The sequence below is a fragment of the Amborella trichopoda genome, chromosome 3 (genome assembly GCF_054954075.1).
Source record: "Amborella trichopoda isolate Santa Cruz 75 chromosome 3, AtrichopodaSantaCruz75HAP2 v2.0, whole genome shotgun sequence".
In the NCBI taxonomy this organism is placed as follows: Eukaryota; Viridiplantae; Streptophyta; class Magnoliopsida; order Amborellales; family Amborellaceae; genus Amborella; species Amborella trichopoda.
The window spans coordinates 16,778,547-16,850,635 of record NC_142338.1 but is presented as its reverse complement, the minus strand read 5'-3'; the positions used below and the strand labels follow the sequence as shown (position 1 = coordinate 16,850,635).

At 36.4% G+C, this 72,089-nt stretch overlaps 2 protein-coding genes and 1 pseudogene across 6 annotated transcripts in view; 1 reads left to right on the top strand and 2 right to left on the bottom strand.

The window, feature by feature from the left end:
* LOC18430462 (uncharacterized) overlaps positions 1-309 on the bottom strand; it is a 1,167-nt gene extending 858 nt beyond the window's left edge. For both annotated transcript variants that reach the window (XM_006840615.4, XM_011623702.3), the window contains exon 1: positions 1-309. This exon is cut by the window's left edge and continues 36 nt beyond it. In XM_006840615.4, the coding sequence (XP_006840678.1) occupies positions 1-27 (27 nt within the window). In that variant the 5' untranslated portion in view covers positions 28-309.
* Positions 310-18,818: 18,509 nt separating this feature from the next.
* On the top strand, positions 18,819-66,175 carry LOC18430461 (uncharacterized). Of its 3 annotated transcripts, none has more exons than XM_011623699.3 (6): positions 18,819-19,112; positions 24,898-25,011; positions 36,273-36,353; positions 63,276-63,448; positions 64,254-64,350; positions 65,920-66,175. In XM_011623699.3, the coding sequence occupies exons 1-6, from the start codon at positions 18,870-18,872 to the stop codon at positions 65,977-65,979; spliced, it is 768 nt and encodes a 255-aa protein (XP_011622001.1). In that variant the 5' UTR covers positions 18,819-18,869; the 3' UTR covers positions 65,980-66,175. The 3 variants fall into 3 exon arrangements, with proteins under 3 accessions (XP_011622001.1, XP_011622000.1, XP_011622002.1); XM_011623698.3 differs by having other exon boundaries at positions 65,739-66,175; XM_011623700.3 differs by having other exon boundaries at positions 65,735-66,175.
* Positions 42,010-46,416, bottom strand: LOC148782779 (alpha-aminoadipic semialdehyde synthase pseudogene; annotated as a pseudogene). The gene is made up of 2 exons (XR_016052294.1): positions 43,422-46,416; positions 42,010-42,311 (listed from the first exon to the last, which is right to left on the bottom strand). The product of XR_016052294.1 is annotated as an alpha-aminoadipic semialdehyde synthase pseudogene (transcript).
* Positions 66,176-72,089: the final 5,914 nt, after the last annotated feature.

Below are 72,089 nucleotides of genomic sequence, written 5' to 3'. Positions count from 1 at the left end.
AGGGAGGTTGTTATGGTGGTGGCACATTTCCTTTATTCTAGAAGTCGACAAACTCTATAGGGAGAAAGAGAACAACAAAGGGACAAAGAAACAAAATTTTTTTAGAGAGAGAAAGAGAGGAAGAGAGAGATAAAAGGGCGGGGGGGGATTAAGGGGATAGATATTTGGGTGAAGTTGGGGTGTGGGGGGGTAGATATTTGAGGGGTTTTTGTTATCCAAAAATATCAAAGTGAAGGGCCAAAAGATGGTTGGATATCCAAGGCCAAGATTCACCTCATCCAATCCCTACATATTGAGATAAGAGAGAGAAGATTGGAGAAGAATAAGCCATCGTGGCCAATGTTGACGCCACTTAGCCCTGACCTTTATCAATCAACGGCTCACCAGGGTGCTTTAAATGTGGTGTGGCGTGGTCCCAAACGTGCACCCTCCTTTGGTTAACTTCTTCCCGAAAAAGTCCCTTTCATAAATCTATGGGATCAATGAGGATCCTTTGTGATTGGGCCACTGACTTGCACCTGAGAACCATGGCCTGATCCTATAACTTGGCACGTGCTAACTCGTGTACGTAGAGATGGGTCAAGTTGTTCGTCATAACAGGCAAAGATCTCTCTCTCATTGATCAATAAACAAAGGGCACGCATATTATGCTCTATTGGAGGCATAATTTACTTCTACTCCGTCGGTCAGAATACTTACTTCGAAAAAAAAGTTTAAAAGATTGTTTGGAAGGAGATCATTTATCTTTTGTACAAGGAGGTCTTATTCCCACTCATTAGATGTCAAATTGAAAGGCTCGGAGTGAGTCACGAAATCCGACATTTTTTTTTTTTTGAGAACTTTGTATCTAATCAATGACACTTTTACGATCACCTATTTGAAAATCTAAAAGATAAGAATGATTGTGACCTCTATGTATGAAAGATAAATGATCTCTTTGTAAAGAGTCCCTTTTTTAATTTAGAATTTTGTGAAACACTTTGGAATTACTAGATGATTTTTATCTTTAAAAAAAATGGTTGAATGAGTTTTCTAATCACCCTTTAAAATTTGGTTGGTCTCCATTGAATCTCGAGATATTATTTTTATTCAAGTGCATAGATGATATAATTATGATTGTTTTTATTGATATTAATCTATGGGTTGAAGAGGTTATATCTCCAAATGTTGGGGTCCTAAAATTAATTTTAGATTGAATTTTATCCGAGGGAGTAAATGAGGATTCCACACTCCGGTGGGAGTAGAGTATCTCATCCGAAAAAAAATTGATAACACTTTAAAAATACTAACTCCATAATCTATATGAAAAAACGTGCAAGGATCTGTCTTCCCCACTAAAAAAACAAAAAACAAAAGTGTCAAAGCGTTCGATTTTCCCTCCTTTTTTTTTTTTTTTTTTTTTTTTTTTTTGAAATTTTTAGTTTGGTCGGTGTTACATATCCGATCATCTAATTTCATATCTAATAATAAAAAAATTAATGTGACCTCATTGAACCAAATAGTAAATGGTTTTATTTTATAGTTTACTATATGAAATTCATGGAATCAAGAGGGTCGAAACCCAGCAACAATAATGGATAAAGCTTTATTGCACTATTTTCTTCTCAATCGAGTCAATGAATTGTACTTATAATTATGGAGTTTTGGTGCCTTAGGGACGCATCTGTTGCAGTGAGTCTACTCCCTTTCAAAATCTCTACTACGAGTTTTTCATTATGACTGCTATATCCATGAATTTTTGTTAGAAGGATGAATATCATTCAAGAGTACAGAACCCCTAACAAAATCTTGAAGAGGCTACAAAAAATCCATATTAACTTTTGATTTTCGTTACCTCCTAAAAAAATGCTTTTAAATATATCCAAATTGTCTTTATTGAAGGTTGAAAACCCTGCATAAATAGTGGCATCGCAATATTGATGCCACTATTTAGACCCTCAAACAAGTAAGGGTATTGTCATAATTTAGTTGAAGCCTTTATTTAGAGTTCCCATTAGGGGTGAGAATTGACTCGATCCGGATCCAAAAACCCGGATTTCGGATCTATTTGGATCCGTCTATGGACCCAAAATTCGGATCTGGATCCAAAAGTCAAGTTCAAATTGAAATCCAGATCGAAAATAGGTACAGGTGGATCCGACCCGAATCTAGATCCGGATCCAACCCGATTTGTAAAAATAGTCAATTTTTATTTTTTATATATATACTTTTTAAAAATAGTATATATAATCCATATATAATCCAGATCCGGATCCAGTGTATACTGTTTGGATCCGGATCCGAATATCTAAGCTCCGGTTTAAACCTGAATCCAATGCGGATCTGATGTATCCTATCCGGATCTGGATCTGGATAGATCCGGCCCTGATCCGACCCGTTCTCACCCCCATTTCTTATCCTTAAACAAGGGCAATTTGGGTATTTCAAGATATTTTTGAAGAGATACTTGAGTAAAATAAAAATTATAAAATAAGCATTCTATTTTTAATTAGAATGTTTTGACTCCCTCAATGATTTTGTAATTAAATGATATCAAACCTAAATTTTTTAAAAAATCAATGATTTTGTAATTAAATAATATCAAACCTAAATTTTAAAAAAAAATCGGTCATTTCCATCGTGTTCTCTTCAGTTTCAATGTGGAGTTGAGTTTTTTTTCGTCTTTTTTTTTTTAAAAAAGAAAAAAAAGAAAAAAACAACATTATGTGGAATTGAGTTATTTTTGTTTGTTTTTGTAGATAATTCAGTGATCTACAAGGTAAATAACCTTCTGTTTTTTCTGCATTTCATTGTTTTTGCCTACATTTTGGTACTTTCCAACATGTTCTCTTTAATTTCTATGATGAATTGATTTTTATTTTTTTAGAATGTTATGTAAAAATGAGTTATTTTTGTTTGTTTTTATAGATCTTTGAGTGATCTATAGAAGATTTAAAATGATTTGTTGATTGAGGCTTTGTAGATCAAGTTGTTTTGAGATGTTCTCAACGGATCTATTGTAAAATCAGATTTTTAGGTTTTCAAAGTAAGTAATCTTCGGTTTTCTCTGCATTTCTATATATTTCTTCTTTACTTTTGCCTATATTTTCGGCTATTCCCATTATGTTCTCCTTAGTTTCAAAGTGGAGTTGTTTTTTTCTTTTCTTTTCTTTTTTTTAAACAATATATGGAATTGAGTTATTTTTGTTTGTTTTTGTTGATCTTTCAGTGATCTATAAGGTAACCTTCTATTTTCTCTATATTTCTTCATTGTTTTTTCCTACATTTCGGTCATTTCCATCATATTCTCCTTAGTATCTATGTGGAATTGATTTTAATTTTTTAGAATATTATATAAAATTGAGTTATTTTTGTTTTCTTTTTTTTGTAGATATTTGAGAGATATACAGAAGCCCTAACATGATTTGTTGATTGAGGCTTTATAGATCAAGTCGAGTTGTTCTCAACGGATGTACTGTGAAAATAGATTTTAGGGTAATATTTACAATATTACTTATTTTTTTATCTATTCTCAGTCATTTCTTTCGATGTGTCTCATTTTGTAGGTTAATATCTTATTCAATGAAGCCGTAGCTATATTTCTAAATTGGAGCTCCACAAAATATAATTTTGATTCTTATTTCAATGGATGTGAAGTCATCTCTTTTTAGAAAATAATTGAATTGAACTCCAACAAATAAAACAAATTATAGTATTACTATTTAGGAAAATTTGCAACCCAATAAATATAAATAGAGCTGCAGCCTTTCTCACCATACATTATTTAGGACCATGAGAATTTGAGACGGGAGTCAACTAAAACCGGGGCACCTTTCTTTCTTATCAAAGAAGAGAGGGAAGCATACCTTTCCTTTCTTGTCTAGGAGAGAAGCAACCTTTCCTTTCTTTTACAAGAGAAAGAGTATACCTTCCCCTTCAAGTCTCTCTATGATAAATAGGAGTAAACGCAACTTTCTATCTTATCTGTGTTGAAAGAGATGATGTTGTCCTGTCCATTATTGTATTGTATGAATCAGAGAAACCTCAAGAGGAAGAAACTGTGAAGAGTAAAGAATATTGAATCTAAAAAGAATTTAGTATTGCTTTTCATACATGGTGAAGAGTTTTTTCATCTCTATTTTCTATTTTTTATTTTATAGATCTTATATATTTTTTCAAGCAGATCAGATAGAACTAGAGCTAAGTTTTGATGGATTTTTCTGCAAATTTTACGTTTCTTTCTCTATTTATTAGGTAATTAAACAATTATATTATTGAGTTAGTACTATATATTAAATATTTGCATTAGCTCGTAACATTTGTATTAATTCGGATGATAAATGTGCTTTTGCAAATTTTTTTGTATTTTGCCTTGATTAGGGATTTTTCAAACTATTAGAATAAGCTACGATTTTTCGATAATTATAAAAAAATATACATATATATTGCTGAATTAGTACTATATATTAAATATTTGCATTATTTCGTATAACATTTGCATGTGTGACTTTGAGATTAGGATTTTTATTTTTAAATACCGATTCCATTGACACGATTCATAGATCTAATGTGAAAACTGATTTTTGCGTAATATCTATAATATTACATAATTTTTTTAGCTATTGTTAATTATGTATTACATATTACATTTACATAATGGTAAATATCTTCGTTTTTGTAAGAAAAATATACTTTAAAAATAATATAATAATTTTCTTTTTCAATTTTATTTTTGTATTTTATATTTCTTTTGTAGCTTCTGACATCCACAACTAAATTGAAAAAAAAAGTTGCATACACCACAGTAGTATTTTAATTTTTCTTATTTCTTTCATTTTTAAAATTTTCAAATTGACCTTTTCTTAAGGACATAATTAATACTATTGAATAGGAATTATATTTTATAACATATCGAAAATTTATCAGTAAGAAATATACTATTTAATCATAATTATTTAATAGGCAATATAATACTATATAGAATAATTAACAAAAAATTATTCTATTCAATATTTAATTATAATTATATTTCACAACAGAATTGGTTAAAGATTATTAATACCATAAGTATAAAGAATAAAGAATTTTCTTTTTGAAATTCGGTATTGGCCAATGTTTTTGAAGTATGCCTTAATAGCCTAATACATTGGATATAGCTAGTAGCAAGACCTTATATCTTCAAGAACTATTATATTTGATATTAGTATGTGAAAGACCTGATATTAATTTCTCTCTCATTTTTATTTATATAATTTATATTCTCTTAGCACTTATTTATGTAAATTGAATTATTTTTAATCATTTTTGTTATAATTTGTGCCAAATGGATATGTCTTAATAAAATATTTTCAAAATAATGTATCAAATTTATAATTATTTAATACTTTATTCAATTTTAAAGATAAATTCCTTAATTTTCAAAAAAAATTAGTCTCATTATAATCATATTTTATAAATAGTATCTGACTTATTATTTATTTCATGATTTTAAAAAAAATCATAATAATTTAATAAAATTATTCAATTATGTGTATATATTCAATAATGTCTAAAACCATATTTTATTCAAACTATTTTTCAATGATAAATATGTTTCAGAGATTAACATTAAATATCACGTGCAACATACATGCATATTGCTAGTATATAGTAAGCGAGAGGGATACCCTCTATTTTTGTGTCATGTATCTCATCTTTCCTATTTCTTAATAAATCTCTCTCCTTCCCCTCCTACAATCTCTCTTCTCTCTCTCCCTTTTACACCTTTTATTAAATATCTTCTGTCTCCCACCTCCCCTCAGCGTTTTCTTTCTTAATAAATCTCTACCCTCACGCATCTCCTCTCTCTTTCTCTCTCTCCTAATAAATCTTTTTACATCTCTCTCCCTTTTAATGCCACATGTTCCATCTTTTATCTTTTCCTAAAATCTCTTTACTTCTCTCCCCTATGTTTTTCTCTCTCATCTCAAACCTTCACACACTTCCTCTCATGCTCTTTGTTAATTTCTAGTTGTTCTCTCTCCTCCCCATGCCTAATGTATCTCTTCTCTCTTTCAAAATTTTCCTCTAATAATAATTCTCTTCCTAATATATCTTTCTACCTCTTTCTATCCTTCTTATTTAAAATCTTTCCACCTCTCTCCCCTAGGTTTCTCTCTTCTCTCTAAAACCACATGCACCTCTTCTCTCGCTCTTTCCTAATTTATCTCTTCTCTCTCCTTCCCCATGCCTAACATATCACTTCTCTCTCTTTCATAATTTTTCTTTCCTAATAACTTCCCTCCTAATAAATCACTATGCCTCTCTCTCCCTCTTATTTAAAACCTTTTAAAACTTTCTTTAAATCTCTCTACCTCTCTCCCCCACATCTCTCTTTTTGTAAAAGCCGAGAGTGCTCTGTGTAATGTTTTTCATCTTTCATTGATGGAAAGAGTAAAAATATATACAGCTTACAAGAAGATTTGAAGATCATAATCAGCCACAATAAGGGCGAAGAGTTTAGCATATAGTTACAACAGCAGAGAGAAAGAAGGAATGGAGAGAGTGAAACCGTGTAGACTTTACGCAATACTCGGTAATACTCCCCCTCAAGTTGGTGTGTGGGGATAAAAAACTCCCAACTTGTGTTGAATGTAGTCAAAGCGGTCTTTGCCAAGTGGTTTGACTAAAATATCATCCCGCTGATTATCCGTTTGGAGATACTTAGTGGAGATGATTCTAGCCTGCAATTTTTCACGAACGACATGGCAATCTAACTCAATGTGTTTGGTGCGTTCGTGGAAGACTGGATTGGAAGCAATGTGTAACGCTGCTTGGTTGCCACAGTACAAGTGCATGGGTTGGGAATGTACAAAACCGAGATCATGAAGGAGATATTTGAGCCATACTAGTTCACATGTGGTGGTGGCCATGGCAAGGGTGTACTTTCGTTGAGAGAGGAATATCCCTTTGTTGGAACGAGCCACTTCAATGCCCAAAAAGTATTTTAGGAAACCAAGGTCCTTGATTATGAAGTGACTGTGCAAGACCCGTTTAATGACTTCAATGGTGGAGTGGTCATTGCCCGTCAATATAATGTCATCAACATAGACGAGAATGATGGTGATCCGATGCCGCTTTTTTAGTGTGCACATTGAGTAGTCTGTTGTAGATTGTTGGAAACCAGCTCGAAGAAGAGCAGAAGAGAATTTGGAGAACCACTTGCGTGAAGCCTGTTTGAGACCGTATGAGGATTTTTTGAGTCTACAAACAAGTGGCTCACCATTTTCCCCTTTTCAAGGAAAGCCCGGTGGGAGTTGCATGTATAATTTATCTGCTAAATCGCCATGGAGGAAGGCATTGTGAACATCTAATTGAAAAAGAGGCTAGTTTTGCATAGCTGCAATGGAGAGTAAGCAACAGACAGTGACCAACTTGGCCACAGGTGCAAAAGTCTCATAATAGTTGATTCCCTCAGTCTGTGTGTACCCTTTGGTTACAAGATGAGCCTTGTAGCATTCAACGCTACCATCGGTGTTGTACTGGACTTTGTAAATCCATCGACACCGGATGACATGCTTGCCCGGTGGTAATGGAGTAACAATTCAAGTGTTATTGGCTTCAAGTGACTTAATTTTTGTAGTCATTGCATCTTTCCAATAAGGACTTTTAGAGGCAGATGAACAAATTTTAGCCTCTTGGGTAGTAGTGTTAGCAGCAAGAAAAGCACGATGTCATGAAGAAAACTTGTCATAAGAAATGTAATGACTAAGGGGGTGATGGGTACCTGAAGAAAACTTGTCATAAGAAAAGCACGATGTGATGAAGAAATGTAATGCTGAAGTGGATTGATTGGCCGGGGAGGAAGACGTGACCTGGGCACATTTGTAGTCAACAAGCCAGCCGAGGGGCAGGTGAGTGTGAGTGCAGCATCGTAGTGGGGGGTTAGCAGCAACTGGTGGTGAACTAATAGTGGTGGAGGTGCCATCGTGAGAAGCTGAGTAAGGTGCTCGTGGTGGGAACAAACGGTTGGAGCATTGGCGCAGGTGGAGAAGGAGTTGCGATGAATTGCGGATCGATGGGAGTGGAGGGTTGGGCGGAAGAAGTATGGGTGAGTGGGATGGTGTCCACGGTGGGAGTGGTTAGGGAGGAATTGGTGGGAAATGAAAGTGGAGACTGTTCAATAGAAGCATCATGGATGATGGGAAGAGGAACATGAGGGGAAGATGAATAGGGGGGGCAGAGGGGTTAAGAGAATGTTCAGTGAGAAATGGGAACTCATTTTCGTGGAATGCCACATCACGGCTCATAAAGAATTTTTTGTCATTTAAGTCATAAATATTTCTCTAATTGGATATAATAATAATGATGATGATAATAATAATAATAATAATAATAATAATAATAATAATAATATCTCTCTAATTGGATATAATAATAATGATGATGATGATAATAATAATAATAATAATAATAATAATAATAATAATAATAATAATAATAATAATAATAACAACAACAACAACAATAATAACAACAACAACAACAATAACAACAACAACAACAACAACATCAATAACAACAACAACGACAACAATAATAATAATAAGTTATAGTTGTTGTTATGACCATTATTATTGTTGTTGTTGTTGTTGTTTATTGTTGTCTGTTGTCTGTTGTTGTTATTATTTTTTTGTTTTGTTGTTGTTGTTGTTATTATTATTATTATTATTTATTTTATTGATTCATTTTATTATTATTTATTTTAATTGCATATAACTTATTTATTTATGTTACTCTTTCTTCTAGCGTTCTCTTGCTATTTTCCAAATGGATTATGTCTCTTTTGGTATCTCTATTTTCCAAATGGATTAAGCATATACTAACTTATTACCTACATTAACATACAAAAACAAAATTGGAACAACTTTTTTTTATAAATTAATATATGAATACTAAGAAGATTTGCAAGACAATTTATAATTAACATTAATGCAATTGATGGAGTTACAAAATCCAACTAACAATGGCTAGTAGTAATGTGAGTGGCCAGGAGGGTCAGGGTACTGTTGTGTCTTGCTATCAGAGGTCACTAGGCGAAAGATCTGAGTAAGGCCTGGTGGACTCTACAGTACCACAATTATGCCCCCTCGCTAATCAAGAACATTTCTAGTGGTACCCCCTTGACCAATTTTACTGAGCCAGCCAAGACAAAGAAAGAAGCATCAGATATCCAATTTCATAGTAATCAAAGAAATTAAAAAAAATAAATAAATCTAGTTTGTATGAAAAAAGATGCAATAGTTTCCTCTACATAAAAAATATTGAAAAACAAATACAAGGAGCTCAAAACCAGAAAACATAACCAACCTAAACCCTATTCCCCAACAATTGTGAATTCCAAATCCACAAAGCCCAAAAGTAAAGAAGCTCACACCCTAATTTCAAACTAGATCCATCTCTAAATATAACCCATCTAAAACCAACAAAAATGACCCAAAAAAAAAAAGCACAGTTAATGCCACTTTTTCTCATTGCAACTACCAATTTAACCCTAAAATCATAGAAATGGGTTAGAACAGCATTAAAAAAAAAATGTTCCACAAGACTGACAATTTCAGTCTAAAATATCAAAAACACAATGCTCCAAAAAATCAAAAAAAATAACTCTTAATTTGGCTTGGAGCTTGCCCTATTTTTTTCCAACTCAGATGAAGCCCTAATCTATAAAAATTGAGCCCCAAATCACTAATTTTCTATGAAATTAGAATCTCAATTGTTTAAATATCTCTTTTACCTACAAAAGCCCACCATTGTGAATGAGAAAAAATAAAAAACGATACCACAATCTGTAGTGAAACTATGAAGAATAAAAAATAAAAAAAAAGGGCCAAGAAAATATGATTTTCGATGTGTTTTTGTTATCAAATTGGTTGTTTTATAGAAGTCAATCAATAATTTCAATCAATTATTCTCTAAAAAGGCCTGAAAACAGGTCAAAAAAGTAGGAAAAACCTAATAAAAAAAGAATCAAACAAAAACTCTCGAGTTTTGCATTATATAACGGCCACTGCTACAATTAACAATCGTTATCTTATAAAGGGTGTTATTTTAGCATTATTTCGTTATTTAAGTGATTTTAAAAAAAATTGGTCAAGTTACGTAAAAAATTGGGCGGTTGACTACAAAACCGTTCGATTTGTGTACATTCCAGTTGGTTTTGGTCCAGACTTTTTTAAGGTGTTAAGTACACCTATTAGAACCTCAAAATAGGGCTTAACCAAAGTCGAAACTCTTCCTGTTCTTATCTAACCGGCTGGTTCCGATTCTAACCAACCAGTTTTTCTTACACTACCTGAGTCAGAACGGCAAGGTTCGAGTCTCAGCTTAACTAGTCCCGAGTCTAAGTCTAGGTTTAAGTCTAGGTCTCTAGCCCCAGGTCTGAATCCAGGTCAAAGTCCAAGTCTCTAGTTCAAATCTAAGCTCACATCTAGATCCACCTTAAGGTTCAAGCCCAATCTAGAGTCCAGGTCCAGACCAACTCTAAGCCAAGGCCCAACTTTAGACTCAAGCTCTAGACCCAAGTCTATTTCCCAGCCCAAGTCTATGTCCATCTCTAGGTCCAGGGTTTAGTCTAAATGTCCAATACTTAACCCAAGTTAACTCCAACCTTCTAATCTAGCCCAGTGTAGGAGTCATGGGTCAAGACCACACCAAGATGTCGTCAGACCCATTAGCCTAGTCTAGGTCTAAGAAGCCAGGCCAATCCCAAGGGCATCATCATGTGCTCCCTCAACTCACAAGACCCATGTGGTTGAGTCTAGCCTCAACCCACATTGAACCACAACTAATTACCTAGATCTCCAGGTTGCCAATCATTTTGCCCATGGTTCAGGAACCAAGGGCCATCAAGTTAGTAAAATCTATAGCAACCCAAATGATGAAGACATCAAGTGGGAAATCCATTGAGATAAATTTTTTTGAAATTAAGTTGATATGGCCCATGTAAGTCAAACATGCAAAACCCTGAAACCTTAGGTTAGTCGATTCCAACTGGGTTAACCCCAATGCTCAGTCACTCTATCACTGTCTGGACCCTAATAATTAGTCAATCTGGGGCAAACCCAGTTAGGGCTGAAACAAGGCCAAAAGAAACTAGATATTCAGGCATATTCGCCTAAATCTAAGAGTTCGTCAAGTCAGGCCTCTACCTGCCAAAGCATTATCAATGGCTTTGAGCTGAATCCCACTATAATTTAAGGATTAAGCAGATTCCTATGGATGTGTTAGAAAATCCATCTCAGGTCTCGGCCCAAAATCATGAGCACAATCCTGTTCAGACCCAGTCAAGTGAGTCAGCCTAAGGGAGTCCTTAACCCACAAGCATGTTAGCTGTCACTAGCTAGGGCACCTGCTCAACTTCCAGCCCAATCGTTTGTGGCCCAAATCTACCCATGTCAGGTTCAGTTGGTCCAACTAGCCCAAGCCTGTTGTTCATTAGCTCAACCAGTTCAGGCTACACCATTAGTTCAAACCCACCATGTGTCGGCTCAACTAGCCCAAGTCGCATCACTCATGCAAACATATCACCCATCGGTCAAGTCCCTTCCAACTGTGCCACAAATCTAGGTTCAGCCAACCCAAGCTATTCCACAAACCCAAAGATATGTCCTATCCATGTCCAATGCTACTCAGTTCAATATGTCCTAGCTATGTCAACAATCCAAGCCAATCCATCAGTGTCAAGCAACCGCCCAATTGGGGCAAACTCAGCTGCCCAATCAATTGAGTTCGTTGATCTAAAAGGTGACCTAAAAACCTTCAAATATACCTTAGCGAAGATGGGGGTTCTAGATATCCTTCCTCTAAAATCATACGTCCGAGACATCTTCGGAGAAGTTAAGCCTCTCCCATTAGGGTTCGTATTCCCCCTATTTGAAAACAAGTTTAGTGGGAACAGTGAACCCAGAAAACCAAGTCACCACTTACCTTCTATCTATTCCACCTCTTGAAGATAGACCTCACAACTCAAGGCAATATTACAATACACCCTCTCTAGATAGCCCCTAACCTGGTTCTAAGGAATTGTCACCAAATATCCTAACTAAACTTCTGATGAATAGTTCTAATGATATGTCAAGCAATATCGTGGGAACAAGCAGTGACCAATGACTTTGGACGAGTTGGTCGGGCCTAGATCTACCTCGCTCGAGCTCCCTCGGGTTCGATTGACCCCCTCTCGAATAACTACCTGACCTCATGAGTGAGTGTGCGGCTCATGTGTCGTGAGCAGATAGGTATGTCCAACTATGGACTCAAGCACCTACCTCACCGCGGTTTGAGTTCATGGGATATGCTCGAGCTATTGCCCTCTTAGACCAATGAATGAAAGCCCTCCTACTGTCCATCAGCGTGGTTTAAATTCGACCCCCTCTCTAAACTCAATACCAGGACTCTCACTTAAAAATTGCTAATGAAATCCAAATAGAATGTACTACTCTTTGATGTGCTGCTTATGGGGTAAATGGTTCTAGTTTTGGGGGTAGGGTGGTTCAAGAAATAAGAAAAAGAGGGAAGAAGGAGGAGAATAAGAATGGGTGAATGTGAACTTGGTTTGGAAGAGAGAAGAAGTAGAAGAAGCGAAAGAATTACCCAAAAAAAATTGGGCAACCTCCTGACGTAACCTCTCCTAAGAGGTATTATTGGAGACAAAAAAAAGTATCAGGCTTGAAGCCTTGGTACCCGGAGGATTTGGAAAGTTGAGTTATAGGACTGAGCCTATAACTATGTCACTAAAGCAAAGATCCCCTTAAAAGTGATCAACGTTGAGAAGAAATGAAAAAGAGAGAGAGAGAGAGAGAGAGAGAGAGAGGGAAAGCCTCTCACAACATGAACACTGTGTGACTCAGTGGTTAGAGTAGTGAAAAGCGTCAGAACTCAAAAAAAAGCTAACTCAAGATGACCCCAACCCAAGTGATTGAGTGTAAGAGAATCAATATCTCTTATGACCCGAATGCACTGTATGAGCTGATGGTTAGAGTCGCAATCCAAGAGTTAGAATCCTACGGCACTACCTCAAGATGACCCCGAATCAAGTGCTCAAGAAGTGAAAGAAATAGCAAGTAAAGAAATAAATAAAGAATGATAAAATAAAGAGAAAAGTAAAGTGAATGGGGAGTTGAAATATGATTTAGAGAGAGAGGAGAGTATTTAAGGTGAGAGAGTGGATTGGCTGGAGTCAAAGGATGATGGACCCGCCTATGGTGTGGGTCTAGACTCTAAGGGGAGATGAGGGGGTAGAGGAAATAGGGTGGAGGGAGAGATGAGAGAAGAGCGTATAGGGGTTAGACGAGAGATGCATACATGGGTTAGATGAGAGAGGGGCGGATAGGGTGTTAAGAGAGAAGGACATATAGGGGTGTTAAGAGAGAGGGGCGGATAGGGTGTTAAGAGAGAGGAGCATATAGTGGTTTTTAAGAGAGAGGGGACGGATAGGGTGTTAAGAGAAAGGGACAGATTGGGTAAATCGACAGAGAGATGAGAGAGGTATGGATTGGGTAGAGGAAAGAGAGAGCTGATAGGGTAGAGGAATGGGGCAGATGGAGGGAGAACTAGAGAGAGGAGAAGAAGGGAGGGTGACAGGCCTGCCTCTAGTGCAGGTCCGTGACTAAGGGAGAGAAAGAGAGAGAGAGAGGCCTGCCCTAGGTGCAAGTCTGTGACTTCCTAAGCGAGAGAGAGGGAGAGAAAGAAAGAAAGGGGGGGGGGGGGGGGGGGAGTGTGCTTGGACTCGCCCTGGGTCTGAGTGAGAGAGGGAGAGAGAAAGAGAAAGAAAGAAAGAGAGAAGAGAGAGAATATAAAGAAAGAGAGGGAGAAAGAGAGAAAAAAGAGAAGTAAAAGAGATAAAGAAGAGAGAGAGAGTAAGAGGAGAGACAATGGAACTAGAATAGACTTGAGTCTAGGTGCACCTTTATCGGTCCCTTTGTATGCACATGAGAGAGAGGTCTTGGTCTTGGTGCGTTAAGACTAAGGTTCGAGGCTTAGGTATATGGTTTTAGGTAGGTTAGGTTGAGATATGGTATATAGGAACTAGTGTGTATGTTGCCATATGGTGTATGGTATAGGGTAGGGTTTAGGCTAGCTAAGGTAGGGTGTAGGGAGTATGGAGTAAAATTGGATGCTAGGGGTTCAAAGGTGTATAGAAGCTAGGAGTTCTAAGAAGTATGGGATTGGGAGTTAGGAATCCTAAGGTAGTTAGTGTAGGATTCCTAAGGTTATTTTCTCTCGCTAGGAAATGTTTATCTCTCCTCTTATCTTGAGTCTTGAACTTGAACTTGAAAGCAAAGTAAAAAAACAAACTCCAAATGCTCAAGTGTTCAAGAGTTTGATTACAAATGACTAAGAGTCTCTTATATAGAGCAAGCACAAAACAATGGTGGAATGCTAAAAAACTATCAAAATTGTCAAAATATACACATTTTATGAATTAAAATATTAATCCCTTTTTGGGACCAAATGACCAAAATACCCTTCAGTACTTTTTGACAAAACCATCCCTTCATGAGGGGCCTCTTATCATTGCTAGGCCTCGGGAGCTTTTTCGGATGCTTATGGTGGTAATTTGGGCAATCAATCGTTGTAGAATTGATGTTTGAATTATTACGCACGTTTTGATATCCTTTGATCATCATGAAACAGAGTTTTAAGGAAGAACCCAAAATCCGACCAAGTTTCATAAACTTGTGATTCTTCGACCACCAATCCGGCACGATCTATGACGTTCAAAGCCTCATTTTGATCACAAATTAAAGAGGTTACTATCATGATCATTTTGTGATAAATTTCGTCTATTTTGGTCTCCGTTTGAGCACGTTCCAATTTTGGGAAGTATCAGAAAATGGGATTCCGAAGGCCGAAACATGGGATTCTGGTGACTAGAAAAGTATGTCATTTTCGACCTCAAAATTCGTATCATCCGACCTCTGTGTATCAAATTGTAGTTCTTCGAAGCACAGTTGTAACGGACCTGTACTTGCAACGATCCGACATCGAGACCTTAATCTATGGCCTCTCAAAGAAGAGTCTCTATCTTCAGGGTCTGCTTATGCAGTATTGTTGTAACTTGCAAGTACATGTATGTACTTGAGGTTTTGGATCCAAGGCACCTTTTTGGAATTTTTTTTTTTTTTTTACCCGTGGCACCTTTTTCGGGTTTTCATCACATCCTTCATTTTTCATTCTTTTTTTTTTTCCCCGTGGTGCCTTTTTCAAGCTTTCACCACATCCCTTTTTTTTTTTGGAGCCCGTTACAGGTACTATTTCTTGAGATACATCACATTAATGGGGTCGTTGAATTTATACCCTTCTGATTTTTTATTTGTAAGAATTTCCTGCATGCGCTTGGTTTACCACGAATGACCCCTCCCAATTAGGTTTGAATTTTCCTAATGGGTGCGGATTTACATGAGCGTGAAAGATCTTCTTGAGGACCATGTCTCTTTCTCTGAATTGTTGGGGAATAACTTTTCTTTGGTATTCCCTTTTGATTCTACAACGGTAAGCTACGATATTCTGTGTTGCTTGTCGTCATCTTTCATCCAAAGTATCAAGGGCAGTGACTCATGCTTCGATGTTTTGTTGCTCATCTAAATCATTATGAATGAGCACTCGGAGGGGCGGTATCTCGACTTCGATGGGTAGCTTAGCTTCCATACCATACACTAGTGAGTATGGGGTCATGCCAGTATCAGTTTTCTCATTGTCTGGTAGGCCCATAGCACGTCATTTAGCTTTTCGTATCAATCTTTGCCACCTTCTATTATCCTGTCTATAATTCTGAGAAGTCTTTTGTTTGTGGCCTCAGCTTGCCCTATTTCCTTGAGGGTAGTAAGGTATGAAGAACTTATGTGTTATCCTAAATTTTTTGCACGCCTTAATGACCCTTTCATTTTTGAAGTTGGTTCCATTGTCAGTAATGATTGACTCAAGAATGCCAAAAAACATTAAAAACGCCCCAAGCAAAAACCCAATTTCAGACCATGAAACCCTACAAGCAAAAATCTATCCTTTATAATAGTCTCAAAGTTTTGAAGAACTAAAGGGTCCCATAACCCACCAGATGAACCACTCTCATCATTCCCACATAAACCAACAGCATCAGGTCCCCAAACCTCCCTAGCCCCAAAAGCATTGGGACTAGGGAGTTTATTTTTCTGTAAAACCAAAATCACCTGTTTATACTTAGAGACCAACAACAATACATCCCTTTTTCTTCTAGTGTCACCTAAACCCCTTACATTCTAAGATAAAAAGTTCACTTAAAAACCAAAGGGAGGAGGGTTAAAGGGGAACCTGGTCCATCAAGACTGACGCCAAAATACAGCTCTTCCAACATAAGAGCTTCATTTAGCTCATCATCTCTATGTGAAGATGTCGAAGAAGAATCCATATCTACCACTATTGAGTCGCAGAAAGAAACAACTGCAGTAGTCAAACCTCCTTTAGGGTTGTCACGGGCCTCAAGTCTAGCTAACGAACAGACACCCTTCAGAGCAGCCTTATTCTTCTTGACAAGAGCAAAACCTTTGGCAAGGGTCTTAGAAGCAGAGGCAATATGGGTGGCTTGGTTTTTACCAGTCTTTCGGGCTGGCGCCTCCCCTTTATCAACATAAATCCTAGCTCTTATGCACTCCTTAATATCCTCCATCACCATGCTTAGACGAACATCATCCATACCCATGTCATCCATCATATTTTCCACCAGAGAAAACTCATTCACATGCATCTCCTCAGAACGCGACCCCGAGATAAGTAATGGACGAACCTCCATTCGAGATAGGACATTCAGAGGCAGTGCCACAGAGGACTCAGTCAAAACTAATTCTAGTTCAGAAACAGCTTCCTCCATATGAGCCCCAAAATGGGTCTCATCAATTAAAAGCAAAGGACTCAAAGGAGCTTCCTCTAGTTGTATATCCATAATAGCCAGAGAATTGATTAGCAAAGGATCAAATCGAGTTCTAGTTTCCTTTGCCTAACCCTTGGCTGCTGTCAAATGAAAAGGAATGGGATACATATTCATCTTCCAGAAAACAACCAGTAACATCCACGACAACCTCCATTAGAAACACTGTACCGAAAGCTTTTTTTGAGCAAGAAGATACAAAAGAGAAACCCGAACTGAAAGAAAAACCAGTAGTTGCCTTTTCAACTCCACTTCTTTACAAAGGTGCGATAGAGGAAAGGAAATTTTAATTGAAGTAGATTAACCCAAGGGAAATCATTCGCCCCATACGCATTTGATTCTCTGTCAAAAATCCTCGCATCATGAAAATCTGTCTTGGGACTCAAACCTGCCACCATTCCCTGCCACCATTCCATCAGAAACTGAATTGACCCTCTGCAAAAAGGAAGGTAAATCCGATAGACCATCAGATTCCAAAAAACTTGTAATTTGTGGGTCATTCAATGGAAATGCACATGTGGTCCCCAAGATCGGCGCCTCACTAATCTCCTCACCGTTGTTGAAACGCACCTTATAAACCAACTTATTGCTGCTAATAAATTTCGACAACCCAGCCGATGATTCCGAGAACCTGCCAACTGGAATGCACCGTTTAATGATCTTAAGAGTTACAACATTTTCAAATTTGAATTTCCGATTGTTTCTCCTAGAATTACTTCTCGAATTGTTACGGCTAGACTTCCCAGAAAAACACTTCCGGTAGTCATCTCCTTCTTCTCCGGTCTCTCATTCTCCCCGAACTTTTTTATCTCCAATGTAGAATCCATGTTCAACTCTAAATGTGAGTTGTAATTTCTAAAATAATATAAATCACAGAGCTATAGGCAGTTGAGAATATTGAAAGTGGATGGCTTGTTACAAGATGAACTATTTTTAAAACTTGAAATTTTTTTTTTTTTCTTTTTTTATATTCATACATTTCAAGGTCAGGATGGTCAATTAAAAGGTTCTCCAACTTCGTAACTCTCTTTTTTCCTAAATTTTTTATATACACCTTATTTTTATAATATAAAATAACAACCTTAGATAAACTTTTAAATAAAAATATTTATTCTTTACATTTATTCTTGCCCCGAGTTCCCCTACCTCGGTCGTCGAGGCCCAAGAAGCATGTGGCTTGTATAAGCGCCACGTGGACCTCCCAAAAGATCTTCTCCCCCATTTTCGTTGTCCCAAGGAAACATCAAGCACTAAAAAAAACTCTTTAAGGCCACCACTACTTCTTTACACTATGCCAAAAGTTCTCTTACTCCTTTAGGAGTATAGTATCTATTTACTCCCTCGATGCTAGGGATAATGTTTGAATCTCAAATTTTGGGAACACAATCGCTGCAACCTAGAATAATCTCAGCAAAAAAAGGTTTCAAGCAAAGGCTATATTTAAAAAAAGTCAATGCGTCAATATTGAATAGAGACCGTCCAATTTTTTAGGGCTAAATCTAAATGTCAAAATTCAAAATTCAAAATTATTTTTAAAAAATAATTATCTAGTAGTTTTAAGATATTTTCCAAAATTTTAGTACAAAAAATAACCTACATGGTAGTTTGATCAAGGGAGTAGATACACAGTATGATCCTGCAGGAACATAGGATATGTGCCACTTGAGGCCATTCTCTGATAGAGACGTTGCGTACCACATTGTTTACTTGCCGCAATGGAATTTGAACAAAAAAAGGATTTGTGGCTTGAACTCCACTAGAAAGCAGAGGGCCCTGCTCTCTAACAGGAGAGACAGAGAGACCCACATCGTTTTATTGATTATATTTCAGAGAGAGAGAGAGAGAGCGAGATCCATGTCGTTGTATTGATTATATTTCTGGTTCAGCTTCTCAAACCAATGACCGTTGTTGATTCAGACATTATGTCGTAGCCACTGGTACGACAATCAACATGCAGCAGACTACAAGCTTTAAGCTTTTAACACCTTGCAATTTCAAGAGCACAAAAAGGCCATGGCTGTTATTACCAAAGCACCCTAGAGGCTTTTCATTTTCCACAATTAGGGCGAGTTCAGACGAATCAGGAGGAGATGGTGATGGTGGCGCCATTGATCCTTCTTCCTCCAAAATATTCTCTCGGAAACAAACTTATGCTTTTCTCAAACAGCAATTAGCCGTTGCTGCCAAGGCTGAGGTACCCAAATTATTTATAATTCATTCTTCAAATGTTTGGTAATCTATTTACTATTTGCCATTATTTTGCATTGAGTTTAATGAATCTGAATTGGCCTTTTCGTTTCTTTTTTTTTTAATAGAGTAAAACGCTGCAATTTAGTTGGTTTTTTTGTATCTCTATTTTTTTTGTTTTTCTCTGTTTTTGCTTTTAATTCATTGAATCTCAAACTTAAGGTGGGTTTTGTTCTACTTCCAATCCAATTTTCTCTATTTGTGTTAACTTGGTGAAAAGATGGATCTTTTTGGTACTAGAATTCGTTCTCCCTGAAGTTTGTTTTTGTTTTTTTTTTGTTTTTTTCTATTATCACGTTTGCTAACTTTGCATATCATTATATTGAAAATGACTTTCCTTCTGGTTTTCATACCTTTCATTTCAACAGCATACTTGAGCTCTTTTCTACTTGTAAAATAGAACATATGAGCTGCAAATTGGGTTGTTAGTTTCTTTCTAAATTGGCTGCTGATTCCTACTTATTGTCTTAATCTTAGCTTAGGGCTTTGTAAGCTCGAAACTCAAAACACATGCGTGCACACAAAGAGAGAGATACATGGTGCTACTCTTTCTTCACAAATGTAAAACACCTTTCTTATCCTGTGTTACTGTATATTTTTGGTAGGCATAGGCGATGTTAGTGCATGGGTTTTTTTTTTTTTCTTTTTGTTGTTGTTGTTGTGTTGACATTGTGCTAACAACACTGAAGTGATGTTTTTGGATTTTCCCTCAACAAATTATGAAAAGTTCCTTAATCCAATATTATTTTTGGACAAGCTGGAGCTACTTTACATCCAAAATGTTTGATGGATGTAAACCAAGCTAACTCTATAGGATGCATATAGGTTTGGTCAATTAGATCAGTGTATCTTGATGCTATGATTGGTCTTGTTGTGTCGAACCATATTGCTAAAATAATTAATCAGTATTATGAAGTTGATTCAATTCTGATTTTATGCTTTTGGTTGTTCTTTTTGCCCTTTTTGAATTATCCATGCTAAATATATGGAGACCCGAAATAGCGTATATGCACCCAGCCCCGGACCCGTACCCCGATGGGTCCAATTTAAACATACCTGTAACCGTACCCGTACCCGATGGGTAATGTGGACTTGGGACCCAGACCCGTACCCGGCACTATCACCTTATAATGTTATGCTCATAGTTAAAGGAACCTTGTGGGTAGGGTGACGATCCCGCTCTGGAATGTCAATCCCACGGTTCTTGCAAGGGATCTTGTAGGGAGCCCGATTTTTTGATTTTGGGATCTCGCTCCCAAAAAAAAGGAATCACGTTCCATCCAGCAGTGGAATCCAGTTCCATTTCGAAATAGATCTCCACTCCCATCAACCATGGTCCAAGGTTTTGGTTCTTTAAAATCTTGGGTTCCATATTTTTGGGATCTACTTTTATTAACGGATGATACCAAGTTAGAGATTGCCATTGTCCCAAGTTCCCACTATTTAGGAATCATAATTTCGTAAAATCCAATCCCTTTTTTGCATAGCATGAAGTTCCACTATTTTAGATTCTTAATTTGAACTTAGCATAGTCTAGAGTGACCCATTGTTTTATTAAGTTCTATTGTGTGAGCCATCCCTCTTAGTTGTGAGAATATATATTTCATTTAAAATCTTATATTTATGATGTCCTATTGTTTTAGATTCTTAAATCACAATGATGAATCTTCTTAGTTGTAAGATGAGAATGTATGCTTTCATTTCAAGCTTTAAAAAGCTTATTTTATATGTGAGAGAGAGAGAAAGGGAGAGAGAGAGAGATAGTAGTTGACTACATCCGAAGAAGATGACTCGTGAGTGGTAGGATTCTAGGTTTCTGGGGCCAACCAGCTGAGGACCTTGATTTCTGTACATTAAGAATCTTGATATTAGAGCAAGAGGAACCCCGTTATATGACATACTTAAACCTCGATTCCTTAACCAAGGGAACTCGTACTAGCTCTACTTGACAACCTCATTTTCATGTATAGTGGAGCTTACATTCCTGCTAGTCAAAACATCGAACTTATTGACATGGGATCTCACTCCCATAAACGTAGATACAATGAACGCTGATCCTAACCCCATGGAGCTTCCACTATAGGGCGGTTTGGCGAATCTCGAACTGATCCCGCTCTTGTCTCCAACAATTATGGTTATGTTATTACTTTTTCTTTTTATTTCCTACAATTTTGTATTTCCTCACATATTTCTATTCACCGAAGCCTACACTCAATGCTTATGGCCACACTCCAACACAAACGAGGAGCATTCAACAATGATGCGTAAATATATGCCCTTTGCTTCCCTTTTATATGCTTGATCCCTTAACACTTGAAGCAAACACCTAATGTGGGACTAAACGTCTCTCTAAACTCTAAAAGGTAGTAATAAGTAGGCCTAGTAAGCTTTAATAACCTAGGCTAGTAAGCTTTAATGACAAAGGTAGCAACGAATAGGTCTAGTACGCTTTAATGACCTAGGCTAGTAAGCTTTAATAAGTAGGTCTAGTAAACTCTAAATGTCTCTTACTAGGCTTTGAATGACCAAAATGACCTCTCTCTCAATAAGCTTTAATCTCGTTTTCTCTCCCACTTCTTTTTTTTTATATTTTGTTCTCCCTCTCTCTCATTTGTTGCTTTGTGGGTTGGGAAAATCTTTTAGGCGCACATCGAAAAGATTAGAGAGGTAATGTGCGGGGGTTTGCTATTAAATGAAGGGTAGGTAGAGTTAAGGCTAGCAATGGACCGGGACCCGATCTGGGACCCATCCGGTATACCCGAACGGGGTCCAGCTATGGGTCCAAATTTGGACCCGCAGGTAGGGTCCAGGTCAGGTCCGGGTCCCACAATGTATACCCGAACATTTTTGGGTACGGGTATGGGTATTGATGGGCCCGCCTTATACCTGACCCAGGACCCGAACATTGATTGACCCCACCCAAGTTAGTATGCTTTCTCACTCTATCTGCCCTTCATGCTATAGCAAACGCCGCACATTACCTCTTTAATCTTTCGATGTGGGACTAAAAGATTTTCCCAACCCGTGAAGCAACAAAAGAGAGAGAAAGGGAGAAAAAATAAAAAAAAAGAAGTGGGAGAGAAAAGGAGATTAATGCTTATAGAGAGAGGTCATTTTAGTCATTCAAAGCCTAGTGAGAGACGTTTAGAGCTTATTAGACCTACTCATTAAAGCTTACTACCCTAGGTCATTAAAGCTAACTAGACCTACTCGTTATTACCTTTATCATTAAAGCTTGCTAGACCTAGTCGTTATTACCTTTTAGAGTTTAGAGAGACGTTTAGTCCCACATTGGGCATCTGCCTCAAGTGCTAAGAAGTCAAAGCTTATAAAAGGGAGGCAAAGGGCATATATTTACACATCATCATTGTTGGCTGCTCCTCTTTTATGTTGGAGCATTGACCATTAGCATTAAGTGTGGGCCCCCGATGAATAGAAATATGTAAGGAAATACAAAATTGTAGGAAATAAAAAGAAAATGTAATAACATAACATTATAAGGTGTTAGTGTCAGGTCCTGGTCTAACATTACCCGTCAGGTACAGGTACGGGAATGTTTAAATTGGACCCGTAGGGTAAGTGTCTGGGTCCGGGTGCATATAGGCTATTTCGGGTCCGGGTTCAGCTGGACCCGACCCGTTGCCACCCCTAGGTAGAGTGAGAAAGCATACTAACCTGGGTGTCAATCAATGTTTGGGTCTCGGGTCAGGTACGGGGCGGGTCTACCAATACCCGTATCCGTACGTGAAAGTTTTCGAGTATACATTTTGGGACCCAGACCCTACCCGCGGGTCCAAATTTGGACCCATAGACCCTGTTCGGGTATACCTGCCGGGTCCCAGATCGCGTCCGGGTTCATTGCCAGCCCTAAGTCTAGCCTTTTGTTCGACACCTATGTGTAACTTGTTCTTTGCTTATGTTGGTGAACACTTATTTCTTTGTGGACTTCTAGCTTTGTTCTTTGCTCCAGCGGATTTATGGTGTCCCTCTGCTGGGCCTGTTTAGTGATAATTCTATTGTGATTTTGAATAGTAGTATTTTGAACTCTTATTTGAAATAATGCTACAACTAACAGAACTGTACCTTACCATACAAAAATGAAAGATTATGATTGGTTTTGTTTAGTTTCTATATTACTACTTTTGTTATTTTAAGAATCTTGCTCCCTTTTCATTTTGTTATCGATTTTATGGAATTTAATTGTGGATACTGGTAGTTTTCAGGTGTTGGTTTCTTATGTCACCAATTAGTGATATTGATTAATCAGTTTGAGATACATGTGTCTCTTTTTATGAGAATTGATCCTATGCAATTTTTAGGATTTTTCTCTTTTGCTCCCCATTGAGTTGTTGCTTTGAAATCTCTCTTTTTTTATCCTTTGTAAAGTTGTGTAGATGGATGCACTTGCTTCTTATTGCTTAATCATGTTACCCATTAACATAACTTCTTTTCAAGGTACATCCGTTGATTTTTGTTTTGGATTTGCTGATTTCAAGTTTAGGATGTTTTCGTCAAGCAGATTTACATCTTTTCGTAACTTGTATCAGTTCTTTTATTCCTAGTTGATTTTGAGTTAATATAGTTCCATAGAATATCAAAACCATCTACTAATTTTTAGTATGTCATTTTAAATTTTGAATTAGGATCTCGGATTCCTTTGGAGCAGAGAAGTCATGATATAGACTTAAATAATTTGATTCCATTCTTCATTTAGAAAATTTTGAGATTGTTGTTACGAGTGTTAAAAAAGTGGACACAGCTTGAGACTCTCAGCATTAGGTTGGGCCAAGCGGCTCACTGAATTCCAAGTCAGCTCACTGAGTCTGGCACTCCAGGCATTAAAAACTTTAAAAAATGAGTAATTGGGAAAATAAAAAAATCCATTTTTTCCTCAGTTCTACAAAGGATCTCTACATATTTCTCTAAAGTAAATTTCAAATTGAAGAAAAAATGCATGATCTAATTATTAGCTAGCAGATTACATCTAGATCTAGCTGTAATAAGGCCAAGATTGAGGCGGATTTGCATTATTTCAAGAAACCAAAAATATTTGTTCTTTTAGAGTGAATTTTTTTTTAAAATGAGCAAAAAAAAAAAAATCTAATCAATAATAATCAAATAGTGTAAGAACAAATACCTATTCCAGAGTGAATCTAAAACTGTCAAAAATAAAATTCCCATGGATTTCCTAGGTTAGGCTTCACATCAAAGAGATCCAAAGCTCGCCAGTAGGTTTTCAAAGAAAAGACCCCAAAGTCGAAGTCTTTTGATTTCAGAAAATTTACTGATGGACTCAAAATAGGGTTTTGGATCTAAAAGAGCAATAAATGTCAAAGTTGGGGCCCAAATACTCCCAAATGGACCCCAGAGCGAAATATATAGGCTGCATTTTTTCGACGGAAAAAGAACAGTAGAAGACAGTTTGATTAGGCAAGTCCAACAAGAATTGGCTCAAACTTAGACTCTCCTGAGTCCGACAGGAAAATCACCCCGTTCACCGCAGTGAATTGGCTGAGTTAGGTATTTATGATGAGTTGCACCATCTGGACACCAGGGAACTGGGAAACCAGAAAGTCCATGTGACCTGGGTGACTCCAAGCCCAAGCTCTCTGCTATTTAATCACTGAGTACTTATCATTTTGTTGAGATTCAAGAAACCAGAGATTCATGCTTCCTTTCTCTCTTCTCTTTTTACTTTTTAGGATTTCTTTTACAATTCCTGTCTTTATTAGGATTACAAGGAAGCTGCAAGGATCAGGGATTCGCTAAGGTCGTTTGAGGAAGAGGAGCCAGTGCTGCGTATACGGAGATTGATGAAGCAAGCCATTGAGGAGGAGAGATATGAGGTACCAAATTTCAAGAATGTCCATTTCTTTTGAATTTTTGTCTAATTTCTGCATGACTAATTTTCATGCATTTGAAATTTTTTTTTATCCGTCTTTCCTGCATATAGTGACCAAATGAACATAATGTATGAAAAAATATAAGAGCACATAAATGAAAGAGGTTTCCTCTGTAGCTAATTCATATCTCAAATTTTGTTATTGCTTAGAAACAGTATACCTTCTACTCCAAGCACCTTGTTTTCTTAATGGAGGCAATCTACCTCATGCACACCAAAGCAGATGTGTATGGGAGCTGGTTGCTAGGATTATTATAGGGGACTATTACTAGTATAGGTGCTGGTACATTAGGCGGATAGATTTCGGGCACGTTTTTAGGATATGACTAGAGTGTAACATAGATACAACATAGCTGCCGTATTTGTGCTCTCTCTCTCTCTCTCTCTATCTCTCTCTCCCTCTTTTGTGTGTGCCATTTGGATGCTCACTAATAGGTAAAACATGTTACAAAACTCATTGTTTCTACACAATATGTTTTTTTTTTTGGATAATACCTGTATTATGTTTACTTGTGTAGGTTACAAATTTTGGCCTGAGTGATTATTACTATTAAAAGTATCAATAATGTGTAGGGAGTCACATACGTAAAAATTCAACATAGAGAGAAACACATTTTTATTATATCACTTCGGAATCTAGTACATAACACATCACCCACTTACGTGCACATTGTGTACTTGCACACACTTGCACACCACAACACCAACATGCACTACCCCTATTTATAGATTCAAAGGACCGTCTTTGTAAAAGGTTAAAAAAAAGAGGTCGTGCATGTGTATGTTAGGGCAAGTGTGGCATAAGTATTCGCAAGAATACATTGTGTGCATGACTGGGTGATGTGTTATGTATTAGGGTCTGAAGTGATACAATAGAAAGAATTGTTTCTCTCTCTATGTTGATTTTTTATGTACGATAAGAATTCGATACCTGGTGCGAGTGTACAAGTGGTCTCTGAGCTGGTTCGGTGAGGGGCCATTTTACATTAACAATGAGACGCAGTGAAGCCTATCGGTCGGGGGCTGAACTTTTTGGTGAAAGGGATCGACGAGCAACCCACCAATCATGATGGCGAACCTAGTAAACGTAACTAGAGGGCTCGAGAAGTTGAACAACCACAACTATGATAACTGATATTCTGGCAAAAAATCATACCTGTAAGGACATAACCTTTGGGAGGTCGGCAATGGCAATGAAATTGTTGCACTTGTGAGAGAAAATGCTGAATGTAGCAACGTTAGCGCATGAAGGCCAGAAAGGCCATGTTTGTCCTAAAGACAACAGTTCAGAAGGAACTGTTATACCACTTCCAAGAAACAACCATTCCAAAAGAAGCCTAAGATGCATTGGCAAAATTGTTTGCCAAAACAAATGATGGTTGACTACAATTCCTAGAAAACGAGCTAAGATTGGTGTCTCAAAGAACGATATCGATCAGTCCGTATTTCACAAATGTGAAAGCTCTCTACCATGAGATCTCCAAATCAATCCAGAATCATGGATCAACGAGATAAGGATGAGATGGATCATCACTAGAGGATTGAGACCCGAGAATAGTTAGTTCATGACGGCAATCAGAGGTTGGCCGACCCAGCTGTCGCTTTTGAAATTAGAAAGTCTAAACGTCGGGCAGACAGATGGCCAGCCTATCAACAAAAGCTGAGGATGAAGCACTTTTTACTCGGATAAGCAAAGAAGTCACGAAGAAGGAGAGACTACTAGGACCAGCCAAAGGAGAGAGGGGTCCTAGCAAAGGGGAGCTAAACAAGGCAACACTTACACTGATTTGTGACTAAGGAGACCTTGACAAGACATCGTGTGTTAAAGGTCACTAAGCTCACGAATGTTGGTAGAAGAAAAAGAAGGCAGCGATAAGTCATTAGAGTGAGATTGAAGAAGAAGGATGCTCAGGTGTCCTTTGTAATAACTGAAGAATTCAAACAGACAACTTTGGAACTAGCCGATTGTCGATTCACTGACACAGGAAGCTATAGAAAGGGCTGATATGAGCAAATGAATTGAGTGAACTATGATGACTGCAAAAGCCAGAGGAGCTAGCTTTTATCACAATCTCCAGCTCCAAAGCCATTGATTACAGTTGAGACTAGATTCTCGATTCAGGATGCTCAAATCATATGACTAGAGACAAGGCTAAGTTCCTCAACTTGGCTGTGTACAAGGGAGGCAAAGTCGTGGTTACAACCAATAATGCAAAGCTACCAATCACCCACATTGGCAAGGCTATCTACATGCCTCGATTCATTACAGGAAAGACCCAACTGCAAGAAGTGTGCCATGTACCAAGAATGATGAAGAACTTGTTGTAAGTATCATAGTTGACAGCCACAGGCAACTTCGTTGTGTTTGACCCTAATAACGTCAAGGTATATCAAAGCTCAAAGCTGCTAGACCAGTCGATTATGGTGGGTCGATGACTAGACTCTATCTATGTAATGTCAGTCAAGTTAGCTAATGTACAAAAGAGTCGACAAAGTAGGACTGTTGATCTATGGCATGCTGGATTGGCGCACATGAGCATCAGTGCGCTGAAGGTATTGATGGATCAATTACTGGTGAGGAAACTTCCTTAGATGGAAATCCAGACAGATACTGTGTGTAGGCTATCAGTTCAGAATGCCCATCGACAGCCATACGCCAAAACGAAATACCGTGCCAAGAGGCTGCTAGAGATTATCCAATCAAGATGTATTTGGCTCAGTGAAGCAACAGTCGGTCAGAGGCATGAAATACATGCTCGCTTCCATCGATGACTATTCAGGTATGTGTGGGTGTACCTCAAGAAAAGTCAGAGGTCTTCAAAGCCAGCGGACCAATCCCTACACCCCACAACAGAATGGAGTGGCCAAGTGGAAGAATCAATATATAGCCGAAAGTTGCAGAAGTATGTTGCATGCTAAAAATTTGCCAGACAGATTTTGGGCCGAGTGTTTGAAGACAGTGGTGCCCATCATCAATCGGCTGCCTTAGCCAAAGTTAGAATTTATCTCACTGTATGAGAGGCTCTAAAAGATCAAACCGACTGCAAGTCACTTTAAGGTATTATGTTATATTCTTTTTCAAAGAAAGCTCGAGAAAAAGGTGTTACGGTTCATATTTGTGGGATATGACACAGAAACAAAGAGGTGGAGGTCTTGCAACCCTACCATTGACAGATGCTATACATCACGAGATGTAGTCTTTGATGAGGCATCATCTTGGTGGACTCCAAAAATCACAAAACTACCATAGTATCGGAGATGACTATAGATTGAAGACCGAGGAGACTCAAGATGAAAAGCCAGTTGAACCAAATTAAGAGGACTAGACGCAAAACAACACACTGACTACATTGAGAAGACACACGAGGTCGTGAGAGATGGTGTCCATAAGTCAAGGACACCTGAGTAAGCTCAACCAAGCTAGCTAGAAGAGATAATTGAAGAACCACAACTACGGTGGGCAACCAAGGTCAGAAAATTGAACCCCAAATTTGTGGATGCTACGTTGGCTGAAGTAGATGATATACAAAAACAAACCTCACATGAGGAGGCCAGCCAAGGTTCAAAATGGTAGAAGGCTATGGAGGAGATTTTGGCACTCGAAAAGAGCCCAACACGGGACTTGGTTCCTAACTAAAGGAGGCAAAGCCTATTTCTTGTCGATGGGCGTGCCAAGCGAAAACCCATGCCGATGGATTGATTGAAGGATATTTGGGTTTATGGGATCCACTATGAATTGACCTTTAGTCCTTTGGCCAATATTACAATAGTATGTGTACTTCTTGTGCTAGCTATCAAGACATGGAAATTAGGGTAGATACATGTGAAGAATGCTTTTCTTTATGGAGAGGTTGATCGGACATCTATATGGAGCAGCTCAAAGGGTTCAAAAGTAGAGATCAGCCAAGTGGTTGATTATTTGTAAAAGTCAGAAATGGTTGATTATCTATTATACTTGTTTACATCAATGACTTGATTAGGTCATCGAGCCTCTTTGATTCAAGCATGTTCATTTTCTTTGTATGACTCTAATAAAATCAAATGAAATTAATTAATATCAATATATAATACTACAAAACTACAAATTTACAACTGACATAGTAATAATTACTAAGTAACTGGTAACTACTAAAGTACTAATGCAAATTAGTAAATTGTAATTTGTAAATTAATAAAGTAAACTAAATTACCATCTCAAAAGTACTCCAATTCCGCTCAGAGCCGGATGAGATAGTGGTTAGGCTCAAGATCCGAATGGCCAACTTTTGTAAATTTGGAGCACTACACCCATCTGGCTCCATCAATTTGCTGCAAATTGATTATGAATTAGAAATGTTAATTTTATATGAAATATAGGTTATGGAAAACACACAACAAACATGAAATGAAACTTGAACTTGAGGAACTTAACGAATATTATTACCTAGATCAATTTTGGTCCTTTGCCTCACTGCCATTGGACTCCCAGAAGACATTAATTTGCACTTATAGCTTATTAGCTCGTCAGTGCATATAATATCTACGATATCCGGATTAGTGACTAGCACATCTATGCACTTATTAAATCCAGTCATTTGTGTACATATCCTTATCAGCGTAACAAAAAAGTTGGGTTAAAAAAAAAAAAGATAGCTGCATGCAATGGCCTATGTAGCTGCCTATCCCACTTCTCATCAATAATCTTCCAAACAGGTTCATAGCAACTCACATCATCATCTAAATTATTGGTTATCTCTCTCTTGCATATCTCCATTGCCTCATATATGTAGGCCGTGGAGGGTTTGTCACTATCTACGATGCGAAGGACTTTGAAAAGAGGAAAAATACCTTAAGAACTCCTTTCACACCTCGCCAAAAAGCCTTAGAAAGGATAATATCTCTCACTTTCCCTTTCTAATCCCTGGACCACTTGCATATTGTCCACTCATTAAAGGTAAACATCTGCCTCAACTGGACTCTCCTCAAATGTATGCTATCTAAGCATAGGAATCTGGTAGCAAATCTCATGACCCCGGGCCTCACAATCTTTTTGTTCTTTGTAAATCCACGCATCATGTTGAGGGTGAGGGTGTGGCTATAAATGAAAGTCGTAACTGACTTTGCCTTTTTAAATGCTTAGGAAATATCATTCAAACCGCCAAGAGCCTCATGAATGAGGTCTATACAGTCTCTAAAGGACAATTCACTAGTAAATTCATCTAATTGCTTCTCTTCTTATCACTCCAAGTATCAGCCATAACAGAAACCCCAATACTGAGCCCATGTATCCTTCTGTGACTCCACAATTTCCCACCTCTTTTCTCAAAAGAGGCTCTGAAAGCTCATATGGGGTTGGGGGCTTCATCCTAGGCATTGAAAGGAATGCCCGCCTCATAAAACCATATAACAATGTATTATGCAACTCTATCTTTCTCTTCCTTCTTGATTCTATTCTCAATAGTTGTTTGCTTCTTTGTTTTCTCTCCTACAACTTCAAGGTTTGACCGGGGCAAAAGACAATCCATAGGCCCTCTAACCCGAGGCCTCTTAGGTCCCCCACTCTCAGAACCAAGTACAATTCCCTTTCCCTTTCCCCTCCCCTAAGTCTGGGATACAAAAAGCTATTCCTCCTCTTCATGCCCCTCTTGATTACTATCTTCATCATCAAAATTGACACGAACCCTAGACCTCAGCTCTGCTATGGATGCGTCTCTCTCCTCATTTTTCTTTTTTACAATACTCATAATTTTTTATCTCCTCTCCAATAATATCAGGTTTTTTTTGACATGGGGCAATATCCCCCATGATACGGGCGAGATTTTTCTTAAACCAGTTTGTACCCCCATGTGTATCCTTTTCACAATACTTTCATCTTATGTAATTTTTATCCAAAGGATTTAGGTTATAGCCATATTTTCAATCCGGATCACCACTTTTATTAGATTCTGAATATACAAGCATTTTTCACTAACTTTGATTGCTCGATCTCCAAACTTCCACCTTTGAGATATTTTTTAATCTCAAAACTTCGATCTCCAAACTTCCACCTTTGAGATATTTTTTAATCTCAAAATTTTCTAAAAAACCCTCTAATAGATAAACTAAATCTAATCTCAATGGGTGATGTTTAAATTGATTTCTCATAATTTTGAGAAACCCTTCGATCCTATGGAAATCACAAAAAACTATTTTTTTTGAAGTTTTTCTCTCTCTTGCTCTCTCTCTCTCTCTAAAATGGGCTTTGATAGGGTTTAGGTTTGAAAGAAACCTAAATCTCACCTTTTTCCCCTCTTATTTTTATATGACAACCCAAAAATGCTCCTCAACGAGGGGCATTTCCGTCTCCCCTGAGCGGCTACCTAGGGTTGGGCTCTGGGCTCCCTCTTAGGCGGATGCCCAAGAGCCTAGGCAGCCGCCCAAGGGCAAGCCTCTATTATTACCACCTAGTTCTGGGCAAGGCGCTCATGCCCTCTGGACGGCCTACGTGCTAAGCGGTCTGCCTTTTGGAACAATGGAAGTACCTTTGATGTATCGCAAAATTCTATGAACAGCCTCCAAATGACGTTTCCTGGGATTCTGCATGAATTAGCTAACTACTCTTATTGCATGTGTAATTTCAGGCAGAGTGAATGTTAAGTAGATTTGGCTTCTGCACTTAGCCTCACATTCATCTCCATTGGTTTCATGATTGGCTTGTACTCGACAATATTGAACTTCCTTATTAGGTCTCTTGTATGCTTTTGTTGATACAAGAAGGGACATTCCCAAGCACGATCAATTTTGAGTCTCAGGAAATGTTTGAGCTCCCCGAGGTCCTTCATCTGAAATCATACAAACAAATCTTCTTTATGCGGTTGATTCCCTCAACGTCATCTCTTGTGACAATCAAGTCATTGACATAAACAAGTATAATAGATAATCAACCATTTCTGACTTTACAAATAAACTCGAGGTGATAGGTTTGACTACATATCCATTCTGCAACAAGAACTCCACAATCTTGCCATATCTAGCTCTTGGTGCTTGCTTCAGTCCGTAGAGGGCCTTCCTTAGCTTGTAGACATGATTTGGTCAATCTCTACTTTTGAATCCTTTAAGTTACTCCATATAGATATTCCAATCGACCTCTCCATGAAGAAAAGCATGATGTCCATCTGTCATAATTTCCATGACTTGCTAGTTGTCAGCGCAAGTAGTACACATACTGTTGTGATCTTGGCCACAAGACTGAAGGTCTCCTCATAATTGATCCCATAGATCAACTAAGCCGGGTTTATATCTTTCAATTGATCCATCGGCACGGGTCTTCACTTAGTACACCCATCGCAAAGAAATAGGCTTTATCTCCATAGGTTTAGGAACAAATCCCATGTCCAGTTCTTTTCTAGTGCTAAGATCGCCTCCTCCATGGCCTTCCACCATTCTCAACGTTGGCTCACCCTCATATATCACCTACTTCGGCTGACGAAGCATCCACAAAATTGGGGTTCGGTTTTTTTATCCTGGTTGATTGCTAACAATGTGGTTCTTCAATGATCTCTTCTAGTTGGCTCGGTCGAGATTACATAGGTGTCCCTGATTGATGGACACCATCTCTCAGGAGTTGGTGCATCTTCTTGGTGTAGTTAGTGTGTTGTATTGCGTCTCATCCTCCTAATTTGGTTCAACTGACTTTTTGTCTTGAGTCTCGTTAGTCTTCAATCGTTGCTCATCTCCAGTAATGTGGTACTTTTGTGATTTTCAGAGTCCACCAGGATGATCCGCATCGAACACTACATCATGATATGCAACATTTGTTAGTCGTGGGGTCGCAAGACTTCCACCCCTTTCTTTCGGTGTCATATTTCATAAATATTCACTATAGCATCTTTTTCTCGAGCTTGTTGCGCAAATTTCAGGAATAAATACACAACAAACAAAATACCTTAAAGTGACTTACAGTTGGTTTGATCTTCCAGAGCGTCTCATATGGTGATATAAATTCTAAATTTGGCTAAGATAGCCGATTGATTATGTGCGCCACTATCTTTATACACTCAGCCCAAAATCTGTCTTGCACATTTTTAACATGTAACATACTTCTGCAACTTTGGCTAGATGCCGATTCTTCCACTCAGCTACTCCATTCTGCTGTGGGATGTAGGGACAGGTCTGCTGGCTTCAGATGCCATCCTTCTTATGTAGTCTAGAAATTCTGTTGCGCTGTATTCTCCTCCATTGTTGGTGTGTAGACACTGAATCTTCTAGCTGGTGTCGTCCTCAACCTTTGTTCAGAAGTCCATGAACTTCTCGAAGACCTCTGACTTTTTCTTGAGTAGGTACACTCACACGTACCTTGGAGATTGAGCTAAAACCTAACTCCTCTGGTTCTTCTGATCAACATGGTTCACTCAATTCATAGGCTGGTGTCAGCCCTTTTCTATAGCCTCTTGTGTTTTCGAATCTATGGTTGGCTAGTTCCAAATTTGTATGTTTAGATTTCTTAGTTATCGCAAAGGACACCTGAGCATCCCATTCTTCTTCGGTCTCTCTTTGATGACTTGTCACTGTCATTGTATTTCCTTTAGCTTCCTTCTTTTTCTTTAATTAATATTCACGAGCATAGTGATCCTTTTTGCCACAATTGTAACACTGTTGTTGGGCTCTTCTTGGTCGTTGTTCAGTGTACGTGTTGCCTCGTTTGGCTCCTTCTTGCTGGGAGCCCTCTATCTTTTGGCGAGTTTTAGTAGTCCCTCCTTTCTTCGTGATTTCGCTTTTCCTAGTGAGAAATGATTCCTCCTCATCTTTCATAGACTTTTCCGAGTAAGAAGTTCTTCCTCCTCATCTTTCATAGACTTTCTAATTTCAAAAGAGATGGCTAGGTCGGCCAACGTCTGATTGCCGTCATGAGCCCATTGTACTTGGGTCTCAATCCTCTAGTGATAATCTATCTCATCCTTATGTCACTAATATGTGATTCCGGATTGAGTTTGGAGATCTCATGGCAGAGAGCTTTCACTCTTTGTGAAATATTGATTGATCGACATTGTTCCTTAGGAAACTGATTCAAGCTCGTTTTCTAACAATTGCAGTCAAGTATCCTTCGTTTTGCAAACAATGTTGCCAACGCGTCTTAGGCTTCTTTTGGAGTTGTGGCCTCTCGGAAGGGGTTCAACAATTCCTTTTGATTTGTTGTCTTTAGTACGAACATGCCCTTTCCGACCTTGATGCGGCATCGCCGCAGCGCCTCAACATTTTCTCTCATAGGTGCAAAAGTTTCATTGCCACCAACGACCTCCCAGAGATCCTATCCTTGCAAGGACAATTAGATACCGTAACGCCGGTTGTCATAGTTTTGGTGGTTCAACTTCTTGAGCCCTCTTATTGTGTTTGCTAGGTTTTCCATCGTGATTGGTGGGTCGCTCATCGATGTCCTTCACCAAGAAGTTCGGTCCTAAACGGTTGGCTTCAATGCATCTCATTGCTTACATAAAATGGCTCCTGATCGGACTCTATTACATAAAGCATCGCTCACTCATATGTACTTGCCCACACTTACACACCACAGGACACAAACACACTACCCCTATTTGTAGACACAAAGGACCGCCTTTGTAAAAGGTAAACTAAAGGGACACACGGTCCTTTTTTTAATGGTCCATGAGAGTCCATGTGACCCCATGCTTTACCAAGTATAGGGTTCAGTTTTATTAACCGTCTCTTAAGATTTATCTAGAGAGAGAGAGAGTGAAAAAAGAAGGGAGCAAGGAACGCGATGCTCCAACATAATGGAGATGATATAGGATAATAAAAAATAAAACTAATTACAGAAGCTGTAATCTGCTCCACCATCTTGATGACCTGTGTTGCATTTCAATTTCTTGTTATATTGGAAATATGGCAGTTTTGTATCCCCTACATATATTTATGTCATAAAGCTCTTTATGAAAATAGGTGGTTAGTGTAAAGCATTTGAATGAACAACTTCAAATTAGACGAAGAAGCAAACAAAGGTTGGGCAGAGTGTTACAACTTTTGTTGAAGTCATAGGATGTTATTAGTTACAACTATTTTTTTTAAAAAAATTATTATTATTATCATTATTTTATTTTATTTTATTTTTGTAGAAAAGCTATTGGTCCTTTAGGAGGGCCATAATATCATCCTCCTGTCTCATTTTTTGGTCAGTTTTGGCTGGAACTTGTGGAGCTCTCTGGTGAACCATCTGAGCCATTAATGAATATGCCTTTGTCTCACATGTGAGCATGTGACCACAAAAACCTTGATGAAAAACACTATTGCCGGCCATCATTTCTGGGACTATCATTTTAATCGCTGTTTCTAAGTTTTATTTATAATTCTCCACCAACTAAGGAAATATCTGACGAAGATGGGATAGGATGATACTATTACATTGACCACAAAAACCTTGATGGAAAACACTATTGCAAAACAGTTTTTCCACTTAAATGGCCTCCCCCATCCCAGTTCCTTTTTATCAAATTATGGACATGGTACTAGATGGAAGTAAAGGGTTCTGAACAGTTTGTTTAACAATTAGCTGAACCTTGAAAACATAAAAATCTATGTATGTTGAACAAGATATACAGTTGGAATCTATTGATTTCAGATGACATGATCCTATTAGACAATTTATGTCTATTGCCTGTAGTTGTTTCGGACATTCTTGGACAGGTTTGAGGTTGTAGAGATAATGGGCATGAGGATCTGGAAGCAATGTGTCTGTTTGAAGACTAACAGATTAAATGAACTTGCAAACCTATCTGCTTAAAGATAATATTGGTCTAAGAACTGAAGTATTTTCATATACGTGTCATTAACTGCAAATGACTAAACAGAACAAAGAGTAGCATATCATCCAACATGACACAGTTGAAGACCAGCAAGTTTGAATTGCTACTCATAAATAATTGGTAATGCAAGTGTTTAAATTTCTCTTTTTGATGGTTACCCATTTGAATTTTTTAAACAAATTGTTTTTCTAATAGTTGGTTGTGATGAGGGTTTGAGTTTCAATTCGACTGTAGTATAAAGACAACTGGAGTCCAAGTCTAATATCCGCATATTGAGTTTCACAAATTTGAATGTTATATTGTAGTTGTACTAAAAGAGTAATTCTTCTTCGAATATTTCATGTTGATTGGGTATTCTAATTTGTTGATGAGAATGGTTGATACAGTTGTTATATTATCTGCATTATATTATTTACTTTGGTAATGTTTTCAGGATGCAGCTAGTTATAGAGATGAACTAATGGCTGTCGCACCTCACTCTCTACTTAAATGCTCAAGCGATTCCACCACTGTTGTAAGATATTTAAACATAACCCTCACTGTTATTCTTCCTTTTTCTTGTCAAATATGAATATTCAGTATCTAAGACTAAGGGCTGTTGCCTATCTTCTAATTTCATGTAGACTGAGAAATTTCTTAAAATTTGTTAATTAATGGAAACCTGTGAATGGTTGACTGGTCTAGTGTAATTTCTATTTTGCAATTCCTGATTTGGTAATATTGCTAATCATTTTTTGGAAACAGCAAAGGCATCCTGGTCTTCTTTTTTTTTTTTTTCCCAGTTTGACACTTCATTATTATTTTGAAAGCTATTTGTTTTCTAATGTAATTCATTTCTCAGTAAATAATAGTTTCCTCCATTCTTCAATAATATGTATGACTGCATAAGTATGTAATTCGTTTGGCCATCTTTATCGATTATTAAAATAACAATGACATCTACTTCATGTTTTTTGTGTACAATGGGAGTACTTGCTATATGACACATCAAATATCTAACTATAAAAAAAGAAATCCCTATCAATTATTAGTTTTTCCTTTTAAGAAATTGAGACTGTTGCTTCCAATTATCAGGAATCTCCCATTTTTATGGGTAAAGGAAAAATCATGTTGGATCTGGTTTACACATGACAGGTTCATGTCCAAATCTAAGGTTACCGTCATGAATTAGTTGAGTGGCAGGAAAACTAATGTCCTGTGCTTGCTTTAGGACGGATGTAAGTGATATTAAGCTTAATGATTTAAGTCCTCTTTTGATTAGGTTAGAGTGAGGTGGTAATTATGAGAACTAGGGTTGCTAGGAGGATTAATGATGCAAGAGTAAATGCCTCGTATTTTGAATTTTTCCTATTAAAATTCAAGTTTATATTTTTTGGGGGATTATCAGGGTTTATTTTTCTGATTATTAAGGTTTTTTTATGGATATTAGAGTTTTTAGGGTTTTTTAGGATTTGTAGGAGCTGTTTGAAAAAGTAGTTAGAGTACTGATGGAATAATTTATTTGATAAGGGATAGAAGTTTCATTGCGAACTTTATTGTAATTAGGACTTCTTATCTTAATTAGAGTTAAGATTTCTTGGGATCTAAGTAAGGTCTTTATCATATGTAGGGATTGGAAGAGGATTGTGAGCGGATTGACGTGATTTTTGAAATAAAGAAGGAAGAGAGCTTTGCTCTAAATACTTTGTTAGGGTTTTATGTAGGAGAACCCTCAGGTTTCACCAAGAAATTACTTGTGTTGGCCCGAAATATTGCTGATATTCTATTCGTCTATCAATTTCCCACTTCAATTTGGTATCATAGCTCGAGTTTCTTCAACAGCAAGGCTAGGAACCGACAGCAAGTCTAGGGGCTGAATTTGGGTGAAGGTCTGCTGATTTCGACCAAAATTTTGCTGATTCCAACCCAGAGTTTGCTAATTTCAGACTAGATTTTGCTGGTTTTCTGCCTTGGGTTTGTGATTTGGGTGAATCCAAGGCCGTAGGAGGACCAAGAAAGAGGGCTTGTTCTAGATCTACTCCGTTATCTTAGAGATGAGGCAATAGAAGACCTCAGGAGGCAGGTTCAACAGCTCGCAGTCATCATTCCTGGGCACGACAGTGATCTTTCCGCTCAAGAATACGCCTAGTATAACCTTTTTCACCGTCATGCTTTGCTTGGGGAGTCAAGTGAAGAGAAAAGTGGAGGAAGGCGTAGACGTGGACATCAATCTCGGGTTCTTGATATGAAGGTTGATATTCTCAATTTTGATAGTAAACCTCAACCACGAGAATTTTTATTGATTGGTTAAATACCGTAGAGAGGGTTTTTAATTACCAAGAAGTTCCCAAAAATGAAAAGGGGATTTCTTCCCCAATCCCTTGATGATCGTCATGATTTCATTGGTGATTCAACCTTTGATGGGGAACCCTTGATGACCGTCTTGATTTCATAGGTGATCCAACCTTTGATGGGGAACCGTTTGAAGGAATTAGGGATCCTGTCTTCAATAGTGAGTGCATCTTTGGATGAAGGTCCTATCATTGATGATAATTTGGTGGGTGAAATCTATGGAGGAGAATTAATAGGTGAGGGTGGTGAATCGGTCATCAAATTTAGTGCTCATCTTGAAGATGCTGATGGAGGACATTATTTAATTTTAAAGGATGTATATTCTCGTTTTAGTTTTAGGGTTTATTTATTGGGTTTTTTTAGTTTTTTAGGGATTATAGGGTTTTTATTTTTTTATTTACTTTATAAGTATTATTCACGAGTACTACTTTCATGGGCATTGTTCACAGCGGTCAAACTGTCATTACGAAATTTAAGTTTAAGTTGGCATATATATGTCATTTTAATCATTGTATGGACATGTAATGTCTTTGAAATTGAATTATAATATATAAGGTGTGTAGGGCCTTGAGAGGGTCAATTCCACATGTTTTTTAGAAATTGAAAAAGAGAAAGCTTAGGCATTTGGAGCTCTAGCGTGGAGTATGGAGAAAAAACCCTAGGTTTCTTTAAATTATACTTGTGTTTAGCTTTGTTTCATGTTGATTTTACTATTTCTTTCAAATTCCCCTGTATCAAGCGGAATCAGAGCCCGCGATCTATATGGAAAGTATTGTAGCACTATATGGAGTTATTGTAGCACCGAACCGATATTTTTGGTTCAAAGCAGGGAAGTTACAATGGGGTCAAGGGTTTACTGATGTTGGCTAAGGTTTTGCCAAAACAACTTAAATCTTTATGATTTATGCACTTTTTTTTTTTATTATTTGCCTAGGGTTTTGTGATTTCCCCGAACCCATGGCATCAAGTAGGGGCCATAGGGGACTTTGGTAGATTCACTTCGTGATCTCGTAGATGACAGTATTGAGGAACTTGAAAGGCAAGTACAATAACTGGCGCAGCAGTTCGCGAGCCTCAATAATGGGCAAGACAGTGATCTTTCAATCCAAGAGGATCTCGAGTAACCTTTTCACTTTTGCGCTCCACTTGGGGAGTCGACTGATGAGGTACAAAAGACCTAGATGTTTTGAACATCATTCAATTTGGATGATGAGATTCTTGATTTTGACATAGATCATATCGAAAATCCGCAGGATGAAGATTGGGATCTACCATCAATCTTCGACGCATACTTAGATGAAGAACAAGATCATGTAAGAGATCAAATCTACAATGATAATCAATATTTTGTGGTTAAATTAGTATTTGACGAGGAAAAAGATGAACGACTCAAACGAGAATTTATAGGTGAAGTTGTTGATTTAGACGCTGATCTCAAAGATGCACCCATGGTATGTTCTAGAGCTGAGTTTGGGCAAATTCAACAGGGTTACATGGTTGACGTGATGCAATTTCAACAAATTTATGTGATTAAAAATATCCTTCCTACATACAATGATCCTTTCCTCGAGGGTTTCTCAATTCTAATGCACAATCATTGTGTTTTGATTAGTGCAGTAACCAACAAGTCCCAGGATCATGTTTACAATATTTGAGTTGAAGAATGTTACCGGACTAACGCCGATTTTTCCTTAACACATTTCAAAACTCGAGGACGAGTTTTCTCCAACTAGGGGAGAATGATGGAGGGAAAAATTAGTATTATTATTATTCAACTTTAAATGGTGTATATTCTAGTTTTAGTTTTAGGGTTTATTTCTTGGGTTTTTTTAGTTTTTTAGGGGTTCTAGGGTTTTATTTTATTTTATTTACTTTATAAGTACTATTCATGAGTACTGTTCCCAGGGGTCAAATTATCATTACGAAATTTAAGTTTAAGTTAGGATATATATATATATATATATATATGTTATTCTAATCATTGTTTGGAGATGTAATGTTTTTTAACATTGAATTATAATATATAAGGTGTGCGGGGCCTTGAGAGGGTCAATTCCACATGATTTTTATAAATTGAAAAAGAGAAAAGCTTAGGTTTTGAAACCCTAGCTTGGTGTATGGAGAATATTTCTTTGAATTATGCTTGCTCTCTTGGTTTGTTCTTTAGGTTGAACTGAATGTACGTATCATAAGTGCTCCATCGACATATAAAGACCCTTTCCTCAATGTGTTCTGGAAAAGAGTTAAAACAGTATATTAGTCAATGGCTCTATCATTATTGGGCAATAACCCACGTGCCCCTGGATTCAATGTAAAATGTTCAATTTGAAGAAGAAAATGATTTTAGTGCAAGATTTATCTTAACCTATTGCAAAACTCAAAGGCAGGTTCAACCGGAGGGGAGTTTGATGCAAGAGCAAATGCCTCGTATTTTTTAATTTTTCCTATTAAATTCAAAGATGTATTTTTGGGGGATATTTAGAATTTATTTTTCTTTTTTTATGTTTTTTATAGTTTTTAGGGTTTTTAAAAAAATTTAGGATTTTTAGGAACTGTTTGGAAATGTAATTATAGTACTTGTGGAGTTATTCATTTTATCAAGGATTCTAGGGTAAAAATGTCAGTTTGAATTTTGTTTAACTAGGAATTCTATTTTAATTAGAATTAAGATATCTTGGAGTCTAAGGTCTTTATTATATATAGGGATTGGATAAGGGTTGCAAGGAGAGCGATGTGATTTAAAATAAAGGAAGAGAACTTTGCTCTGGAATTCATGGTTAGGGTTTTGCATAGGAGCACCCTCAGGTTCCTCCAAAAGATTGCTTGTGTTGACCTGAAATATTGCTGATTTTATGTTATTCTTCAGATTTCTTACATCAGTTGGTTAGTAAAATAGTCTGAGGTTCTTCATATTCAAGTCATTATATCTTTCGATGAAATCAATATCAGTATAAGTTTGCCAGTTGGATGTGCAATGTCGTCTTGGACTTGTTTGGTTTATCATGGGTATCGCCAAAGATGTCTGCTTCAGTCCATCCACTACGACTATCTTACCAGGAATTTGAAAATAGTGAAAATGTATGAATGGTAAATGCAGTGAGGAAAGTTGTATCCCTCATATAGGGTTTTAATCCCTAGCATTCCTCTCTAGCATATGCTGTCATGTAATATATTTTTATAGTACAACAGGGCAGATCCCAGTACAACCCAAGCCTGTCTAGCCAAATTAAAAGGAGAAGAGAAGTTGGATTTTTCAGTGCATGGTTCACTTGTATGGCATTCCTCAAAGAAAGGATTTGATAAAACAATCATCTCTCAAGCATTTGCTAGGAAATAATTTGGGGCATTGGGGTGGATAACTTGGTTTCCTAATGGAGATGAAATCTATTAGAGTTGTAAGTAGTGTTTCAACACGCTAAGCGGCGCCTAGGCGGTCAGGGGGTCCAGGCCGCCTAGCGCTTAGGCGGGCACCCAGAACCTAGGTGGCCAAAGTAGAAAGAAACATGTCTCTTTATTGTAACAATATAAGTATAATTGCATAAAACATAAGAATTAAAGATTTAGGGCACATCAAAAGTATAGTACACAAGTCAACATAGCACACACTCCTCCATACTCCATAAGACCATAACCGTAAGTCCACATCCAATTATCCATAGTCTGATAGTCCACAGTCGACAATCCACGCATAGTTCAAACTTAAAATTTACCAACCAAATTACCAAAGTTACCAAACAAGTGGAACCACAAATCCACAATACACAACCAAGAGGAGGAAAACAAAAATGAAAGAAACACTTGAAGACTCAAAAGAATCTTCAATTATCATTCATCATTCATCATTCATCATAAAAAGAAATAGGGTCAGCTGCATCTGTATCTGCATCATATGCATCGGAGTCGATGCCATCATCATCGTCATCATCTCCCTCCTCGACATAATGGTCATCCTCCTCTGTCTCTTTTGAATCTGCCTCTGCTTCTTCCTCTTTCTCCATTCTTGTCTTCTGTGAAGATCTAGTGGCCTTAAGAGGGTCAGCTGATGTCCCTGATGCATTTCTGACCATGTCCCATGTCAATCCTTCATGTCCCTCGATGATACAAAAGGAGTTTAGGAAATTAAATCTGACCTTCTTACGATCTTAACAAGCAAATATTAAACAATAATGGAGGGGAAAATATAGCTGTAAATCAAGCCATGTAGAAGAAGAAGCTATCTTTCTTCATTCATAAACAAATTCTCTACAAAATTATTCAAGTCTTTTTTTCTAAGGGGAAAGTTCCACCTTAAATACAAGCCCATAAAAAACAAAATAAATAAAACCTAATCACATTCCCTCTCTATTCCATACGTCAACCTCTCTCTCTCTCTGTCTTTCTCCTTCCAACACCAATCTCTCTCTCTCTCCAAGTTACGTGATCTCTCGTGAATCTCTCCCTAACACCCATAACTCCCATTAATGTAGGAGCTATTCTTTATCTCTGTCTAACATTCCTATCATTTAGGATTTCCTCATATAAATCGCTCTTGATCAAGCAAATCAACCAATTTCCAAACTTTCTTATTTTTTCTCATAGATCCTCTTTTCTAGGAAAGTTCTCAATTGATCAACCCTCTCCCTTCATTCTCTTTCTAATTATCTAACAATCCTATCAAAATAGGATCATGGAAACCTATAAATTAGGAAATCCATCCAAGCCCATCCTAAATAAACTAAAAAATCCCTTTTTAACACATATATGAATAACCCTAAAATTCAGTCCCAACAAAAAATAAAAATAAAAAATAAATATCTTGGATGCAATTTGCATCATACTCCTTGGGTTGGAAAACAAACTAGTCTCGAGTTTTCCTATTGCATCTTCATAGTCCTGCCTTAGTTGATGGTGAAGCCCCAGATCTCCATGCAGTTCTTTGTAAGGCATGAAGCTGAACAACCGGGATGCACCTTCGATGGCCATCCATTTGGCATATACATTGCAGAACAAACTGCTGATTGAGGGATCAAAATTGACTACCCTTGCCGAAGAAGCATTGTTTCCAACCAAAGAATTTGGATTCCTGGCAAAAAAAAGGTTTCTCCCATGACAAACACCGAAACACATTCAAGTATCTGCTAATGAAATATAATTGTTGATGAACACATCCTACACCCAGAATTAGAACCGTTGGTCTTTCCTCCATGTGATGTCCTACTTGCACTATTTTATTCACCAACCTTACCAACCGTTAGCAAAAATCCGTTTGTACCTCTCCTGGAAACTCTAGCCTCATAATCATCACTTGGATTAGCAATAGAAGGCAGTGAATCAATTATTTGGTCAAGAATGCTTTGATCATGAGCACCAACTTCAAAATTTGAGAATCACGAGGCATCCGCACTTTGACCCACTTCACATCTCACTAAATGAAATGAACCACTAGCAACCTCAATAATATCCAATGCCTCATTGATAAAAAATTGATCAAATAAATTGCCACTTAGAGAAACCAATATCGTGTATTTCTTGTGGCGGCCATTGCAAGGGTTTAGTGGTGAATCAACCGAGTCTGCATTTCTCATACGGGGAATATATTTATACGAAGGTCTAAACACTCATTTGTGAGATATGCAAGCTCTTCTTAAATGAGGTAAATCTGAGATGTTAATTGTAGAGGTCAAGACAACAATGAAATTGCATAGGACATCTGCAAAATATTGGGTCGCTTCTCTTGCAAACTCAGTTGGAAGAATGTCAACCGCTAGACATATTATACCCTCGCCCCTCATATCCTCATGATAAAAAGTTGTGAAGGGATTGTACCTGAAGAAAGGCTTCTCTGTTGATGTGGTTTGATTAACACACTCAATTGAACCGACAACATCACATGTTACATCCAAAATACTAACAAGTGCGCATCCTTTTCTCATTATGTCTAGTAATTGCAGAGTACTAAGCAATCGAGGAAATCTTCTTTCCCAGTACATGCAATTCACTACTACAGATGCATATGGTGCAATTCTTTCATGGAAAATGGCAACGTAGTGTTCTGGATGTGCATAATTGTCAGCTTTATCAAATGCTTTTGCTGGGTCCAGAGGTGTGTCTATGTCTTCATAAGTTACAAGACAACTATATACTTGAAAATTACCACACCAATTATGGAATGGTTCCAATAAACGACCAAACCATCGAAATTTATCATAACTATTCCACACATCATGGTTAGGATTTTTAATAACAGACAATCGATCACAATTCACCATGTTTGTGCCAACACTCATCACCTCTGCTACACAACTCCAATGCGCGCACATAATTTTTTCCACGGGTACCAACACTAACCACATCATCAACTACAGTCTGGATATCATCAACCTTTTCCTTAATAAGTTGCCGAATAGATAATCAAGCCACGCCCTCCTCTTTAAAAGATTTAGGTGGAGTTTCATCACTTAATGGCAACAAAGATAGTTCATGTCTGGCCATCGACAATTTGCTTTGATCAAGAACCACTGTCTTTGTTTTCTCATCCAATCCTAAACCCCATTTCATTGTAGTTAGGGGTTGCTCTTCCACATTCACTCGGAGGGAATCACTTGCAAATCCAATTTTGTCTTCAACCAAAAGAATGTTAAATATTAAAATTTCATTCTGATTGATACAATGCTGAATTTTCTACTTATCAGATTTAGAATCATCCATAATTTCATCAATAAGAATGCTAGACATATCCCCAATTATCTCTTCCTTTTTAGCAGATTGATCTACGAATACGCATTAGATTTAGGACCTCTTTTGTCTATCAATACATCAACATCTCTAGTGAAAAACTTAGGATTTTCATTGTTCAAGAAATCACATACCTTTCTCTATTTACTTGTGTGATGCTCAGGTCGTGGATTTGTTGTAAGGATAACAACTCCTTAGGTTGGAGATGTCAGTCTCCTAGCCTAGGATGATCTTGCGCCAAGGGAGGATCTGGAAGTAGTAAATTTCTTTATCTGCTCACCTCTAAACGGATTTCGGTCTACTCCCCTATGTTAATCATATCGGCTTTGGGGCAGTCGATTACCCAACTTTTCTTTGCATTCATGGTCCGGTGAATGCCGCCGTGCATCGAACCCATAAGTGCGATCAAGCATAACACCAGGTCGTTCCCACTCGGACTCGTGCTCTGATTTACTCCGATCTCCACTAGAACTCGCGCACAATACGGATCTAACACCGTATATCTCATCTTGTTCGATGTGCGTTGTTGCAATTTTTCTTTTTGCAACAACTTTTCAACCATCTCCGTCAAGTTGTCGATTTTCTTGTGTATTTGGTCGTGCTCAGCATTCCTACGATTGTGACCTCCACGACCATCCATTGTAGTCGCTAAGTCTTTTCCAACCATGCTCTGATGCCAAATGATGCAAAAGGAGTCTAGGAAATTAAATATGGCCTTCTTTCATTCTTAACAAGCAAACATCCAACAATAATGGAGGGAAAAATATGGCTGTAAATCAAGCCATGGAGAAGAAAAAGCTATCTTTCTTCATTCACAAACAAATTCTCTACAAAAATATTCAAGTCTTTTTTTTCTAAGGGGAAAGTTCCACCTTAAATACAAGCCCATAAAAAACAAAATAAAGAAAACCTATTCACATTCCCTCTCTATTCCATACATCAATCTCTCTTTCTCTCTCTCTCTCTCTCTCTCTCTCTCTCTCTCTCTCCTTCCAACTCCAATATCTCTCTCTCTCTCTCCAAGTTACGTGATCTCCCATGAATCTCTCCCTAACTCCCATTAATGTTGGAGCTACTCTTTATCTCTCTCTAACATCTCTATCATTTAGGATTTCCCCATATAAATCTCTCTTGATCAAGCAAATCAACCAATTTCCAAACTTTCCTATTTTTTCTCATAGATTCTCTTTTCTAGGAAAGTTCTGTACCCCTCACTTGATTAACCCTCTCCTTTCATTTTCTTTTTAATTATCTAACAATCCTACCAAAAATTCCCTTTTTAAAGCCCATATTAATAACCCTAAAATTCAGTCCCAACAAAAAATTAAAAAAATAATAATAAAAGCAATCTTGGATGCGTTTTGCATCAGTTGACCTCATGATCATCAACAAACCACTCCATAGCTCCATATTTTTTGTTCTGAGGGGTCTCTCTTAGCAAACTTGTCCTTCAAGAATCGATTATACTTGACATAAACTAGGTCATTTAGCCTCTTTGATTCAAGCTTGTTCCTTTTCTTTGTATGAATCTAAAAAAATGAAATGAAATTAATTAATATAAATTATTAAATATATAATAGTAATATTACAAAACTAATAACTACTAAAGTACTAAATTACATGAATCTAAAAAAATCAAATGAAATTAATTAATATAAATTATTAAATATATAATAGTAATACTACAAAACTAATAACTACTAAAGTACTAAATTACATGAATCTAAAAAAATCAAATGAAATTAATTAATAAAATTATTAAATATATATTAGTAATACTACAAAACTAATAACTACTAAAGTACTAAATTACTAATACAAATTACCAGCTCAAAAGTACTCCAATTCCACTCACAACCAGACGAGGTACTGGTTAGGTTTAAGATCTGAATGGCTAACTTTTCTAAATTTGGAGCATTACTCCCATGTTGGCTCCATCAATTAGCTGCAAAGATATAGAATAAATAAATAATAGAATTATATAAATGAAACCTGATTACTTGAACTTGATGAACTTAAGAATATTATTACCTGGATCAATTTTGGTCATTTGCCTCATCGCCATTGGACTCCCAAATGACTTTAATGCCAACTTGTAATTTATCAGCTCATCAGCATATAATATCCTGGACACATCTACACACTTATTAAATCCAGTCATAATTGTGTCATTTGTGTATATATGCCTATCAACATAAAAAAAAGCTGGGTTCAAATAATAACCAGCTACATGCAATGGCCGATGTAGTTGCCTATCCCACTTCTCATCAATAACCCAAATTGGCTTATAGCGGCTCTCATCATCATCTAAAATTTTGGCTCTCTTTTGCAACTCTGCATAGCCTCATATATGTAGCCCATAGAAGCCTTGTCACTATCAACCATGCCAAGGACTTTGACAAGAGGAAAAAATGCCTTAAGAGCACCCTTCACCTCTCGCCAAAAAGCCTTAGAAAGGATAATATCTCTCACCTTCTTCCAAACCTGATCCTTGGACCACTTGCATGCTTTCCACTCATCCGAGGTAAATGTCTGCCTCAACTGAACTCTCCTCGAATGTGTGCTATCTAGGCATAAGTACCAAGTCTCATATCTCGTGACCCCAAGCCTCACAATCTCTTTCTTCTTTGTAAATCTACGCATCATGCTGAGGGTGAGAATGTGGCTATAAATGAAATTCGTAATTGACACTGCCTTCTTCACTGCACGTAAAATTTTGCTCAAACCACCAAGAGCCTCAAGCATGAGGTCTATACAATGTGCTGCACATGGTGTCCAAAAGATTCTAGGGTAAACTCTGCACAACAAATTAGCAGGAGCAGCATTATTTGTGATAACCTGTATAACATGCTGCTCAAGGGCCCTTCTCCGTAATTTAGAATATGTAATGGGCATCATGGCTAGGATCAAAGGCATCAATAGACCTCAAAATATAATCCCTAAAGGACAATTCACCAGTAAATTTTTCTGATTTCTTCTCTTCCTATCACTCCAAGCATCAGTCATAATAAAAACTCCATACTGAGCCCATGCATCCTTTTGAACTTCAACAGCATCCCTCGTGACACTCACGGCTTTTTTCAAAAAAGGCTCTGAAAGCGCATATGGGATTGGGGGTTTCATCCGGAGCCCAAAATTGGCCAATTGCCTCTACCAAGGCATAGAAGCTGCTTAGGCTAGCAGTATTGAGAGGAATGCTCGCCTCATAAAACCATGTAGCAACATATTGTGCAACTCTATCTCTCTCTTCTTTGATTATATTTTCAATAGTGGTTTGCTTCTTTGTTTTCTCTCTTGCAACCTCAAAGTCAGGCCGCGGCAAAAACAATCCATAGGACCTCTAACCCGATGCCTCTTAGGCCCCAAACTCTCAGAAGCAATTTCGACTCCCTTTCCCTTCCCTCTAATCATGGATTGTTGTTCTACTACCTCTTGACATTCCTCCCCGTCCTCATCATTGTCATCATCGTCATAACTAACTCGAATTCCAGACCTAATCTTTGTTATAAATGCATGTCTCTCATTTTTTTTCATTTTTACAAGACTCAGAATATTGTTTATCTCCTCTTTAACAGCATCAAGAGCTTTTTTACATGGGGCAACATCCCCCTGAGAGCATTTCTTGAACCGGTTTATGCCCCCTTTTGTATCTTTTTCACAAAACTTACATCTTATGCAATTTTTATCCAAAGGATTCGGGTTGTAGCCACATTTCCAACCCTGATCACCACTTTGATTAGATCCCGAAGAAGACATCTCAAAATAATACAAGCAATCAAAGAACAAATCACTAACTTTGATTACTCAATCTCCAAACTTCCACCTCTAAGATGTCTCTAAGGACTCAAAATTTTCTAGAAAGCCCTTTAATGGATTTATAAAAAATCCAAAACTAAATCTAATATCAATGGGTGATGCGTGGATCGATTTCTCGTAACTTTGAGAAACCCATCCTATGAAAACACCAAAAACTTGTTTTTTAGGGTTTTTCTCTCTAAAATAGGCTCCAATGGGTTTTAGTTTTCAAATGAACCTAAAACCCACAATTTTTTAACTTAAGTATTAACAAAATGATCAAAAAATGCCCTCAACAAGGAACATTTCCGCCGCTGGCCGGGCGTAGGCTCTGGGCAGCCTCCTAGGGCTGGGATTCAGGCGCCCGCTTAGGCGGGTTCCTAGGCGCCTAGGCGAGTGCCTAGGGATATCCACCAAATATGGCTGCCTCAGCCTAGGCGATGCGCTCAGACCTTCTGGACCGCTTAGGCAGCCGCCCGAGCACTGAGCAATCCGCTTTAAAATCATGGGTCGCAAATGATATACGAACGGCCAATAAGGTCTCTAAGGCTGAACTGTTATGGCTCCGTTTTTGGTTATCCCAGCTCACCTTGAACAGCATTTGGAAGCCTCTAGTGATGGAAAGCATTGGTGTTCATAGGATTAGTATTTGGTAGGCCCTCTTGATTTGAGTTTCTCTGTTAAAGCAAATGGGGAGCTCCAAATTGAGGATAGTTGGTAGTAGATGTGTCACCGGATGAAGCCTTTTCACTCCCATAACTCTCATTTATCTTTATCCCTATTTAATACTTATTATCCTAAAATTCCAAAAATAGAGTCAGCCTTTGATGTGATTGTCTTTGTTTTCTTTCATCAAAAATCGAAAATCCACAAAAAGACTAACCCCCAAAGAGACACACAGGGAGAGACAGTGGCACAAGTGAAAGCAAACTTAACTGAACTTTTTTTTCTTTTTTTTATCGAGAGGGAGAGATAGAAAGAGAAATAGATGAGATAGGCAAAGCCATTTTGCGACTTCTTGGACGAAATATCAGAAAGAGAGACAAAGCCTTGCTTCCCCCCCTTTTTGTTTATATAAAAGGGAAGAAGAGAAGGGAAGGAGATGGGGGGAGAAAACCACCTTATTGGACCCCTCCTACAAGGGTGATTTCTACAAAGAAATAGATGAGAAAGTGATTAAACCGGATGCCTGGGAGACTTACTCAAACTTGCAGGCCTGTTGGGTGTGATGCAATCTACCCTAATAGCGTACCTCGCCGCAGTGGACTCATTCCTATTTATTATGGCACTTAGGAAGTGTGGGTTTTTCAAATTAACGCACCAAGAGAACGATCTCAGTGGAGAGAATTTTAATTCGCAACTCGCTTGCTTCATTCAAATGGCAAGGGGTACAATTTATAGCCTCACGAGGGATTGTCTTTACATCAAATAAAAAGATACATCAAATCCTACTTTGCATCCTATCAAATAAAAAGTAAGTAAACAGTAACACATTTACATCACATCAAAAAAACAAATAGTAAAACTTTACATCACTTCAAAAAAAAAACAAATGAATAGTATCTACTATTCATGAATCCTATCTATTATTTAAAAGGTAAATGAATAGTTGTCTACTATTCAAAATAGTGAAAAACTAATGAATAGTAGAACTATGCAGAAAGCAAAGGTCACTTCAATGCTTTATGTCTCCTTCAATCGTCTTCAAATATATTTTTCTGTACGACTGTCTTCTTCGAGGATATACACATTTTCTTCTTTGAAGGCCTCCTCGAGTTCTTCCTCTATTTCTATTATGCTCCAAGCCATCAAGATTTCTTTATTTTGAAAACTTGTCCTCATCTATCTAGATGCTCTGGATGGGCATTGAGAGACTATATGACCATCTTGTCTGCAAGCAAAATAGGGTCCTCTAGGAGCTGAATTATTATGTCTTTTATAAAATTTATAAGGCTTAAGAGATCTTTTCCTGTACACTTTTCAAAACCTTGGGATATTATATGTTTCTGCCCCTTAAATATTATTACATCCCTTGGCAGTTATTTTTGGGAATTGTTTGGGAGCATTTATATGAAAACATAACTTTTTAACTTCAAATCGAGCAAAACCAATAACATCTGCTAAAACCAGACATTCTACCATTGTTCCTTTGGCAAATACTATTTCGATCACCATCGTTGCCGTGGCTCGTGGCAAGGCTGCCAAATATCTAGTGTTGCACATAGCATTTTTGCTCACCCTTAACCTGTAACATTCAGTACTAAAATCATCAGAAAAAATTTCAAAATCATCTATATCAGCAAATTTTCTCCGTGATAATAATATTATATCTAATGTAGTCTGGCCTGGATGGCTGGCCACAAATTCGGTATAAGCTTTTTCTTTGAGCTCATTTAATCCCCTATATCTGATGAAATTTTTCTCATCTTCTGTTAACCAAGCCACCAATATAAGGATCTTCCTTGTAACATTCTTGCAGCTCGGTTTAATGCATCATCCTTAGTCCACCTTCTGAGTTCCTGAATCATAGTACATTTATTTACCTAGGCTACAATGTTTTGCTCGGCTTTAGAATTGCTTAGCCTTTCAATGTTTAACAAAGGAATATCAATTCCTATGTCTATAATTCCACCCTTCCCTAAGCTCTAAATATTTTTATTTGAGAAGCAAATTTGTAGATCTCATTGCCTTCTTCATTCATTAATTGATTCTGTTTGGGGGAAGAAAAAGAGATTGAGCTCCTTCAGCTTTCTTTTTCTTATAGGTTTCTTCGCTTTCAAATAGTTTTAAGTGTTCATCATGAACACCCATATCTTTTCTTTTCCTTTTTGAGCTTCTTGTTTTTTGCTGCTTAACTTCTACCAGACATTCAAGATTTTTCAGTATCTCCTTCAATTGATTTTCTATGGAAGATGTATGTTTTTCTGCAAAAGATGTCCAATGAAGTTTCCTCAAAAACAAAAAAGGGATGTCCAATGAATTAAATAATTTAACTGTTGGACTTCATCTCTTTGAACCTTTCGAGAATCCGTACTGTGCAGCAGCAAATAACTATCAGCTTTTAAATATGGGGCTTCTAATTCGAGCTGATCAGGGGTAGTTGTGAAGTAGGCTATTTTTGGTGGCCATTCTCCATCTACTACTAGATTTTCCTCATTACCATTCTCTGCTTTTACCATTCAGAACATTTTGGTTTGGCGAATCAGTAATGGGTTTTATTGGAGGATTTGGATGAACAGTAGGTAGTATAAGTGGAAGAGGAGATGAAGAGGATTTTATACAATGGAAGGGTTTTGGAGGAACCAAAGAAATTGTAAGAACCCTAATATCAGATTTATGAGGGTTCCTTAAAAATGGTTTAAAATCTGTTTTTCTTTTTGAAAATGTTTTGGACTCTAAATATTTAGAGATAGCAGGAAAACATGTAATAAAACCATCAATATTTACAGAAACTCCTAATTCATTTACATAACTTGGATATTTAGGAAAATGAATTCCATAATCTAATTTAGAACAAGTAACAACACTATCTATTAAATAAAAAATACACCTAGACCCTACAGTAGCATATATTGATCTTGGTAATAAATCTATGCCTTTAAGTTCTGCACATATAAGAAAATATTTTTTTATAAACTCATCATTCCAACAAAGAGAAAAATTAGGCTGTACAAAACTCATTCCATCCTTATCTAAAAATCCTCTAAATTGACAAAGTAAAGCGTTATCCCAAGAATCATGTCTAACTTCTAGTAATGAAACCAAATATTTTGCTTTTAAATTGCAGTTAAATTGTGGATGAACTAAAATATCAATTTGCCCAATATGAATGTAGTGATATTTTTTGTTATTCCATTTTTTAGCTTCATCTTTTTCAAAAAATGGTAAAAATACTGGACAAATCCCCTGACCTTTTACATGGAGATTTACCTTTGTTCGCCTTACTGATTTTAATAATCTAGATTCTAAAAAGGGAATTTTATACAAGTCTTGTGTCTTAACTTCTGGAATTCTTATATTACCATGTTTATCTACAAATCCTTCATGTTCCAGAATAAAAGAATGAGAAGGGGTCTAGAAAATTGAAGAGAAAGAGTTCTAGACAATTGAGAAGAGGAATTTAGATATTGGGACAAGTGAAATTTTCTGAGTCTTCTGGATTGGGATTATCAGAGGATCAAGAGTGTCTAAGACAAATCATTTTGATTTGCAATTTAGAACACTCGCCAGTTTCTTTGATAGGTTCAGGAATAGGGATCTGGTCGGTTAACAAGTAGTTCAGTCATTCTTCTCTCTCATCATCATCATATTCATCAAACATTGGAGGCTCATCCCAATTTACCTGTTTCTCCCTTTCTTTAGCCTTGGCAAAATCTCTGAATTCTAATGGATATTTTAAGTCAATTTCTTCAGCCTCGTTAAGCACTAGGGCCTTTTTCTGAATACATTTGAAAACTGGCACATACCAACTTGTAACTAAAACTTCTTCCTCAATATGTGCCAGTTTATAGTATATATCCTTTCTGGCTGCATCTCAAAAGAATAGTCCCAAGCAGACAATTTCTTCAATAGGGAAAGGCGCTACTTCCCATTTTTCAAATTCCATCTTTTGATCATTAAGCATTTCTTCTCAAGTGTTTTATCTTGGACAAGATCTCTGAAACTGTAATGATTATCTCCATAATGACAAGATACTGATATGGCATATGTATTTGTATTATATGTATCATATAGATCTTCCCGTTTTAGGAATTCATTTCCAAAGTAGTAAGCCATGATAGCAGTTTGGATTGTAAGGAAATGTGAATTGGACTCAACAAAATTGAACACTTATTGAAAACACACCAAAGAAATTGACACCAAATTCCCACCACGCTTTTGCGGAGCATGTATGCGAGACACTACAAGAAAATTGACTAGAAAAATTGACTGACTGAGAGCCTAAGAATAGCCTGGGGCTCTGAAACTATAATGATTACCTCCTTTAGGACGAGATACTGATATGGCATACGTAGTTGTGTCATATGCATCATTATAGATCTTCTCTTCTGGTATCAAAGCCCCAGGCCGTTATTAAGCTACCAGTCCGTCTATTTTCCAGTCCAATTTGTTTGTTGAGTCTCTCATACGCGCTCTGCAAAAGCGTGTGGGGAATTTGGTGTTAGTTTCTTTGAGTTACTTTTTAGTACGTATTCTATTTTGTTGAGTCCAGTTTATTTCCTCACAATCCAAAACTACTCATGCCCCAATACTCAGTCCAATGCTTCAGTGAAACTTTCTGGATCAAGCAAGAAGAACTTTATTTTGAGTATGAACCAGTAAAATTTGCCATTTATACCTTTGAACCCTATTGCATTTACCAAATACATCGTGCAAACTATTTAGATCCCAAAAAATCTCTTGAAGAAGAATTCTTTAATAATGACATTGAAGGATCTTCAATATGGGAAGCTTCACCTTTTCCAATTGAAGAAATTCTAAATTGGGGTTTAATATTTTCTTATGAAAAGAAAGAGGGTGATTATTACAAACTGGTGTATATAAGAGAGCTGAATTGGATAATTGCTATATACCGGTTTTCAAACCTACAAGGTTAAATTCTTCTTCTATTATTAAACAAGTTAACTGGAATAAGTTCCCCAGTTTTTGATGACTATGAAGAAGAAAAGACAAAGAGTCAGGCTCTGAAACATTTTGGAAACAAAGATGATGCAGACAAAAAGAAAAATGCAATGACTCGTCTTGCCCTTTTCAAGTAATTGATTAAGGTATGAGCTCTTCTTCGCCCTCGTCCTCTGATGGTGAATCAGCAATATTTTCTGATGAAGAATTGAAAATTAAAGAAATAAATCAAAGCTTCAAAATTGATTTTTGGCATTTATTTACTAAACCTGTTGAAAATGTTCTTCCAAAAGAACAGGTTTATCAAATAAAGAAATTAGCTCATGCTCAGAATGTCTTATTAGTTCCGGCCAAAATTGTTATTGATGGACATCAAGAATGGAAAAGGTTTGAATTATTTTTGGATACTGGAGCTAATATTATTTTTTGCACAAAAGAAATGTGGAAAAATTGGGTAAAATTCCATCAGGGCAAATTTGTTTAAACTAGGAATGGGCGAAGAAAGCTAACAGAATTTGCTTTAAATGTCCCTTTAAAGCTTGAAGAAAAAGTGGTTTTTGTAAATTTTGTAAATATTGATGATGAAGGGTGTCAGGCTGGATTAGGTATTGTAACTTTGAATGAGATAAGCCCTTACACTATTTCATAGGATATGGTACTATTTTCCACAGAAGGAGAAAAACATATTATTCCACGAATTTGTCCATCATTAAAAATGAGATCGAACAAAATTCAAAAAAACAATCCCACTATTTCAACAATTATTAAAAGACAGCTCAAAATGAAGAAGCCCATGAAACATATGAGCTTGTTAAAGAAATAAAAGGATTGTCTTTAAAAGTCGAATCGCAGATAACCACTATCATGGATATTACAAAAAAATTACCGAATGTTGTGTTGAGCACCCCGTAGAAAAATGGGACAAGGATTCGCCTTTGACATAAATTCCCACTCTTCACAATATACCAATTCAGAGTAAGCCAATTCAAATGAATAAAGCAGATGAGGCCGAGTTAAAAAGTATATTAAAGAGCTGGTAGAAAAGGGTTTAATTAGGCCATCGCAGTCAAATTATTCATGTGCAGCTTTTATTATGGGAAATCACAGTGAAGAAAAATGAAGAAAAGCCGGAATGGTGATTAATTACATTCCTCTTAGTAATGTTGTTGTGGATATAAAATGGCCTTTACCCAATACAGAAGAGTTGATACAAAGGGTAGCAGAAAAGAAAATATTGTCAAAGTTTGACTGCAAATCAGGGTATCATCAGATCAAGATAAAACAAGAAGATATCCACAACACAACTTTTTTTCTACTCCTGAAGGATTATTTGAATGGATGGTCGTGCCATTTTTTCTGAAAAATGATCTCACAGTTCCAAATGAAGATGGATTCCATCTTCAAACCCTACTTAAAAGTTATTGCTAACTATATAGATGATTTTCTTGTTTTTTCTGGCAGTGTGCCGGAGCATATACAACATCTTAAAGGGTATGCTCAGTTAGTTCAAGATCATGGCATTGGTTCATCTGCTTCTAAAGATAAATTTCAAGTTGTAAATACAGTTGATTTGCTCGGGGTTTAGCTATCAAATGGAAGAATTATAATGCAGCCTAATGTTATTCTAAAAATTAATAAATTCCCTGATCAGGTCCATGACAAGGTACAATGTCTGAGATTTCTTGGTTATGTAAACTATATTCAAGATTTATTCCAACATTATCAGAAAAAACCAAAAATGTTAGAGATTGGATGAAGAAGGAGCCATTTACATGGAATGAGAAGGCTTCTGAGAAGGCAATTAAATTAAAATCCCTCAGCCAAAACCTTCCTCCTCTTAGTCTTGCATATTAAGGTCCTTTTATTCTTTGCACAAATGCTTCTTCAGAAATTTTGGCAACTGTACTTCGAAAAAGGAAGAAAAGGATGAAAAAATTTGTGCTTTTACCCATGGGCAATTCAAAAATCATGAACTAAATACTGGCCTCCTGAGAAACAAATTCTGGCTGCAATAAGGGGATTAGAGGAATTTCATCCTTATCTAATTGGAGAAGAATTTATTTTAAGGACTGACTATGTTAACTTGGCTAGTTTATTAAAGAAGAAATTAATATGTAGCCCAAAATTACAGAGATATGCCTGGTGGCAATTTTTACTGTCACAATACATTTTTTCAATTGAAAGGATACCAAGCAAAGACCATAGCCTTCCAAATACATTAACAAGAGAAATTAAATAAAGATGGTTCATAAGCCTCTCGGAGAATGGATTACTTATCCTGTAAACACCCCAGCAGAAAGACAAACATTTTGCCAAAAAATCAGAAATCTGTTTACCAGACCAGCCTCATCAAATAATAGTAATTATCCCACTATAGATATATTCATGACTCCGTCATGAAGAATAAGTATTATTATAAATAGTTTGAAATGGAGCTCCATAGAACAAAAAATTATAGCCTGGCTCATAAGGAAAGAAGTACTTGATGACTTGTTGTTCATAAGGAGACCATTATATCCCAATACAGATTCCAGGGATTTTCTTAATAAATTATTAGGATATACTAAGTGGGAAGACAATTTGAAAATTTGTTTCCAAAGAATAAATTTCAGAGAATCAAGAGTGGTTAGAAGGTACAGAGATGAATATTTGTGTGATGAAGAATTAGTTGAAAAAGGACCATCTTAAAGTGAATTATTAGCAGCATTGCAAAAAGAAATATAAAAATGTGGCTTGCTAAAAAAAGATACAAAAACATTTTCCAAATCATTTACAAGAATATATACAGGTTCTCAAGGAAGATAGTTGTGCAGAAGAATCTCTTTGAAGACGACTGAAGGAGACATAAAGTATTAAAGTGACATTTACTTCTGCATAGTTCTACTATTCATCAGCTTTTCACTATTCATTTACTTTTTATTAGTAGAAAACTATTCATTTACTTTTAAAATAGTAGATACTGTTCATTTGTTTTTCTTGAAAGTGATGTAAAGTTTTACTATTTGCTTTTTGATGCGATGTAAAGGTGCTATTGTTTATTTACTTTGATAGGAGATGCTTGGGAAACTACTCAGACTTATAGGTCCATTGGGTGTGATGCAATCTATCCCAATAGCCACCTTGAGCCGTACCTCGCCGCATTGGACTTACTCTTGTTTAATACGGCATTTAGGAAAGTGTGAGTTTATCGGATTAACGTACCAAGAGAACAATCTCAGTCAAGAGACAATTTTAATTCACAACTCGCTTGCTTCATTCAAATGGCAAGGGGTACAATTTATAGCCTCAGGGAGGAATATTTTTCCTCTTTTACATCAAATCAATAAGATACATCAAATCTTATTTTACATCTTTACATTGCTTCAAAAAAGCAAAATAGTAAAACTTTACACCACTTTCCAAAAAAAAGCAAATGAATAGTATATACTATTCATGAATATTATTCACTACTTAAAAAGTAAATGAATAGTTTTCTGCTATTCAAAAAGTAAATAAATAGTGAAAAGCTAATGAATAGTAAAACTATGCAAAACGCAAAGGTCACTTTTATGCTTTATGTCTCATGCAATCGTCTTCAAAGTGACTCTTCTGTACAGCTGTCTTCTTAGTGTTCTTCAAGGATATAAGCATTTTCTTCTTTTAAGGCCTCCTCTGTTTCTATTACGCTTCAAGGCATTTGAATTTCTTTATTTTGAAGTTTTGCGCTGATCTGTGTAGGTCTTTTTATTTTTGATGAAAGAAAACAAAGACAATCACACCAAATATTGACTCTATTTTTGGAATTTTAGGATAATGAGGAAAATAAAGACAAACCCTCAAAAAGACACACAAGAAGAGAATGGCACAAGTGGAAGCACACTTAACTGATTTTTTTTTTGTTTTTTTGCTTTTTATCAAGGGAGAGAGTTAGAAAGAGAAATAGATGAGATAGGCATAGCTGTTTTACTACTTTTTTGACGAAATATGAGAGAGAGAGAGAGACAGAGCCTTGCTTCCCTTTTTTTTTCTTATAAAAGGGGAGAAGAGAAGGGAAGGAGTTGGGAGGACGAAACCACTTTATTGGACCCCTCCTACACTGGTGATTTCTACTAAGACAGGTGAGAAAGAGATTAAATTGGATGCCTGAGAGACTTACTCAGACTTACAGGCCCATTGGGTGTGATATCTACCCCAATAGCGACCTTGAGCAGTGTACCTCGCCGCAATGGACTCACCCCTGTTTCATATGGCACTTAGGAAAGTGTGAGTTTCTCAGATTAACACACCAAGAGAACAATCTCAATCAAGAAACAATTTTAATTCACAACTCGCTTGCTTCATCAAATGGCAAGGGGTACAATTTAGAGGCCTCAAGAGGGACTCATTTTCCTCCTTTACATCAAATCAGAAAGATACATCAAATTGTATTTACATTCTATCAAAGAAAAACTAAATAAACAGTAACATCTTTACATCGTATCAAAAAACAAATAGTAAAACTTTACATCACTTTCAAGAAAAAACAAATGAATGGCATCTACTATTCATGAATATTATCTACGATTTAAAAAGTAAATGAATAGTTTTCTACTATTAAAACAGTAAATGAATAGTGAAAAGCTGATCAATAGTAGAACTATGCAAAAAGTAAATGTCACTTCAATACTATATGTCTCCTTCAGTTGTCTTCAAAGAGATTCTTCTGCATCATCATTCGCAAGTACCCCTGATCAACTCGAATTAGAAGCCCCACATTTAAAAGCTGATGTCAGTTAATTGCTACTACACAATATGAATTCTCAAAAGGCTCAAAGTGATAAAGTCCAACAGTTAAATTATTTATTTCATTGGACATCTTTTGTTGAAAAACATATATATGCTATAGAAAATCAATTGAAGGAGAGGCAAAAAAATCTCAAATATCTGGCAGAAGTTAAGCAGCAGAAAGAACTAGAAGCTTAAAAAAGAAAAGAAAAGATAATGGATGTTCATGATGAGCACTTAAAACTATTTGAAAACAGAGAAGCCTATAAGAAAAAGAAAGCTGAAGGACCTCGATCCCTTTTTCTTCCCCCAAAACAGGAATCAATTAATGAATGAAGCAGGCGATGAGATCTTCAAATTTGCTTCTCAGATAAAAATGTTTAGAGCTTCAACTAACAATTTCTTCAATAGGAAAAGGCGCTGCTTCCCATTTTTCTGATTCGATATTTTGATCATTAAACATTCTTGCTCAAGTGTTTTATCTTGGACATGATCTTTGAAACTGCAATGATTACCTCCTTTATGATAAGATACTGATATGGCATACGTATTTGTCGTGTGCATCATATAGATCTTCTCGTTTTAGGAGTTCAACTCCAAAGTAGTAAGCCATGCTAGCAGTTTGGATTGTAAGGAAATGTGAATTGGACTCAACAAAGTTGAATACTTGCTAAAAACACACTCAAAGAAACAGACACCAAATGCCCGCAACGCTTTTGCAAAGCCTATATGCAAGACACTACAGGAAAATTGACTAGAAAAACTGACTGACTGAGAGCCTAGGAACAGCCTGGGGCTCTGATACCATAAGGTATTGTAAGTAATCTGAAATGAAGCTCCATCGAACCAGAAATTATAGCCTGGCTCATAAGGAAAGAAGTACTTGTTGACTTCTTGTTCATAAGGAGACCATTATATCCTTATGCAGATTCAAAGGATTTTCGTAATAAATTATTAGGATATACTGAGTAGGAAGACCATTTGAAATTTTGTTTCCAAAGAATAAGTTTCATAGATTCAGGAATGGTCAAAAGGTATAGAGATGAATATTTGTGTGATGAGGAATTTGTTGAAAAAGGACTATCTTCAAGTGAATTATTAGCAGCATAAGTGGAAGTGAAGATGAAGAGGATTCTATACAGTGGAAGGGTTTTGGAGGAACCAAAAAAATTGTAGAAAACCTAGTATCATATTTATGAGGGTTCCTTGAAAATAGTTTAAGATCTAATTTTCTTTTTGAAAATTTTTTAGCCTTTAAATATTCTGAGATAACAAGAAAACCTGTAATAAAACCATCAATATTTACAGAAACTCCTAATTCATTTAGGTAACTTGGATATTTACGAATATGAATTCCATAGTCTAATTTAGAACAAGTGATAGCACTATCTGTTAAATAAAATATACACATAGACCCTACAGTAGGATATACTAATCTTGGTAATAGATTTATACCTTTAAATTCTATAAATATAAGAAAATCTTTTGTTATAAACTCATCATTCAAACAAAGAGAAAAATTAGATTGTACACAATTCATTCCAACCCTATCTAAAAATCTTCTAAATTGACAAACTAAAGCTTTATTTCAAGAAACATACCTAACATCTAGTAAAGAAACCAAATATTATGCTTTTAAATTGTAGTTAAAGTGTGGATGAACTAAAATATCATTTTGCCTAATATGAGCGTAGTGATATTTTTTGTTAAATCATCTTTTAACTTCCCCTTTATAAATAAAACCTTAAAAAATAAAACAAAAGGGGAAGCAAGGCTCTCTCTCTCTCTCTCTCTCTCTCTCTCTCTCTCTCTCTCTCTCTCTCTCTGATATTTCATCCAAGAAGTTGCAAAATGGCTTTGTCGATCTCATCTATTTCTCTTTATCTCTCCCTCTTGATAAAAAAAAGTATTTTTACTATTTTTCATAAAAGATGAAGTTAAAAGATGGATTAACAAAAAATATGAGTACTATCATATTGGGCAAATTGATATTTTAGTTCATCCACACTTTAACTACAATTTAAAAGCAGAATATTTGGTTTCTTTACTAGATGTTAGACATATTTCTTGGGATAAAGCTTTACTTTGTCAATTTAGAGGATTTTTAGATAATGATGGAATGAGTTTTGTATAGCCTAATTTTTCTTTTTGTTTGAATGATGAGTTTATGTCAAAAGCTTTTCTTATATGTATAGAAATTAAAGGCATAGATTTATTACAATGATCAATATATGCTATTGTAGGGTCTAGGTGTATTTTTCATTTACCAAATAGTGTTGTCACTTGTTCTAAATTAGATTATGGAAGTCATTTTTCTAAATATCCAAGTTATGTAAATGAATTCGAAGTTTTTGTAAATACTGATGGTTTTATTAGTGGTTTTCTTGCTATCTCTGAATATTTAGAGTCCAAACAATTTTCAAAAAGAAACAGATTTTAAACTATTTTCAAGAAACCCTCATAAATCTGATATTCGGTTCTCTACAATTTTTTTGGTTTCTCCAAAACTCTTCCATTGTATAGAAACCTCTTCATCTTCTCTTCCACCTATACTACCTACTGTTCATCCAAATCCTCCAGTAAAACCCATTACCGATTGACCAAATGGAAGTTCAACCCAAACCAAAATATTCATAATAGTAAAAGTGGAGTATGATAATGAGGAAAATCTAGTAGTAGATGGAGAATGGCCTCCAAAAATGGCATACTTCACAACTACCCCTGATCAGCTTGAATTAGAGGCCCCATATTTTAAAAGCTGATGTCAGTTATTTGCTGCTGCATAATATGGATTCTCAAAGGGCTCCAACAGATGAAGTCCAACAATTAAATTATTTAATTCATTGGACATCTTTTGCTGAAAAATATATATTTTCCATAGAGAATCAATTGAAGGAGATACAGAAAAATCTTGAATGTCTAGCAAAAGTTAAGCAGCACAAAGACCAAGAATCTCAAAAAGGAAAAGAAAAGATACTTAGTGTTCATGATGAACACTTAAAACTATTTGAAAACAAAGAAGCCTATAAGAAAAAGAAAGCTGAAGGAGCTTGATCCCTTTTTCTTCCTACAAAAGATAATCAACTTTTGAGTAATTCAATGGGGAAGACAGGCCCCTACCTATTTTTTCAAGTAGATTAGGAGTTAGTTTTTTTAAGTTGTTAGTGAGTGATGTTAGTGGTGGGAATGGAAACCACAATGTCGTGAGTAGGATGTGGGGTGCTACCACCACGACCCCAGCCCCTTCACGCCAAAAGATAATCAATTAATGAATGAAGAAGGCGATGAGATTTTCAAATTTCCTTCTCAGATAAAAATGTTTAGAGCTTCAGGGAATGGTGGAATTATAAACATAGGAATTGATATTCCTTTGTTAAACATTAACAGGCTAAGCAATTTTAAAGTTGAGCAAAACATTGTAGCCTGGGTAAATAAATATACTATGATTCAGGAACTCAGAAGTGGGGCTAATGATGATGCTGTAAACCGTATATTGGTTGCTTGGTTTAACAGAAGATGAGAAAAATTTCATCAGGTATAGTGGATTAAATGAGCTCAAAGAGAAAGTTTATACTGAATTTGTGGCCACCCATCCAAGCCAAACTGCATTAGATTTAGTAAGTAACTTGTAATGGTGCTCCATAGAACCAGAAATTATAGCCTGGCTCATAAGGAAAGAAGTACTTGATGGCTTGTTGTTCATAAGGAGACCATTATGTCCTAGTACAGATTCCAGGGATTTTCTTAATAAATTATTAGGATATACTGTGGAAGAATATTTTAAAATTTGTTTCCAAAGAATAAATTTCACAAAATCAGGAGTGGTTAGAAGGTATAGTGATGAATATTTGTGTGATGAAGAATTCATTGAAAAATGACCTTCTTCAAGTGAATTATTAGTAGCATTGCAAAAAGAAATACAAAAATGTGTGGCTTGCCAAAAAAAGATGAAAGGATTTTGTCCAAATCATCGACAAGAATATATGCGATGTAAAGGTGTTAACGTTTATTTACTTTTTCTTTGATAGGATGTAAAATAGGATTTGATGTATCTTCCTTTTCCTTTTTTTTTTCTTTTTTTTTTTAAGAAATGTTATGCCTCCTGATGGATTAAATAGATCAGATGTACTATCTTTTTATTATCAGTATGACGTATGATATGGTCACTAGGAATGGAAAACTATCACTAACCATAAAAAAATTATAAAATAAAGTTGCTTTCATGATGCAGGGAATCAGAGTGCAGGTGAGGAGCGTGTACATAGAAAGGCGTAGCCAACCTTCAAAAAGCCAATATTTTTTTGCTTACCGAATACGAATTACAAATAATTCAAATCGCCCTGTCCAACTTCTCAGACGACATTGGATAATCACAGATGCTAGTGGAAGGACAGAGCATATATGGTTAATACCCATTCCCTCTAGTGTTGATAATCATCGTATTCGTGTCTTTCAAACCATATTAAAATTTTAAACCTGCATTTTTTTAACTTCTAGATTATTTGAAACGTTCATAATTAGCAATTACTTGCAGTATCAGTCGAACTGCTTCTTAATCTTCATAGGATGATGTTTCCCAGATTTATTGCGATCAATCAACTTTAAAGTTGGATATTTATAGAAAATGTCTAAAGATAATAGGGGACCAATGAAATGTGCGGGATTAAATTAATTTCAAAAAAACTTACATAATGGAGATAACAGGGGACCGATGAAATGTGCGAAATTAAATTAATTTAAAAAAGGCTTATATAATGGAGAACTACTTTTTTCATTCTAAGAATGAACAGATTGTCCAACTTTTCAAATGCCCAATCGAGATAGAAACTCGGTTCCTAGTTCCAAAAATAATCACTTTTATCAAACAAATACAAAAACAAAAACAAAACTTTATCTTCCTTTAAATCTAATTTGTTAAATATGATGTCCTAATGTTGTTATCGAAGGTGTAGCAAAAAAAGAAAAATATCCTTATGGATCTAGGGGACAAGTAAAACAGTTCCGTTAACTGTATTGTGGAAATCATGGGGCTATACATATAATAAGCCTAATCTTGAAACATTCATTTTTATGATATTGGTTAGTTATTATGTTGGTCATCCCACTATAAACTAGGATTGGTTTTCATTCCTCAGGATCTCAGTGCTGATTCTCTCTCTCTCTCTCTCTCTCTCTCTCTCTCTCTCTCACATGTATTATCTTTTTTCAGGGGAGTGGGAGTCATTGGAGAACAGCCGGTTATACTTCCTAGGATGGGATTTGAGTACTCATCTGCTTGTCCTTTATCAACTGAACGTGGAAGGATGGTAAGCTTGGATACTAGAATGGAATTCTGTATCTATTTGTTTTTCCTCTTTTGATATTTAATGAAGATGGAGGCCTAAAATTAATCAAATTCAGTAACTAGGCATATGGAAAACAAATTTATTGAACAAAAGCACCTTACTCTACATACAAATGACATCCGAACCCTATGAACCCTAATGTGTGTCTTTGTTTTTGTGTGAGAGGATTTCGTATGCCACTTGGCCAAAACTATAGAAAATCACCATGTGTCAAAAGACCTAGCTCTTGGGTAATTATTTGACCCCAAAACTCTTAAATGGTTTTTATTCATCTCTACAATCAATTTGAATTAAAATGAGTTGAAGCTGAAAAAGAGTCCCTAATTCGGCCCCAAGGGTGGCCTAAACCATCCACTATGATAATCAATCTAGTCTTTCTAGGCCAAAATTAGTTTTTACCTTTTTTTTCTTTGAAGTTCTTCATAATGTGAATTGTGAAGTATTAGTAATTTGAAATCAGTGTTTTGAAATGGCCTCAGCCAAGGCGCCCTTGACCCAAGCGAGCCTTGTACAAGGCCAAAAAGCCCTAGAAAATTTTGAAAAGCACATAAAAAAAATCAAAAAAAAATCAAATGAAGGCATTTAAATTAAAATACAACCAAAAGCCACCTTAAAAGTCCAACTATGCTTAAGAATTTATAGAAAAATGAACCTAAAAAAACTAATTTATAGTTGGGGATTATGGGAAAAACAAAATCACCAATTTATGCCAAAAACATTTTTTTTCAATTTTTAAGATGTTTTTGAAACTTTTTAATAAACGCCAAGTTGTACACACATATTGGGGTTATGGGTGATGCCGAATTACTCGCCCTAGTCCGATTGGACTCCGGCAAGTTCGGTAAATACTGATTGAAATATTTGAGGTCAAGCAGTTCTCTTTAATTGGTTGTTTTGGGCTATAATAATTTTCTTAAGTTTTGGCCTAGTGACTTAAAACTTCCGGTAATGTAGATTGGACTCAAATCAAATGCGAAGCACATGCACTTTACTAGTGTGGGTGTTTTTTTTTAGCTATAATTAAAACTATTCCCACTAACAATGTGTGGAAAACCGAACAACTCCATGAGTTCATCAGTGGGCGGTTTGAATGTACCCCGTTGAATGATCCAACAGTGCACATAGAGCCGCACTTATCTGGTAATACAACTTTAACCCTCGCAATTCCTTTTTGTTGAAGATGAGAAGGCACACAAACAAATCGAATTAACAAAACTACACAAACCCTTTACGGTGCACATACGTTTTTTATTAGGAGTGTTTTTGCTTCATTTTGTTGGCTCCTCAATTGATTGCAATTGCTGCGTTGATCAAGACCCTAAATTTTGATGCCTCTATTCACAAGGTAGGAAGGTGACTTTGAGATGAAGTACATCGATTCTGTCAATGCTACTACATTTAATGTTGCTATTGCTCCCTTTTCTCTCTCTATGACCGGCGATGATTCTGACTTCATCTAATGTATATGCATGACTTGCCTGGCCCTCTGTGTTCGGGGAAAAGTGAGTATGGCTGTAATTTTTGTGGCAGTTTTTGTATTCTGAAGAAGAATTGACAACTTCTACAAGAAAATGGTTCACAATTGTCTAATGGAATTAAGTTTCCAGTTTAAGAAGGTCTACAAAAGAATGGGAACTTAAATCCAAGAATTCTTGCACTTAAAAGCTGTCATTGTTGTCTCCATGTAAGTGTGCATTTATATTATATATAAGAAAGTGGAGGGTGTATAAATGTAAGGAAGCTTTTATCTTTTGTATCTATTGTGAGAAAATTTACAATTCTGAAAGTTATGGTGTTTTTGGCTATATTGCAGTTTTAGGCAATCCAAATATTGCAGTTTTTGGCTATCCAAATATGCCTGCTTTCAGATCTTCTGTAACAACCTTCTTATCTATTTGAGTCATGAGTTTTTCTTACCTATTTGAGGCACACAAACCATGTGATTTTTCTTTCTTTCTTTTCTATTTTTGGTAATTTCTAATTTTTCTCAGGCTCTTTTTATTTACTAGTAGAATTTTTAACACCTAGATTTTCTTTGGGGGGACCACAGCTGATTGATTTGTCTCATACCTCATGTTGGAAGTCCATATTCTAGGGAAGTTTAGGACATTTTTACCATCTTTAGATGTTAATTTAAAACTTTTAAATCCATTTTTCAATATGCAAATTTGGGAATCATTTTCCATTTTCCAAAAAAGAAATTTGAGTAAATCAGAGTTTCTGAAATTCAGTACCTAGGAGATGAAGTATGTGGACATTTTATACATAAATTGAATATAAACTCTGTTCTCTCTCCCACAGCTAGGGGAAGTGCAAAATCTTTGAGGCATTTTTTATGTAGGAATCATTTTTGTCTAATTTAGTAATTATTTTTCAAGAGCTGAATAAACTTTCTTTTGGACTATAATTCTTTTATTTCCATAATTCATCGTAAATATTTTCCAACACCAATATAGCTTTCGATACTCTCCACAATCTAGTCGTTTCATAATTCTTAGGACTGTTTTCTCACAACAATTCCAATGGGAAGAAAATAAGTTTATCCACAAATATTCCTTCCACAATTCCTATAATAGTTTTGCAATACCAAATTATTTTCTTTATATCATCCATTTGGTTGCGAATAATTTTAGGACTTGAATAGCACCTATGTTTCTTTAAATCTAAAGAAATCAGCCATCTCTTGTATTAATGATATTCGGCATTCAGCTTACTGACAAGTGTGTACAAGTTCGTGTTTAAGATATTTGCCTAAAGGTTAAAGGTGATAATTCATTTCATTCTCTTGGGCCCTTAATTTGCTTTTTTATTATAATCGACTCACAACATATAACATTCTTATTGCCGAGGAATGTGTTCATTCTAGAGTACAAAGTGGGATTCATGGGCAGCCATTAAAATTAGATATGAACAAGGCATATGATCGTGTGGAGTGGGATGTGTTACAAGAAATAATGTGTCGTATGGGTTTTAGGGATAAATAGAGGATACGAATCAAGGGCTGCTTAACTAGTGCACACTTTTCGATGTTGGTTAATGAAAGTTGAGAGGGTTTTTTTTTTCAGGCAACCAGAGGAATTTGACAACTTAACCCCTTATCGACGTTTTTGTTTACTTTAGTAGTGGAGGGTTTCAGTATAATGCTAAAAAATATGGAAGAAATAGATTTTCGATGGTTTTAGGGTCTCCACCAATGGTCCTTGTATCTCTCATTCACAATATATCGATGACATACTAATTTTTTGTGATGCTAGTCTTTAACAGATTTTGAACATTAAGGTTTCTTGAAACTTTACTATTATGGGTTTTCTTTAGAGGCGTGCATTACTTTGATGAAATCTGTTTTGACAAATCTATCAATCTACCTAATATCATTATTGAACATGCCAAGCTCTATTCCTTATAGTAACAAATGATGAGAAACTTTTTCTTGAGGTTACATGATAATGGGAAAAGTTCTCACTTGATAAGTTGGGATAGAGTTTATATGCTGATGAAGGAAGGTCGTCTTGGCATAAGGAAAATGAGGCATTGCTTGCTGAATGGTGGTAGAGATGGTTGAAAAGTGAGGATCAGTTATGGAGACGAATCCTAGCTGCGAAGTATGGAATTGAATAAAACTCACACATAATTGCTAGAGGTAGAGGGTCTAAAACTCAGTAGCATATATGGTAGGGTATTTTGTGTTGCAAAGTTGTTAAATGGATCATTAGATGGCTGGTTGAAAGAGGGGATAAGATCTCATTTTGACATTAGAAAGCAAAGTTGTTGTTAAAAGGATCTTTAGATGGCTGGTTGAAAGGGGGGATAAGATCTCATTTTGGCATTAGAAATGAATAGGGAACAGTCTTTTGAAGGTCTCTTACCCGGAACTATTTTTAATATTTCACAACCCATGGCGAGGATTATTAATTTGTATGGAGAACAAGGTTCAAGAATTGTGGAGCCTAAACTGCTTTTATAATACAGTTCTTGATAAGTTGTTGTGTTTGTTGGAAGGTGTTCACCAGTCAAAGAGTGTCGAAGATTAGGAGTGTGGGAGTGTAAAAATGATGGGGTTTTTTCTGTCAAATATGCTTATCGAACTTTGTTTGATGATAGATATTCTTGGACCCATCCAATGCTTAATCAAATTTGGACGTGGCGTATTCCCCATAAGGTGTATGCCTTTTGTGGATCTTTTTGCAAGGTACGATTCTAACCATTGATAATTTAATAAACAGAGGAAAGGTAATGGTTAATATGTGTTTTTTAAGCTAGGAGGATGAAAAAAATGGTGATACATGTTTGACATTGCTCGTATACTTATTCCATTTGGTGTTGGGCTTTAAAAAATATGAGACTTTCAATGGCTATGCGAAGAGGACACAAGGAGATTTTGGAACACTTAAATCTTCATGGTTAAGTTGGAAAAGTAACTTGGAGGTTTTCTCGAGCAGCAGTATTGCGGGAGATTTGATTAGAAAGAATAAGAGAACTCTAATAAAAAACAAAATTTTACACTCACTAAAGTTAATCCTTAATTACTAAAGAAGGTTAGGGTATTTCCAAGGCAGATTTTGCTATGGAGAAAGATGGATGACACAATACCGAAGCAATCCACTTCTCAATTAGTATAACAATGTCACACTATCCCAAGACTCACAACCAAATTGATAAAAGAAAACAATCAACCATATTTACAAAAGTAATACAAATTTTATTCTTATAATTTTCCCACCACGCACATCCCCTTAAATATAGGTTCATACAACCATATTTACTACAACTACCCACTTGCAACAATAATTACTAACCACCTAGTAGTTTCATAACTTCCTACCACACAAACTTACAAGTACAACCTCATTACATCACTCATAATAAAATAAAATAAAGACTAATATAATTTCTAGAAAATACACTTTAACAATTTTAACATTCCCCTGAAAAGTGTATTTTCTAGAAAAAGAGACTATGCTTAGCTCTTAAGTGTGATGAGATTACCTTTAACACTTCTGAAATTGAAAATTCAACCATTTGACGAGTCACCATGGAGATTCTCAAACTCCACCAAGGATAATTGTTAGCCAACCCATGAATAAAAATAACATAGGGAATATACTCGATCTTTAATACACGAATGATGTGCTGCTTCATTTGCCCCTGAAAGAGATTCTTTCGGATCAACGAGAGATCTCCAAACAAAGATTCTTAATCTTTAAGAATAATCGTGAAATAGAAAGATCACCTTGAGTTGACTTTCCAACTCAACATTAAACCATTCGATTTTCCACCCGAATCAATCTACAAAAGGACAATCAGTTTTCTTCACTAAGGAAATTAAGACAACATCACCACCACCCTTGTGGCTCTGATACCATATGGAAAAAGACGGATGTGATAATATCATAACAATCCGCTTCTCAATTAGTACAACAATATCCTACTAGCCCAAGAACAAAAGATATGGAAGAAGAACAATCAAGATGAGATGGAATAAAAACTTTCATTTAAAGATGAAAAATGAGGTACAAAAAAGTATTACAAACTTTATACTTATGATCCAATTTTCTCACCACACACATCTCTTTAAATAGAGGTTCTTACAACCATATTTACTACAATAACTACCCACTTGCCACAATAACTACTAACCACTTAATAGTTTCATAACTTCCTATTACATAAACTTACAAATACAATCTCACTACATCACTTAAAAATAAATAAAATAGAGGCTAATATGATTTCTAGAAAATACACTTTAACAATTTTAACAGTTGCTATTAATTTGCCAATTTTTTAATTAATTTAAACCTGATTAAAGTAAGGCCAAAAGGTAGATGGAACCACCCATATTTGGACGTGTTAAATTAAATTTTGGCATAAGTTCCGCCGGTAATCCAGCGCCAACTGGTATTAGTAGAGTAGTGAGAAATCGTGAAGGTGTTGTCATTTTTTGTTTTGTTAGTTCATGTAGACATGTTATTACAGATCAAGTAGAACTATGTGCTTTATTACATGGGTTGGAGCTCATTAGGGATAGGCAGGTTGGAGGATTGTGTTGTTGAGGAGGATTTTCTCAATGTTATTAAGAGATATTTGAAGCAATTCAAACAACAGGGCTTCGTTGATTACCTATATATATATATATATATATTAATTAAATAAATAAATAAAGATTTATATACATGAATGACTTTAAATGATAGTCCGTTGTGTTATGACACACTATGGGAACATCGTTATTGTAGCATCAAAAGATTTATAAAGTAAGGAACCAGTACGAGGTGTCTCGAGATTGCACGAGATGGCAATCGCCAGTACGAGGTCTCGAAATTGCAAGAGGTAGAAATCACCAGTACGAGGTGTCTCGATATTGCACGAGGTAGAAATCACCAGTACGAGGTGTCTCGAAATTGCACGAGGTGGCAATCGCCAGTACGAGATGTCTCGAGATTGCACGAGGTGGCAATCGCCAGTATGAGGTGTCCCATGATAGCATGAGGTGGCCCTTAAAAATGATACATGATAAAATGTGTCGAGTTTCGGTTGAACCCCACACTTATAAATACCCCATCAGCCCATAAACTAAGCCATCAATGGGTTCTCTCTCTCCTCTCCAATGGGAATTTCTCTCTCTACCTAAGCACCTTTGATTCCAGTTCCACTTTGGCAACGATAATACCATATTCATCTCAAAGTGACCCATAGGTAAGTGGCTTCACTTTTCCGGCAAAATCATTATTTGAAGAAAATTGATGTTCCTATAGTATTTCCAGAAATAACTCTGCATTTAATCATAATATCTCTAAAACTATAAGTTTTACGTACCTCCATATATAACTATAATATCTGAAGCATAAATCTTAGACACTGAAAAATATAATACGATGTTATATGTAGGGGTTATGTACAAGTGTTATGTGCAAGTAATTACTTTGAATTATTATAGAAAAGCATTGTTGTCTGACATCTACTACATTTATATATAGCTTGCAATTGATATATAAGGTCTTTTGCACTAATATGCATGATAGTATGACATAGTGATGCCCATCGTGACTATATGTACAATAGAGAAATGTAGACGTTCCTTGTAATTACATATGAGACATGCTTTTGATAAGACATGTGTGCATGGCAACATGCTTCTGATAAGATACGTGTACAAAGCAGCATGCTTCTAATAAAATAAGTGAGCATGTTAACATGCTATCAATAAAATATGAGCGCATGGAGACTATGACAAAAGTGTGACCTTTAAACCCCCTACCCAGCCTGAGCTACGCGTTCTCGATATCAGGCATGCATCCCCTATACAATTTATTTATGCTCTTCAAACTCATCTCCTTCTAACTAAAAGATGTGTCGAGTATTTAGCCTATGTAGTAGAAAATCAAGATGTGCAATCCAAGCTGGAAGAAATTCCAATAGTTAGGGAATACCCTGAGGTTTTCCTTGAGGAGTTGTCTTCTTTACCCTCAGTGAGGGAGATAGATTTTGAAATAAACTTGGCCCCTGGCACTGCTCCTGTCTCTAGGGCCCTATATCGAATGACCCCAGTAAAACTAAAAGAGCTGAAAGTGCAATTGCAAGAGCTATTAGAAAAGGGGTTCATTCGACCCAGTGTGTCTCCTTGGGTTGTATCAGTCCTTTTTATGAAAAATAAGGATGAATCCATGAGGCTTTGCATCGATTACGGGTAGCTGAATCAG

Excerpts from the sequence above, each read along its gene's own strand:
- LOC18430461 (XM_011623698.3), top strand. The coding sequence starts at position 18,870 with ATGCAGCAGACTACAAGCTTTAAGCTTTTAACACCTTGCAATTTCAAG. Across the intron at positions 63,449-64,253 it reads GGAAGGACAGAGCATATATG|GGGAGTGGGAGTCATTGGAG; the intron begins GTTAATACCCAT and ends ATCTTTTTTCAG. Across the intron at positions 64,351-65,738 it reads CAACTGAACGTGGAAGGATG|GAAGGTGACTTTGAGATGAA; the intron begins GTAAGCTTGGAT and ends TTCACAAGGTAG.